The 70,149-nt window shown below is 37.2% G+C and overlaps 8 protein-coding genes, 1 long non-coding RNA gene, 2 other non-coding genes and 3 pseudogenes across 15 annotated transcripts in view; 7 read left to right on the top strand and 7 right to left on the bottom strand.

The window, feature by feature from the left end:
* LOC106446265 overlaps positions 1 to 1,421 on the bottom strand; it is a 2,903-nt gene extending 1,482 nt beyond the window's left edge. Inside the window, exon 1 of one of the 2 annotated variants that reach the window (XR_007322787.1) lies at positions 312 to 1,421. Coding sequence is in view for 1 of the 2 variants with exons in the window: in XM_013887964.3 (XP_013743418.2) it covers positions 312 to 1,232 (921 nt within the window). In the remaining variant the exon portion in view is untranslated. The remainder of the gene's footprint in view (positions 1 to 311) is intronic. The other variant, XM_013887964.3, reaches the window with a different exon arrangement.
* A 10,208-nt stretch (positions 1,422 to 11,629) lies between these two features.
* Positions 11,630 to 13,972, top strand: LOC106378076 (annotated as a pseudogene).
* Positions 13,973 to 19,169: 5,197 nt separating this feature from the next.
* Positions 19,170 to 24,212, top strand: LOC106446267 (disease resistance protein RML1A-like). Its single transcript, XM_013887965.3, has 4 exons — positions 19,170 to 19,843; positions 19,925 to 21,026; positions 21,106 to 21,387; positions 21,470 to 24,212. Exons 1-4 carry the CDS (start codon positions 19,371 to 19,373, stop codon positions 23,090 to 23,092), a joined length of 3,480 nt encoding a protein of 1,159 aa, XP_013743419.1. The 5' UTR covers positions 19,170 to 19,370; the 3' UTR covers positions 23,093 to 24,212.
* On the top strand, positions 24,103 to 24,210 carry LOC125586762. Its single transcript, XR_007323296.1, has one exon. It is a non-coding gene; the product is annotated as a small nucleolar RNA Z279/snoR105/snoR108 (small nucleolar RNA).
* Positions 24,213 to 24,999: 787 nt separating the features above from the next.
* Positions 25,000 to 26,653, bottom strand: LOC106446308 (40S ribosomal protein S10-2-like). The gene is made up of 5 exons (XM_022718092.2): positions 26,483 to 26,653; positions 26,348 to 26,396; positions 25,998 to 26,268; positions 25,684 to 25,813; positions 25,000 to 25,262 (listed from the first exon to the last, which is right to left on the bottom strand). Exons 1-5 carry the CDS (start codon positions 26,483 to 26,485, stop codon positions 25,170 to 25,172), a joined length of 546 nt encoding a protein of 181 aa, XP_022573813.1. The 5' UTR covers positions 26,486 to 26,653; the 3' UTR covers positions 25,000 to 25,169.
* A 1,175-nt stretch (positions 26,654 to 27,828) lies between these two features.
* On the bottom strand, positions 27,829 to 31,572 carry LOC106446269 (annotated as a pseudogene).
* A 79-nt stretch (positions 31,573 to 31,651) lies between these two features.
* LOC125586280 lies at positions 31,652 to 32,582 on the top strand. The gene is made up of 2 exons (XR_007322788.1): positions 31,652 to 31,760; positions 32,171 to 32,582. It is a non-coding gene; the product is annotated as an uncharacterized LOC125586280 (long non-coding RNA).
* LOC106446306 (DET1- and DDB1-associated protein 1) lies at positions 31,778 to 33,606 on the bottom strand. 4 transcript variants are annotated; one of them, XM_022710885.2, is made up of 5 exons: positions 33,425 to 33,606; positions 33,004 to 33,064; positions 32,847 to 32,908; positions 32,621 to 32,750; positions 31,778 to 32,226 (listed from the first exon to the last, which is right to left on the bottom strand). In XM_022710885.2, exons 1-4 carry the CDS (start codon positions 33,506 to 33,508, stop codon positions 32,655 to 32,657), a joined length of 303 nt encoding a protein of 100 aa, XP_022566606.1. In that variant the 5' UTR covers positions 33,509 to 33,606; the 3' UTR covers positions 31,778 to 32,226; positions 32,621 to 32,654. The 4 variants fall into 4 exon arrangements, with proteins under 4 accessions (XP_022566606.1, XP_022566607.1, XP_013743458.1 ...); XM_022710886.2 differs by having other exon boundaries at positions 32,621 to 32,747; positions 33,425 to 33,605; XM_013888004.3 differs by lacking the exon at positions 31,778 to 32,226 and having other exon boundaries at positions 32,446 to 32,750.
* Positions 33,607 to 35,109: 1,503 nt separating this feature from the next.
* Positions 35,110 to 36,890, top strand: LOC106446304 (probable WRKY transcription factor 24). Its single transcript, XM_048756203.1, has 2 exons — positions 35,110 to 35,733; positions 36,613 to 36,890. The coding sequence occupies exons 1-2, from the start codon at positions 35,390 to 35,392 to the stop codon at positions 36,797 to 36,799; spliced, it is 531 nt and encodes a 176-aa protein (XP_048612160.1). The 5' UTR covers positions 35,110 to 35,389; the 3' UTR covers positions 36,800 to 36,890.
* A 192-nt stretch (positions 36,891 to 37,082) lies between these two features.
* LOC106446271 (E4 SUMO-protein ligase PIAL2-like) lies at positions 37,083 to 41,069 on the bottom strand. Its single transcript, XM_013887970.3, has 15 exons — positions 40,786 to 41,069; positions 40,620 to 40,692; positions 40,462 to 40,527; positions 40,245 to 40,310; positions 40,081 to 40,163; positions 39,901 to 39,952; positions 39,738 to 39,809; positions 39,447 to 39,514; positions 39,312 to 39,360; positions 39,044 to 39,230; positions 38,910 to 38,961; positions 38,773 to 38,824; positions 38,550 to 38,666; positions 37,850 to 38,446; positions 37,083 to 37,771 (listed from the first exon to the last, which is right to left on the bottom strand). Exons 1-15 carry the CDS (start codon positions 40,965 to 40,967, stop codon positions 37,316 to 37,318), a joined length of 2,172 nt encoding a protein of 723 aa, XP_013743424.1. The 5' UTR covers positions 40,968 to 41,069; the 3' UTR covers positions 37,083 to 37,315.
* An 11,716-nt stretch (positions 41,070 to 52,785) lies between these two features.
* LOC106449698 (probable receptor-like protein kinase At5g39020) lies at positions 52,786 to 54,705 on the top strand. The gene has a single exon (XM_048756205.1). It carries the CDS (start codon positions 52,804 to 52,806, stop codon positions 53,548 to 53,550), a length of 747 nt encoding a protein of 248 aa, XP_048612162.1. The 5' UTR covers positions 52,786 to 52,803; the 3' UTR covers positions 53,551 to 54,705.
* Positions 54,706 to 56,428: 1,723 nt separating this feature from the next.
* On the bottom strand, positions 56,429 to 58,195 carry LOC106449700 (protein LURP-one-related 17). The gene is made up of 2 exons (XM_013891424.3): positions 57,825 to 58,195; positions 56,429 to 56,917 (listed from the first exon to the last, which is right to left on the bottom strand). The coding sequence occupies exons 1-2, from the start codon at positions 58,107 to 58,109 to the stop codon at positions 56,531 to 56,533; spliced, it is 672 nt and encodes a 223-aa protein (XP_013746878.1). The 5' UTR covers positions 58,110 to 58,195; the 3' UTR covers positions 56,429 to 56,530.
* Positions 58,196 to 69,441: 11,246 nt separating this feature from the next.
* Positions 69,442 to 69,525, top strand: TRNAL-CAA. Its single transcript has one exon. It is a non-coding gene; the product is annotated as a tRNA-Leu (tRNA).
* A 227-nt stretch (positions 69,526 to 69,752) lies between these two features.
* The window catches only part of LOC125575580, a 2,825-nt pseudogene continuing 2,428 nt past the window's right edge, over positions 69,753 to 70,149 (bottom strand).

Here is a 70,149-nt window from a genome sequence, read left to right on the forward strand (position 1 = left end):
TGCTCATTAATCTTCTCTTAATCTTATTACTATTACTATATAGTTTTCTAGTACCTGATAATTATCTAAGAAAAGTTCGGTCTTATATACAGATTTTCTAATTTTAAACGTATACTTCAAGTATTAAATAACTTACGCTTGTTTGTGTAAGTTTATAATTTATGATATAAATTATTTAAAATAATCTTCATAATTTTAACATACTTCGGAGTTAAATAATTAACTGCTGCTTAATTAACAACTTAGCTAGATTCATAACAATCTGTCAAAAATATTTATTACTAAAAGAAATTAAAGAGATGATTACGAACCTGGTGAAAACCGAGTTCTTTAGTGAGTGGAACACCGAGTTCAGCCATGCAAGCTTGCATCCGATCATCTGACCCGTACAACGCCGGATATCTCTTTATGCAACGATCCTGCATTTTGCTCAGCGCCACCGCCAACGGATAACTCACGGCGAATCCTCCACCGCCGTAAGCCATTCCGTAAGAGAAGTAAATGTTCTGAAGATGACTCTCCGATAAACTCCCGATGTAATACATCTGATTGTGATCGTACTTCCTCAGAACTCTGATGAGATTCTCGGCGACGAAGACCGTATCGTCGTCTCCCATCACGAACCACCTCACGTCTTCGAGTCCTAGTTTGAGCGTCTCCGTCACGATCCGCGAGATTCGAATCGCCGATCTGTGCCCCTGTTTGTTCTTATAAGGAAACTTCGAAGTGTCGGCGGAGATTTTAACAGGCGGGAGATTGTTGGTTTCGTTTTCTTGGTCGAGCCTCTTAACCGGTTTCTCTAACCAGACGTAACCACGCATTTGATTTGGTTTGTACCAGAGCTTGATATACTCTTTCCTCTGTTTCCACAGCCTCGCCGACGCGGCGATTCCGAAAACTACGTGACGGAGCTCCGTTTCCGGCGGCGGAGGAGGTGGAGGTGGTGAGGAGTTGTGAGATTTGATCAAGGCTGTTTGATTTGACTGGAGGAGAATGAACGGCTGAGATGAGTTCACAATGTCGTTCAAGCGGCGAACGACGGCGGAGAAAGGCTCCACGTGACAGGCACGTGAGCTGGAGATGAGCTTAAGAGTGTAGACGACGTAAGTTGCTGAGACGAGGAGGAGCAAGACCATGAGTTTGGATCCGGGTCGGGTCGGTGAACCGGAACCGGGTAAAATCCGATCCAACATTAGCCTCTCTGATAAATCTTTCCGGTTATTCGACTTCATCTCAATCAAAATCGTTACTTTGTGAACGGAAATTTGGGAAGATGAATGATCTATTTTTCATTCGAGAGACATTTAGTTTTAATGGGTTTAAGGAGAAAGTGAGCTTGAAGAGAAGAACATGCAGTGGCTCTCTCTCTCTGTTCTGAGCTGGTAAAAGAAAACAAAGTCTTATCTTTAAACAGACGCATTTACTTGGTTTTGATTTTTATATGTTTAAAAATATTTTTACTTACATCGTGAAAAGTATTTTGTTCTGATATCATAAAGGGATAGATAATAATTAGCGGTTAACTCTTACTATTAGATTGCTTCAGCAACTTTCTGTCAAGTAATTAACAAAAAGTTATACGATATTATGATATTTAATTTCGCTATATAAATAACATCGATTTTTTTTATTTTGTAATTTACCGTAACCGACGACATAATTTACACACACGTCATATTAGGGGTATAAAAAATAACATTTTCTGTGTTTTCTTTTTACCTAAATAACATTTTTCTGTGTTATTATGCGATTGTTGTACTTTTGCATCGACACGTGTCTGGACCGTAGTGGAAAAAAATGTGTCGGTAGTAGCAGAACTTGGGATAGGGGTTTGGTATACAAGATAAATAATGGAGGGCATGGTGATATATCGTCGTTGTTGCACTGCTCCCTGACTTCACGAGAGGGTTAGAATTTGTAGCTTTGTTTTGAGGTTTTTTTTTGTAAAATTGACTCAAAACTCAAAGTCAAACCTAAAACTAACACATGTTTTTTTAATTTTTTTTAACTTCATATAATTCACCAAAATGCCATCAATTTTTTTTTTTCCGAAAATGACATTTTTACTCTCACCCTCATCATCTTCAAGTAATTACAAGATTGCTATTATCATCAATACCCCAACCACCATGAACAACCAATTTGAATCTCTTAATGCACCTAAAATCGATTTACACACTCTCTTTCTCACTTGTTATGAACTAAAAACAACATCTCTTTCACTTTGCCTCCATATTCATCCAAAAAACTCAAGCTTTTGATTCAAAATTTTTTATGGTTGATAGAGCCATTCAAGCATACTATTCTTGGTGGGTTACTTTCGTTTGAGATTCTGGGTGGTTGGAGAAGACTCTGTGTGCTAAGGAAGTCATCTCACTAGCTTAAGGTATGAAACTGAAGTTTTTTCCAGATCTGTTCGTGTAGAAGACTTACCCGTAAGTAGTATGGTTGTAGAAGACTTACGGGTAAGTCTTCTGGTCAAACGGAATCTTTGTTTGTTAAAGAAAAATCTAGAGAATACCCTTGACGACTTTGTAAGTCGTCTCTGGGAGAAGGTTCGACACATGCTGATGATGCGTCAGTTACATGCAGTGTATGGAGAATGGTTGTAGATGATGCGTCAGTTACATGCAGTGTATGGAGAATGGTTGTTGAAAGATTGCCGTTGGGATTTTGTGGTTGATAATGTCAAAGGAGCGAGAATCATTTTTTGGGGGAAGGTTCGACACATGCTGAACTTCTTGCAATGGCTCAAGAAGATTATTACCTGGACATGAGCACAGAATCTGTGGAGATAACCTACTCATTACCAGCAGAAATGATGCAGGCTCCAGACACCCTTCCTATTCATGTTACAAGTGATAGACAAGTTCAAAACTTGCTCGAGATAACCAAAACGCATGGAGTACGGTTTTGTGTATCAAGCCGTAGCAAGGTGGAAACGGTTTCAGAGTTCAGGGAAGAAGATGATGAAGCTGATAAAGCTGATGAATGTTTTGAAGATGATGATGATGAATTGGTTGAAGATGAAAATCATGATGGGGAGGAGGATGATGGGGAGGAGGACGATGGGGAGGAGGACGATGGGGAGGAGGATGCTGGTATCTCTATTGTTGCTGAAGCGGACGAGAATGGTGAGGATTACAGTGTTTATGGAAAGGTTGAAGATGATGATATGTGTTTTGAAGATATCAAAAAGATTGAAGGAGGAAGATCGAATGGTAACAGTATCTATGTCAACCAGAGTTTTGTTAATAAGGATGCACTGCTTTCTGAGCTGCGGTTGATAGCAGTGATGTTTAGGTTCTCTTTCAGAATATACAAGTCAACGAAAACTCTCCTTGTGACAACATATCCGGTTAGTGGTTGTCAATGGAAGGTCAGAGCGAGTGTGAAACATAGGACAAACACGTTTTGGGTAACAAAGTATGTGGTGAAACATACATGCTCAGTGGGAGACCGACTCGCTCAGCGGAGGCACTGTACTTCGAAGTATGTTGGTAGGCTTTTCATTGATCGTGTTGGAATCATTGATGGGTTGAATCTGCAGCATATCATTGATGCAATGAAGAACATGTTTGGCATGACGCTTGATTACACTACTTCATACATAGCACTTTTATATGCACAAACATTGGTGAGAGGATCAGCAGAAGATGGGTATTCGCGTCTGCCATCATATCTCGAGCAAATCTCCTTAGCAAATCTCAATTCTATCAATAGATTTAAGTATCTATTTCTCTCTTTTGGAGCTTCTATCAAAGGTTTTACTTATCAGAGAAGGGTCACTGTGGTGGATGAGACTCACCTAAGTGGGAAGTATGGAGGTGTTATGTTAGTTGCAGCCGCACAAGATGAGAATTTTCAGATATTTCCATTGGCTTTTGGGATCGTAGATGCTGAAGATGAACCTTCTTGTGAATGGTTTTTCACAAAATTGGCTAGTTCTGTATCTGATCAGCAGCCTCTGGTGATAGTCTCCAACCGGCACGCGGCCATTAAAAGTGCGTGTGATAAGGTATTTCCTTAGGCAACCCGAGGAATATGTTATTATCACCTTCAAGATAGTGTTGTCAAAAAGTATAAAGGGAAACATCTATTGTACTTGGTGAAAGGTGCTGTTTATGCTCATACGGTTTCAGATTTTGACCGGTACATGGCTGAGATACGGAGTGCAAACCCGGACCTTGCAACGTATTTGGAGAATGCCGATGTCAGCCTATGGTCAAGGGTTTATTGTCAGGGGGACATGTACAACATAAAGACAAGTAACATCGCTGAATCTATTAATTCCGCTCTGAAGCGAGCTAAAGGATTTTTGGTTCAATTCCTGTTGGAGTTTATAAGGGAGAAGCTAGGAAAGTGGTTTTGAAAAATGAGAGAAGATGCTTTGAGTCTCCCAACTCGACATAGTCGAGGTGTTGAATACTTGCTTGTTGTTCGATCGGAGATAGTGAATACGATGACGGTACAACCAATTGATGGATGACGATTCTTTGTGAAAGGTGGCAAAATGGACAGTGTGGTTGATTTGGAACATGAAAAGTGTGATTGTTGTGTCTATGCAGTGGAGAAAATACCTTGCTCTCATGCTATAGCTGCTGAAACATCTGATGGTTTGCATATCTCCACACTTGTATGACTAGTGTACTCAAAGGATTTTCTGTTTGCAGGATACTCAGAGAATAGATATCCTTGTGTTGGACAACAAGTTGAGGAACGCACATGCTTTCCTCCAGATGTAAAGCGTGGTCCGAGAAGATAGAAGAAATCAAGATGGCAATCTTGGTTGGAGCTATCCAGGATGAGAGGACGCAAACCCCGGAAGCAACACATGGTTTATAGATGCTCAAAATGCAAGGAAACTGGCCAAACGAAACCATAATGTAAGAAATGACATGGACGACCTTCAAGTAAGTCGTCCAGGATTTTTTCTTCCAGAAAACCTTCAAGTTAGTCGTCCTGTGTTTAGTCTTCCAGAAGACCTTCAAATAAGTCGTCCAGAAGACCTTAAAGTTAGTCGCCCAGGGTTTTTTCTTTCAGAAGACCTTCAAGTTAGTCGTCCAGTGTTTAGTCTTCCAAAAGACCTTCAATTAAGTCGTCCAGAAAGTCGTCCAGTTAGTCGTCCAGGGTTTTTTCTTCCAGAAGACCTTCAAGTTAGTGGTCCAGTGTTTAGTTTTCCAGAAGACCTTCAATTAAGTAGTCCAGAAGGTCGTCCAGTTAGTCGTTCAGGGTTTTTTCTTCCAGAAGACCTTCAAGTTAGTCGTCCAGTGTTTAGTCTTCCAGAAGACCTTCAATTAAGTCGTCCAGAAGGTCGTCCAGTAGGTCGTCCAGTTAGTTGTTTATGTATTAAAAATTTGTGTTATGAACTTATCTGTGTCAACTTATTTGTCAAATTGCACTACCAAAGAAATTTGAGATGGTCTTGCCCTTTATGTTATCTGAAATATAGTTACAAAAGGTCACTGCTCAGAAGACTTTTCAGACTACTTATAGTTAAGTCGTCCAACATTCCAGACGACTTAACTGTAAGTCTTCTGCGCAGAATATAGTTACAAAATAGGGATCAAGTTCAAATACAAAATACGGATAAAGTTCAAATACACACATCAGCCTAATCCATCATACAAAATAATCTAACGTAGCCTATTTATCACCCCTCATATGCACCCAGGTTGGCATCATTGTCTTTGTTTTCGAACTCATGCGCGTCAGGTAGCTCTTGAAATATATCCACCGCCATCTTATCCCTCATAGTCTTCCCGTTGGCCTTAGCAAATTCTTTTTTACTAAACTCTATCCCAAGAACATGACATTCAATGTACTTTAGAGTGTACACGACACAATCACCAGCTCGGGCCGGAGGTATATTGGTCGGTCTCTCATATGTGAATGGCTCCAGGCTGTATTGGGCACGTTGTTCGTCTGAGGAAGCGCACTCAACAAGCAGATAAGGGACCATGTAGAGAAAAGGCTCCATTACCACATCAAGTTCTTCTAGGGAGATACTGGAACAAATGCTGTCCCAGACGACTATGTGCCTCTTAGGGATCGATATCCACATAGCAATCCAATGAGTGTCATTGTAGTTCACTGGCACATAGACATCATCAATATCAGTCCCGCAAACCTTGTTTGATTGGCAAAATGATGGTGTAGTGCCTGTATAATAATTCCACGCCCCACCAGGGAGTCTTCTTCCTAAACTGTTCTGATCGGGCTCCGAGTCCTTAAAATCGTTGTAGTTGAATCTCCATTGCTGAGCAAAGAGATGATCAGAGAATCACATTCTCTCGCTCCTGAAATGTTGTGGGTTAGCGTCGTACCTCTTCCTCAGCAAATTAATCCAAGCATCAATATGCTGCATATAAAATATAATAGAAGTTAGAAGATATCAGACGACTTATTGGTAAGTCGTCTACAAAGAAGACTTATCAGTACGTCATCTAAGTCATAGCAGAAGACTTACACAGTCCTCCAGCCACTCTAAGGAGGTCCAGAGGATTTGATACCACCAAGTTCTACTTGTACGTGGTTTTTTATCGAGAGGTGTTTTATAATGACTGCAAACACAAAATGTTGAAAAGCAATCAGTTTTTGTAGACTAAAGCAAGCTATTATAGGAAAAGCAAATACTTACGGACAAGTTTTCAACCAATCAGCGAGCTCCTTCAAATTCTTCTTGTCAATTGGTGCAAAAGGATTATAGCCTGGATAAAGCTTTTTGTTTGGAATGATCACTTTGGCCGTGCTGTTTGCCGTATAAAGAGATTGTTGTGAGGCAGCAAGTTTCCTTGTTCAATCACTCTTTGCACGGCAAAGTGCCAAAGCAGCATCCCTCTTTTCCAGATATCTAGCATCCTCCTTCTGTAAATCCAAAACAGTGGATTGATTTTTGTCCAATAGAACAAGGCTCGGTTCTGGAGCTTTATCTTTCGAGGAACTAGCATCTGCGGGCACATCTGGACCTTTATTCTCCGGCAAGCTCTTCCTTCCCGCGTTCGTCCCATTAACACTTTCACTCTGCAATATACAAGATGGGTTTATACAATAATAACCAAAGATCCATTTCAAATAATAATAACCAATGACTTTGTCCAAAGATCCATTTCTTACACTATAAACAAAGCACACATGTTCTAACATACAAGAAACAAAGCAAATGCAACTTTTCAGCTCTTATTCTTAAGACTTTGTCTAGTCAATCTCTTGTTGGGAGATGATTCGTTACTAACCCCGGGTTCGAGCGTCGGTTTAGGTGGAGGGGTAGTGTTTTGAGCTGATGTCCCTTTCCGTTTTGTGGTTATACCAACCTTCTTCTCCACAGCTTCCACCCTTTCCGATAGATACTTGATCTCCTTAAGGCACGTCCCAAACCCTTCCCTCATGGCATCAACTAAGTCCTTGAACATGGTTTTAATATCCTCTTTGGTCAACCCACTAACAGTCGTATGAACCTCTTCACTAGCCTCTGCAGCTGCGTCTTCACTAGCCACTGAAGCTGCCTCTTCACTAGCCTCTTCACTAGCCTCTTTACGAGCTTTCTTCCGAGGTCCTGGACTGTATTCCTTCACTACCTTTTTCTTCGCTGGACTCACAACCGCCGGCTTTGTATTGACCCAAGTACCGGTGACTTCCCAGTAATCCATGGTCCACTTCCACGGTTTCTTCATAAACATGAGTTTAACTGTGTTTTCCGCGGGCGTGTCCTCAACATCAAACTCCCATTTTGGAAACATTTCACCAATGTCCTTCTGAACAAAGTTGATCACCCTAGTCTGCAGTAAATAGAAGATATGAACTTAGATATTTGACGGATTAAGAAAGATAGAAAGAAAAGACTTCGCAGACGACTTATAATTAAGTCGTCTGGAAAGTCTTCCAGCTGGACGACTTAGTAGATGACTTATAATTAAGTCGTCTGGAAAGTCTTCCAGCTGGAAGACTTAGTAGAAGACTTATAATTAAGTAGTCTGGATAGTTTTCCCAGACGACTTAATTATAAGTCTTCTACTAAGTCATCCAGCTGGAAGAATTTCCAGACGACTTAATTATAAGTCTTCTACTAAGTCGTCCAGTTGGAAGACTTATCAGACGACTTAATTATAAGTTTTCTGCGAAGTCGTCCAGATTGAAGTAAATACCTGACTGAGGATAGCCTCTTTAAACTGTCTGTGTCCTTTGCGACCCTTGTAAGCCAGTATCGGTGGAGACGGATTGTTTGGGAGAGGATTACCATAATTAGCACCCAATTCCAGCAGAGTTGTGTACATCCAGACCTGGAGAGCTTGCGCAAACCCATTAATAGTGTAACAACCCGAAATAACTCTGCCCTTCACAGAGTCCATTAGCACCTTAAACGCGACTCTCCCCCATGGATAATTCCCAAACCGTTCTAGCTCCATCACTAGCCTTGCCAGACTAACCCGTGTAGGGGTTGGATACTTTCTCTCTTCAATATATCCAGTGAAGATGGCAAGGTACCCGAGCCGCTTGCGATCATCCCGAGACCACCCTTCGCATCTCTCAAATGCTGCTATTATCTCCTGAGTAGATGGCCCAGCTTCGACATGAACTTCCAACATCTCCTAGAAAGAAGTTAACTCCTTTGTAACAACACAGTGAGGTCTCTCAAGGTCCTCGATGTACTCGCAGTTTAGACCAGTGAGGTTTTCAAACTCTAACAGTGAAAACCTCACAGGTTCTGGACCAACGAGACTCCACAGCTCATACTTCTTCTTTATGTCCAGCTGGAAACCGAGCATGTAGTGAACCGGCCTTGAAGCCCAATCAAATCCCAGCTCTTGGAACTTGATGAAAACTCCCAACTTCGACTCCTTCAGCTCTTCATATTCGTCATCATGAAGAGCTTTCTTTAAAGCAGTATGCAACGTCCAACAAGTATGATACGAAATGCTATGCACTACGAGGGGCTCTTCCCCTAATGTATGTATCCTACGAGGGAGTTCTGGTATATCCATTTTTTTTTTGCCTGCAAAACAATCAAAGACAACCATCTCAAAACAATCAAAGACTTATAATTAAGTCGTCTGGCAAGTTTTCCAGCTGAAAAACTTATAATTAAGTCGTCTGGAAAGTCTTCCAGCTGGAAGACTTTGCAGACGACTTAATTATAAATCTTCCAAGACTTCCAGTAGAACATTTTAAAGCCGACCTGAAAATTCGGAGAAGATATAGTCGCCTTCGACATAGCGGTTATATATCTGCAAAAATAGACGTGAAAAAAAGAACGAGTGTATAAATTGATAGAGACAACGTTTTATGTTCATCTTTTCCTCAATCAATCACTCGACTGTAAGAGATATAACTTACCGGCGGCGGAGTTCAACGAGACGCCTCTGAGAGAATGCACGCTAGGGTTTCCTCTCAGATCTTATATAGAGGAAGCGGCTGTGAGAACGGTGGTGAGAACGACGGTGATAACGGCGGAGAGATAACCAGCGGTGAGAACGATGGATTAGAGAGAATCGACGAAAATCGCCTTCGAAATCGCTTTTGAGAGAAACGGCGTTGGGGTTTTCTGAATTTTGCGAAACAGTGAATAAAAAAAACACCTTATATATGTCCGGTAAATAATCCGGTTAGGTTTAAAAGCACATTGAAAAATTAAAGGTTTGGTCCGGTTTGGACGACTTACTTGTAAGTCGTCTGTTGAATAGTGTACATCAGACGATTTACTAGTAAGTCATCTCAGACCCTAAATTTAACCCCTAAACTAAATTGACTAAATTAACTAACTCACTACGTTATAAAGCCGTAGTTATACTTAAATAGTGTTTACTATACACAGAAATAAACACACATAAGTAAATTTTAAAGTTTTCAAAAAAACATTTATACATTCCAAAATCTAACCCTAAGAACACATACAATACTACAATATATGTTGGTAAAACCTAAACCAAAGAATATTATGACTCACTACTTTCACTCATCTATGTTGAAAACAATTAACTTTTGTTATATCTTAATTTATATCTCTTAAAACATATGTTAATTACATGATTTCAATTTTTCACTTATCAAAATATTTTTTACAAAAAATTTAAATTATTTCTAAGTAGAACTAGTCCAGACGACTTTCCAGTAAGTCGTCAGACGACTTTACGGGGGTTAGAAACGTAAAAATATTTCGGTTTTTTTGTTTGTTCACAAGGGGCTGGTTGTAATTTCAATAGCCTTTTAGGTTACTTTTGCATTTGATTCAAGTTTGGGTTTATTTTTGCATTTGAAATCAAGTTGTGAGTCATATTTGACAATTTTTCCTTGTTTTGGCCTACTTTGATTGAAAGAAAACATAGAGTTTGATGTTAAAGTGTCGTTTTTAGCAATATTGTAAAGCCCTCGGACTAAAGCCAGCTGACCTCATGGGATGAATACGTAAGACCATCATTATCGCCATAACCGTAGTGCACGGTTTCTTAGGCTCAATTTTTTTTTCTTTTGTCTGACTAAAAAAAATTTAAAAAGCGCATCAATTGTTGACCGCCACGTGTCAATGAAGCCCGCGAACAGTGCAAGAAACAGACCAAAGTCTATCCTTATTTCACGACTTCTGGAACCGATTTTAGAGGTTTTTGTGGGGCCCAGACTATAAAGTTTGTTAAGAAACCCACTAATCTTCCGCGATAATCAAACAAGTAATAAAAGGGAAATATGCTCAAAGGATAAGCATGCCACGTCAGATTTAAAAATCATCCAATAAAAATCTTACAAAGTGCCATGTCATATTGATTTCTGTCTGAGAATAAAAATTATTGTTTCATTGGACTTCGTCCTTCTGCGGCCCAGCAACACAGGTAAAGAAGAGAAAATAACTAGGATAACACTGAAAAAGTTTTTGTCACAAATATAGCATTTAAAAATAAAAATGACAAAAATAGCACTTAATGTTTTATCAAAAGAGATAAATATATACTTATATCCCAATGGTAAATTAATTTAGACATTAGGGTTTAGAGTTAAAGGGTGGGGTTTAGGATTTAGGGTTTATGGTTTAGGGTTTAGAGTTAAAGGGTGAGATTTAGGATTTAGGGTTTAGGGTTTAGGATTTAGGGGTGAGGTTTAGGGTTTAGGATTTAGGGTTTAGGGTTTAGAATTTAGGGTTTAGAGTTTAGAGTTTAGGTTTTAGGGTTTAGAGTTGGGGAATGAGATTTTGGGATAAGATTTCAAATTTTGAAAAATAAAAAAAATTTAAATTTTTCAAAAGATAAAATGCTATTTTGGTCATTTTAGTTTTTAAGGGCTATTTTTGTGACATAAACTTAGAAATGTGCTATTTTGGAGATTTGACCAGTAAAGAAACCCTATCGACTCTTTCCTTCGACTTCGTCTTCTTCTTTCCTCTTCGTCCAATCTCCGTTACTGAGCCTCATCTACCATCAATCAATGGTGTTTTTCAGTACCCTCTTAATGAGTTCGTTTCACCTCCCTCTTTATCTCCTTCCATATAAATCACTTTGTCTTAAGTTGCTTCGATTCAATCCTGAAAACCTCCTCTGTTGAAACTATAGCAAAGAAACCAAACGGCAAGTTCACTATGTCCCACTATCTTGCTTTTGTTTGTTATTCAATCAACCAAAATAGTGCCAGTTTCAATTAAACTACCATGTTGATCGTAGAAGCCATTGTTTGCCATTGCTCTTGTGATGGCTTCCACTGATTTTATGCTTCATCAATTCTGATTTTGTTTTCTCTTATTTTTTTCCACACCAGGGGTTGATTTTTGGAGCACTTTTCTTGCAGCCTAGCTTCTTGGTAAGGGTTGAGGTAATGTAAGTCTTTGTTCGGTTTGGTTTAACGATGTGGGGGTGAGGCTCCTATTTTTGTTGCATATCTATTCTCCTCTTAGAACTTATGAGGAATAGTAATTTTTTTTTTGTGAGATTAATTGAGCTTAGAATCATAATTCTATTTTCTCCGGCCGTAATGCTCATTACTTAATGAATGCCTTCATAAGTTATTATAACTTTATGTATTTGTTGTGACTAAACTGGTTGATAAACTTTGGAATTATAGGAAACAGATGGTCTAAAGGATGCATTAGGCAATGAGATAATGAAGCTTAAGGTATTTTCTCTATCCTGATTCTCAAATTGATTTTGGAGGCTGTACCTATATTTTCCTTTGGCTGTGTGTTCGACAGGATCAACTTGGTTCAAGACAGAAGGCTATTTCTTTCTTTGAGCGTGACAATTCAAGCAACTATCTGATACCCGCCTGCATTGAGATACCCACGGATGGAACTGACGAGTGGGAAATTGACGTGAAACAGCTCTAAATTGAAAAGAAAGTGGCATCTTGGTTCATATGGGGATCTGTGAGTTTTATTGTTTTGTAAGATTTGTTTTAAAAAGTGTTTAACTTTTTATCCAGAAGTGACATTAATATGTTTTTGATTCCTATGCAGGCATAGAGGCACTTATTGCAGTCAGGAGGTTGCTATCAAATTTCTCAAACCTGAGCGTGTAAACGCGGAGATGCTTAGAGAATTTTCTCAAGAAGTTTATATTATGAGGTTAATGCAATTAATTTGAATCATGATGTGGAATGCATAGTAGTTTGCGCTGATATTCAAGTTGTAGTCAGTTTTAAGCTCTTATGCCGTAGAAAGTAGCCAACATGCATGCTTTCTTGTTCTCAGTGTCAATTTGTGGCTGATATATATTTATTGTCTTTTAGGAAAATCCGACACAAAAACATTGTTCAGTTTTTGGCTGCATGCACACTATCTCCGACCCTCTGTATTGTGACTGGTACGATATGATCAGTAGATGCGAATTTGAGTAGTAATTCACAAAGACATGTCTCATTTGAGTCTATTATTTTTTGTGACAGAGTTTATGGCACGGGGAGCATTTATAATTTTCTTCACAAGCAGAAATTCGCTTTCAAGATTCAAACATTGCTTAAAGTTGCACTTGATGTTGCAAAAGGAGTGTGCTATCTGCATCAAAACAATATCATCCACAGGGACCTTAAGACTGCAAATCTGCTTATGGATGAATACGGAGTAAGATTTGTTCTCTCTCTGGTTATGCTTCATGTAGAAGCAACAGAGACTCTCTCTCTCTCTCTAGGGTTCTAAAATTTGGGTTTATTTTCTGAGCAGATTGTCAAGGTTGCTGATTTTGGAGTTGCCAGAGTACAAATTGAATCAGGGGTGATGACAGCTGAAACAGGGACATATCGACGGATGGCTCCGGAGGTATGAAGTCCATAACTCTCTGTTTAATCTCTCACTCACTCACTCACTTACTCACTTTGACAATATACTTCTGAGATCCAGGTGATTGAACACAAACCTTACAGTCACAAAGCAGATGTCTTCAGTTATGGGATAGTGATATGGGAACTTTTGACTGGTCATGTAAGAGCTCTGCTTACAATTCTTTCTCCGAATTGTTCTACATGCTAACTAAAGATACTCTGACTAAATTGTAAATGGAAACAGATCCCATATGCTTACTTGACTCCACTACAAGCGGCTGTTGGCGTTGTTCAGAAGGTACTGTATTTATTTTAAGAACGTCGCATTCAAGATTTTTTTGGCTAAATTGAATTCTTCTTTTTTCTACAGGGGCTTTAGACCAAAGATTCCAAAGAAGACACATCCAAAAGTGAAGGGACTTCTACAGAGATGCTGGAACCAAGACCCAAAAGACAGACCAGAGTTTGAGGAAATCATAGAAATGCTTCAACAGATAATGATTGAGGTAAACGTCGAACCGTGATGATGATCCGAGTAAAAAAAAACCCTTTTAGAGGCGAGATCGAGAGCAGGATGTGGTGGTGGTGAAAACAAGCAGGTTGGAGATGAAGACCCTGCAGATAAGGACAAGCACTGTCGGAGATAGTGAAATATATTATTTATATAAATATAATTATATATTTTTATTTACATAATAGTTTGTAAAGAAATATTTAGAAATAATATCATAATTTTATAAAATACTAAAATAAATTAGGTTGGTTTTCAATTTTTACAGATAAAAAATATTATTTGTAAACTTAGAAAAGAATATATTAAGAATATTCTTTTTCAGGAGAGAAAATAGAAAAATACATCGGAGACAAATTCATCTCTATTATGAAATTTCTCTATTTTAGAGAAAAATGTAGAGGAATACATTGGAGATGGTTTAAGGCATGACCGACGTAAATGATCAACGTTGAGATTTCAACTATTCTGATTCTTACTATTCTAATGTTTCAATATAATTTGAATATTCCATTTGTTTTATAATATAATGATTTAAAATTATTTTTTGTTTCACTATATAAATTGTATTTATATTTCAATGTAACTTTATATTTATTGGATATTGTGTGGCCAATTAAATTATGTAAATTACTGTGTTATTGATTAAATTTATATATTAAATGACAGTTTTCTAAAGCAATAACTTTTAAATATTACAGATTTTAATTAAAACTGATTACATTTTGAAACAGATAGAATAATCTATAAACTAACTCTATATAGATATGAAGACAAAATTGTAAAGTGGTTTCACCTTGAATTTCTCTCATTCTGTTCATTCCTAACTGAAATGAGATAATCAACATCTAATATTAGGCTACTCTCAGTATATTAGAGATGGTCGAACCGTAAAGATGTGAGGAAAACATAAAGATGTATTTTCAATTATCATAAATATATAATAAATTTTTACAATAACTTAATTATGTCCAGCGTAGGACAACAGAGAAGAGTTTCCAATACCTTATAAATTTATTTTCAAGTTTATATATATATATATATATATATATATTAGTTTATATAATTAGTATATATTTTTAAGGTTATTTATATATTCTAATATGTAAACATTTTTTTAAAATACAATAATTTTAATTTTTTTGCTGTAAATTAATTATTTTGAATCATCACATATATATATAGATATATATATATTGCTTTTTATTATATATTTTTCATATTGATTTTGTGTTTAATTATAAAACCAAATTTTTTATGCAGAAAAAAAATATATTCAAAATTATTTTGTAATTCATTTATTATAGTCCTGATCCGTAATTCAAAGGAAGCAATTTTTATATGTTTATTTATTTTAGATAATTAATTACTATATATATATATATATTCAATTTTAAGATAAGTTAATTTTTATACATGTATTATATAATTCACTGATATTAAACTGTTCTACCAACATATTATATTTTAGCATAAAATATTTTATATTTATGAAAATAAAATATATTAACTTATCAATTTAAAATAATTTTATCATATTTTTAGTTCAATATAATGGTTTTCTTTTAAAATGGTAGATGTTATTATAAATAGATAAAATAGGACATGATTTTATTTTTTTTCATTTTAGAAAAGATAACAGTATATATATTTATGAAAATATTTATGTAGAATTTTGACAGTTAAGATCTAGTTATAATCTTTTTCAAAAGATTTGTTAGAATTTTTAAATATAGATATTTTTATTTTAATTAAAAAGATATCAAAAGATACTATGATTTAAGTAATTATAAATTTTATATTATATTAGTATTAAGGAAACATATTTAATAAAGTTTTTAAATGATGATCTAAATAAATTATCACACATGAAAAAAGTCATCATTTCTATTTTAATAGATAAGATATATTTTTTTTTATTAGATCACATAAGATACGTATAACGTTGGTATAACTGGTTAACCGGCAATATAGTCACACCAAAACCAAAAGATAAAAGGTAATTTGAATCAAACTTGTGTTCGAGATTTTCATATAAAATGTTTAGACTAAACCGGTGCTATAATTTTATAATAAAATGTTTAGAACAAACCGAAGCTAGAATTTTATAATTTTATAATTTTATAATTTTATAATTTTATAATGTACATTCAATAAGTTGCACGTTATAATTCTATTTATTTGAAGATAATTTATGCTTGTTATCCAAACCAGAATTTTAGGTGTATTGTTGTCATATAGTTTCGATTAGTTAGGCATAATAATGATAAGATTAGAGATTAAATGTGACATGATTTTCTAGGAATAGGTCTATTGGGTATATTTTTTAAAAAATCACACATGAATCAAAGTTGTGACTTCTGTTTTAATATATAAGATATCTCACTATATTAGTGGCTAAATCATTTTTCTCTAGCACAAATACTCACTCTATTCTTGGAGTTTAAGTTTTTCTATCTGATGATATTAGTAGTTTGATCCAAAAAAAGAAACGGTTGAACTGTACATTGTAATTGGAGAAAGAAAACAAACAAAAACCAACCGAAGACTTTTAAGGTATATGAAAAAAAATTGGAAATAGCAATTCTCTGCAATTAAAAAATAAAGCAATAAAATTGTAAAAATACAAAATAAAACAAAAAATATACACAGAAAAAAAGATTTAGTAAAATAAAATCATAATATAATTTCAATAATTGATAGTGCTCAATTACACTAAAAATTCTAAATTTACAACATACACAGTTTTATTTACATCTTTAAACTTATTATCTAATTAAAATGATTTTTAAAAAAGTGACAGCATGAAAAGTTGGAAAATATACGATAAAATATAACACATAACTTTAAAAATACATTATCACTGATCACTAAAAAATCATGTTAGTAGTAATAAAAATGAAATGACAACACATTTATTAAAACCATTGAACGACACGCAACAAAGTGTTATTAAATATACAAACTATAAATTAAATATGCTCAATGCAAACACACACAAAAATGAGACATCATATTTGGGTATATTAAAATAAATAATTTTAAGTATATTATGTTCTTGATAATTTTAAAATTACTTAAAAAGAAACTAAATTATTAAAAAATTAATATACAAATAAAACTAAAGCAATATTTTGTAACGTCAAAATAATAAATGAATAAAAAATATATTATGTTAATAAAATAGGTTTTAGATTTTATAGACTTCTAATTCATATAATATTACAAAATTCAAAATTTGTTTATTACAATTAATATTTTACCATTAGATATATTAAAATAATATTCTAGATCGATATTTAATTGTCAGTTTTCAACTATTACACGTAAAAAAAATATTATTAAGTACATTCTTTTTTAAAAGGGGGTTTTATATTTTAAGTAGGTTATTGGAGTACTTATTCTTTTTGTGAATTTATTCGGGATGAGATTCCGATCTTTAAACTAAAATAATTTATGTTCTATACAAAATTTTTTTTTTTTACATAACTCTAAAATCTCGGACTTGATTCTTCATATTTTATTAGTTAATTGTGTTACATATAATATAAATACTTACATCAAACTAAAAATATATAAAAAAATTAAATTTAAAAATTAGTTATATATAATTTAATATAAAAAATTCACATACAAATAAAAATGATAAATGTAACAAATTTTAATATATTATCCGCGCGTAACGCTGAAAAAGGATCTAGTCATGTTTAACATCTCCACTCCTCTTTAATCGAAATCTGTAAAATAAATAGAAAATAGAGATGGATTTTTTGCTCTAATGTGTTTTTCTATAACAGAAGAAGAATGATATGCTTGCCTCTATTATAAGAGAAACACATTGGAACAAAACCTCTGTCTCTAATTTTTTTTCTATTTTTTCTATTTTTATTATAGAAATGAGTTGAAAATAGTCTAAGGCAAAGAGTTGGGCTAGTAAAATGTGACATAAAAAGAACAAATAGTGCTGTTGTCCAAAAAAAAATAAGAAAAGAGCAAAAAGTGTTTGAAATTACAAAGGAGAAGCTAAAGGAAACATGATTATAAATTCATATTAAACAGAATCTTCATTTTCCCCTTAATACATTTTACAAGTTTGTTTTCTAAGCATTACCAATTTCTCCACCACAAAATTCACAATGTTTTGTATTAAACCAACTAATGGCCTCTAGTGTCAATATTCTACGTCCAATGATTACAAAAAAAAATCTCATTGCCAATTTCGAAAACCTGCGTCTCAAACCCGATTTATCTTCTCTACAACACCCCGGGTTCAATGCAATCAGGAACGGTCCAGTAAAAATGACAAATAAGTATGGCTCAAGGTGAAATATTGTTGTTTCATGTTTAGGTCAACCCCTAATACTATCCCAAATCAGCTCTCGCGATACGACGCAGTTATGAAATTGTATACGTCTATTAACGAGAAGAATCAAGATCGACTGAGTAGTTGCATCTCCAACGGTTTCTTTGTTCTCGTTCTCTAATTCTTTTCGTGGGAAAAAGTTAAAATTATTTTACTAATTCTTTTCTTTCGGAATTGTTCAGTCTTTTCATAGATGGTCCGCAGCAACCAAGTGGACAATTGTTATAGGATAAACTGGTTCTCACTTGGTTTATTTATATTATCTCTGGTTTAGTTTTCCGGTTTAGTTCTGGTTTAGTAAACACTATGTAAGGCCTTCGACTATTTCTAAAATAATCAATAAAACATTAAAACAACTTTCTAAACCCTAAATCTCTGTTCATCATCCACCATTGAATCTCTGTTCTTCGGGCGGATCCTTCTTCCGTCGTGGTCATCCTCTAGACTTTGATTTTTCGGTTCCCGGTAAGCTTCTGGATCGGATCTATCGGTTACACTCATACCTACTATCTCACTGGTATCAGAGCTTTCAAGCTTCGGACCAAAGAAAACAAAATTATGGCGAATCTGTCTGCAGAAACTCTTTGCGAGATGCTCAGTATAATTCGTAAAGCAAGAAACGATATGAAGAAATTGCGTGAATATGATAAGGCCAAAACCAGACCTAAAGAAGATCTATCCATCGAATCCACTAGGCCATTTTGGTTTAATAGACAAAGGCCTAGGTTGCATGGGGTGACAATCTTAATGATTATCCAGAGTAAGCTCACATTGTGTTCATCAAAAAGCAAACCCATGAACAGATGATGTTTTCGTTATTGCAAAGATTGATTATCAATAATCATTATAATGTTAAGTACTAAACCCATGAATTTATGAGCATTGAATTTTGTTTAATAGAGAGTGTTCTAATTACTATCAACAAAACAAGCATAACTGATTGGGTGAGATAATTTAAAGTCAACGTTACTCATGACATCCAGTGACAAGGTCAAAAGAACACTGAACTTGGAACATAATTGAGAAAGAATGCATGAAGCCCTCATTGTCTATTCAATGGTCTCGTACTCTCGTTCTTGACAGTCATAATGAAACCAACGCTAATGGGGTCCTCCACGAAGACTTTTGTGGGAAACATGCATTGTATTTCCATCTAAATTTCTCTGAGATTTCTCATTTAAGTATATAAAGAAGCAACTTGTTTCTTCCTCCATACATATCTCATAGCTACTTATCTTCAACTTCTCATTTACTCTTTTCTCTCTCATGGCTTCTTCTTCTTCTTCTTCGTCTCCAATAAAGAGATACCATGTCTTTCCGAGTTTCCACGGTCCAGATGTTCGTAGAGGATTTCTCAGCCATTTACGCCATCAGTTTGCAAGCAAAGGGATCACGACATTTAAAGATCAGGAGATCGAGAGAGGCCACACGATCGGACCTGAACTGGTACAAGCCATTAGAGAATCCAGAGTCTCAGTCGTTCTGCTCTCCAAGAATTATGCTTCTTCAAGCTGGTGTTTAGATGAACTGGTTGAAATCTTGAACTGCAAAAGAGTTTCAGAGCAGATTGTGATGACCATCTTTTACCAAGTTGATCCGTCCGATGTACGGAAACAGACTGGAGATTTCGGAATAGCCTTCAAGAAAACATGTGAAGGGAAAACTGAGGACGATAAGAAGAAATGGATGGAAGCTTTGGCATGTGTAGCAAACATTGCTGGAGAGCACTCTCTTAACTGGTCTGTTGTTTCTTTATATAGCAGAATTTATATACTTCAATAATAGATTTTATATAAACTTGGAATCTTTTCTTTTGTTAGGACTGATGAAGCGGATATGTTGGAAAAGTTTGCCACTGATGTTTCGAACAAACTGAATATTACACTGTCAAGGGACTTTGACGAGATTGTGGGACTGCAAGCTCACTTGAGAAAACTGATCACTTTGTTATGCTTCGAGTGTGATGAAGCAAAGATGATTGGGATTTGGGGTCCTGCGGGAATCGGTAAGTCCACCATTGCTAGAGCTTTATTCAATCACCTTTCTGTCGATTTTGGACTGAGATGCTTTATGGGGAACCTCAAGGGTAGTTATAAGAGCATAATAGGTGTTGATGATTATGATTCCAAGTTGGGTTTGCAAAGCCAACTTCTGTCTAAGGTTTTGAACCAAAGGGATATGAGGGTACATCATTTAGGTGCTGTAAAAGAATGGCTACAAGATCAAAGAGTGCTTATCATTCTTGATGATGTAGACGATCTAGAGGAACTAGATGTTTTGGTTAGAGAACTTTCTTGGTTTGGTTTAGGAAGTAGGATCATTGTTACAACTGAAGACAAAAAGATTTTGAAAGCACATGGGATACAAGATATCTACCATGTGGGTTTTCCATCTGAGAAAGAAGCTCTTGAGATCTTATGTCTATCTGCTTTCAAACAGAGATATGTACAAGATGATTTTGAAAAGGTTGCATATAGAGTAGCATACCTTTGTGGGTATCTTCCATTAGGCCTTTGTGTTGTGGGTTCATCATTACGTGGGGAGAGCCAGGAAGAGTGGGAGCTTCAGTTATCTAGGATCGAAAATAATCTTGATAGAAAAATCGAAGACGTTTTAAGGGTGGGATATGACAGGTTGTCAAAAAAAGATAAAGCCCTGTTTCTCCACATCGCATGCATCTTCAACTTTGGTAGCGTTGACCATATGACAAGCATGCTCGCCGATTGTAACATGGATGTCAAAAATGGGCTGAAGACCCTAGCCATCAGATCTCTTGTGCAACTTCATATAATGGATTATGAGATGCACTCTTTACTCCAACAGTTGGGTAGACAAGTAGTACATGAACAGTCAGATGAGCCTGGAAAACGCCAGTTTTTAGTGGAGGCTGAAGAGATCCGTCATGTATTAGCAAATGAAACGGTAAGTTCTTTTATATATTATACTCTCTATTGCTTTCATGATAACAATTTCATCAGTCCTCTTCTGGAATGTTTTCTAGGGCACTGGATCGGTCATAGGTATATCATTTGATATGTCCAAGGTGGGTAAATTCTCTATAAGTGGGCGAGCCTTTGTAGGAATGCGTAATCTTAGATTTTTAAAGATGTATAACTCTGGGGGATTGAGGATAACAGGACACATGAAATATCTACCTCAACTAAGGTTACTACATTGGGATTCATACCCCAGAAAACGTCTTCCTCCAACATTTCAGCCCCAATGTCTTGTTGAGCTCTGTATGATATTCAGCAATCTTGAGAAGCTCTGGGGAGGAATCCAGGTTGGTGTATGTTAAATTTTTTTTGAAATATTGAAAAAGCTCCATGTGTGTTTTTCTCATTTGTCGTGTTTAATACATGTAGTCTCTTGCAAATCTCAAGAAGATAGATTTGACCTTCTCCTCTAGGTTGAAAGAAATACCAAATCTTTCAGAGGCTACTAATCTTGAAAGACTATCACTTGGCCATTGCTCAAGTCTGGTGGAGCTTCCCTCGTCTATTAGGAACCTACACAAACTGAAAGTGTTGTGGATGGAAGGCTGCAAAAAGCTACGGGTTATTCCCACCAACATCAATTTAGCATCTCTTGAGAATGTTTGCATGGATGGTTGCTTGCGATTGAGAACGTTTCCAGATATCTCGAGTAACATCAAACATCTTGATATAAGGAACACAAAGATAGAAGATGTTCCTGCATTCGTAGCTGAAAGATGGCTTTGTCTTGACACGTTATATATAGGCAGCAAAAGCGTCTGTCTCTCCTTCTATAAACCAAAATCTGCGTATATTACTCTGGACGACTGCAAGTGTGTTAAATCAGAAAAAGATGCGATAAGAGTAACTTCCCTTTTCTACAACCCAATGATAGGAATCAGGTTGTTCAACTGTTTTTCACTAGATGAAAAAACAAGAAGAGTAATCATTCAACAATGGGATTACAAATTTGTATGTTTACCAGGCAAAGAAATCACTCCAGAGTTCACTCACAGAGCCAAAGGAAACTCCATAACCATCTCTTCAGGGACTTTCTCTGCTTCCTCAAGATTTAAGGCTTGCCTCCTGCTTTCTCCACCAGGAGAGGTCTCGGACCCCCTGAGAATCATTGTTTGTCGTCTAATAAGCAAAGGTGTTGTCATCAATGAACTTAAATGCTATCCGATTAATCCTGCACTTCTATCTGAACACCTGTTAGTCTTTTCTGGGGCCCTGTTTAAAGAGCACATATGTTGTGAACTTGACGCTACTACGAGTGAAATTCGGTTTGAATTCAACTGCGACTATTTTATCGAGTGTGGTGTCCAGATGTTGGCGGAGGAAGGTGAGATAAAACTAGCTTCCTCTTTCCACGATCCTAACAGAGAAGTGAGGTTCCTCAACTGTATGAAACTAGATGAAGAAGCAAGAAGAGCAATCATACAACGATGGGCTTATAAATATGTATGTTTGCCAGGTAAAGAAGTCCCTTCTGAGTTCACTCACAAAGCCAAAGGAAACTCTGTAACCATCTCACAGGGGACTCTATCTGCTTCCACAAGTTTCAGGGCTTGCATCCTGCTTTCACCAACCCTACAACACCCTCTGTGGTTCGGCTATAATATTGATTGTCGTCTAAGAAGCAAAGGTATTCTCATCAACGAACTTGAATGCTATACGGGTTCTCCACTCCTAACAAAACACCTATTAGTATTACGTGGGGCTCTGTTTAAAGAACGCAGATGCGTTGAAGTGGACTCGGATATTCAATTTGAATTCAGCTGCTACGAAAAACACTCTAAGATTATTGAGTGCGGCGTACAGATCATGGCGGAGGAAGGTGAAAGTAGTAGCAGCAGAGAATGGAATAAACAGAGTGATGGAGCCGTTAAGGTCTCTAAAGATGAAAATGTCATCAAAACCAACAACCATACATCTTGGTGGAGTGGGCTTAAAAAGCTTGGTCTGAGAAAGAACAAGAAAAAATCAGACGGGGTGAAACTTTTAGATTAATAAGCTGATATTCATTTTGATCCATGTTGTCTTTGTACTATATTGTGTATCCAGAGACTTGTAATATACATACTTTCTTCTCTAAGCTTATGGATAGTTGCCTACAATCGCATATAGAGTGGATCGTTGCTAAAGCTAGATCCCTTAGTTGATCGAATTTCATCAGTTTCCAAATCATTAGCGATTGTCTCAGTCTTGTCATTACACAAGGGTTCTGTATGAGTAAATCCTCTCAAAATAGACTGTTTAGGTTTAGTATAGACAGAGCCTTGTACTTGGTGAACATCTTTAGGGATGGATTCTATGAGTTCTGGAGTGCTGAGATTCAAGGACCAAGTGATTGCATTAATATGAATTACACGATAGATGCTTTTAGTTAGGAATACAGACTTAGGTCTCCAACTTGTCTTAGTTGCATGCTTCATTCCTTGAATCTTTTTTTGGGAATTGCTGCCAACCTTTTTTTTGTTGGTGCCCGAATCTACGCACACTCGTCCTGGTGAGTCTTACTTACATATTTGCTTGTATGTAAATTTTTCACATAACACTTGCCTTCTTTTTTAAGAGTTTGCTCTCGATCAGAGTTTAGTAACCTTCATTCTATGTTATGGAGGTAGGTGTTATGTGAATACCTTGAATCAATATAATATGAATTTGCATATTCCTTAGAGCAAGTGGCAAGTTTCTTTCTTTTACCACCTCAAACGTTTCCTGATAGATGAATCTATTTCTTAAATTTGGGCTGGACACCGAGATGTTGAGTTCAGCTCTGTGTTCTGAAAACAATTGAATTTGTGTTTGTGGCCTTTGAGGGAAGGTAATTTTGTAAACCTTCAGATCGAGTCAGAGACTTTTCAGCTTATAAACAAAGAGGTAAGCGAGAGAGAATTAAACTAATGTTTCAATGTTTGTCCCACATCGATTGTGTGGGGAGAAGTGTGATAACGAGTGAGCTTATAAAAAGAGAAGAAGGTACGGGACTTTAAAGGTATGATCCTTCAGGTTTAAAGGGGAAGTGATGATTGGGTTTATCTCTCGCATATTTTAATGCGTGAAGAGCGTTCCGCTCAAACCTCTTACGACAATTGGGCGCTCCAATTTTCATTTAATCTGATCCCTCTCTAAGTTATACAGTATTTCTTATAAAACCTTTCTTTAAATTGTGTTATAAAACCTTTTTTAAATCAATATCGAAAAATCATTTTAAAGAAAAATATTTTAACTGGAACTAACAAAAATTGAACTTTAAGTTAGTTACTTTGTGTCGGTAAAAACCTGTTATGTTTGTAACTAGATTTTTGTTTGAAACACAAACAAACTTTCATTCATTACTCTAGCCATTGTTAGGTGAAGCCATAACTACAAGCTCATCGGCCAAGCATTGCTTTGCCATTACATCTGCTTCTTTGTTTTTTCGAGAAATCAATTCCATAGAACTCAGCGAAAGAGTGATCAGAAGCTAACGCACAGTCAGATTCACATTGGAGTCTTGGAAGTCCACGATCCCTACAATTTATAACTAGATATTATTGGTAAATACTCCATAATATGATATATATAGTAATAAAACAAGGAATTTGGAAAAATAATACTGTTTTAATTCTGTGCTTTTTGTCTCGATATAAGAAAATGTGATACGCACCAAATATCCTGCACATCCCGTTCGGTTAAGGCATTTACTGAAAGAAATTTGTAAAACTATCAACATATATAGGAGCAAAAACATATATTCATGGCATTTTTAGTACCATTCAACTTGTTCACGACTACTAGACATAGAATAACGAAAAAAGCATACCACAATTTTAGTATAAATGAGATTTTTCTTTCAAAATATTGCGCCTACATAATTGTGAAGTATCCAAATAAATAACCAAATTATGATTTTAAACCAGCGGAGATTAAAATTGAAAAAGTAGAAGGCAGATAATGGGTGAAATTTTTTGTAAGGATCCACAACATTTTGAGCATCCTTTATAAAATTCTAAGGAAAAAACAATCATGTGGAGTAAAAGACACTGATTCTCAAATCAAAAGTACAATTTAACCAAAAAGAAACAAGGATTACATTTCCCTTTCAAGGAAGATCAGATCCAGCAGCTGGACCAGCACCATACCCACCGGCTCCACGGCCAAACCCAGGCCTAGATCCAGATCCAGCTCCAGGTGCCTGTTAAAACCAAACAAATATTTAGTTACACAGCAACTTAAGAAAAGATGAATGAAGACAATCTTGTATTTTCCATCAAAATATGTCGAATGAATGCAGGCATTTTTTTGCAATCATGAAAACCAAAACGCTACGAGATAAATGAAATGAGTAAAGACGAGGTGACAGAAAATAAATCTATATACTTGGCCAGATAAAAAATTACACAAGGCAATGATGATGAGTAACTTGCCACGAAGTTCACAAAATGAACTTGAGCAAGACTTAGTTGCAGCGTATTTAGGGAACCCAATAACAGTAAAGAGTTGAGAATCAGTGGCTTGGAAAGATACTAAACTAGCAAAAAACTAATGCGTAAGAGAGTTCTCAAAATGAGCCACAGCAAGAAACAAGTAATCAAGAATGAAAATAGAAAAGGTACCCTGAAGGAAGGCTGGTAATCAGCAGGAGCTCCACTCTTATCACCAAACTCTCCACCAGCTCTAGGAGCTCCACGGTATCCATCTCTGTCACCACCAAACCTCCTCTCTCCATCAGAACGAGGTGGGCCACTGTAAAAAAAACAAATCAAATCAAATCAATCACAAAACACTGGACAAGTAACTTCTTCCACTTCATCTAGTTCATCTGTGATTCTACAGGGCTAAAGCAGATTTTTTTTGCATAGCTATATTCCTAATTCCAAGACAATGAAACCAAAGATGAGATTTCGAAAGATTAAAGTGAATTCCATACCGAGGACGGTCACCCATGGGACGACCAAGAGGCTTCTGCTGCTTCTTCAAAGTGGCGGGAACAATCTCTGAAGGGAGATTGAGGTAAGTCCTCAGAAAGTCAATGCCTTCGTTGGTGAGGAACCAGTAGTAGTGCATCCACGCAAATGTCTCGCGGACGTACTCCTTAGACTTGAAGCTCTGCATCAATTTGATGACTTGCAGATTCGGAACTCCTTCGACCAAAGGATGCTGCGCCAAATTGAAATCCTTTTTCGCAAACAAAACTCCCTCTGCACAACGAAATCAATCAATTAATAATGATATTCTTCTTCCAATGCGTTAACTCATTTCACAGAGCAAGAAGCGTACCTTGGAAGAGGTACTTGGAGATTGCGCGGCGGTTCTCCTCTGACATAATCTGAAACAAGTAGGAGTGCAAAATGATCAGCACTCGAAATGAGTTTATTCATCAACGTGAGGGGTGATTGAGAACAGAGATGTTACCATGATTGCGATGAGATTGGTAGAGGAGACGACGGAGAAGGTGTCTGCGTGTTGTGTATGTGACGGCGTTCTCACCTTCTACTCTCGCGCAACCCTAATTTCTTCCATTTTTATAGCACGTGTCTTCTCTAGGGTTTATGCGTCGGATCTACTATTGGGCTTTCTGATTGAGCCGGTGCATTATGGGCTAAAATAACCAAATTGATTTTACATTCAAATTAACAAGCTCTACGCTTACTTACCGTCACCATTAACCATTTCTTAGTTTTTAATTTATTGGATTAATATACCGGTTATTATTGTAAGCCGGTTAGCTAGTTACTATATATAGTTTTCTGATGTTAATTACGTTGGTTAAGATATAATATTAATAAAGTGTAACGAACTTTATCTCTTCTGCCTTAAGTTCAAGCTCAGTTTCTCTGATTCTAATATGGTATTAGAGCTTTTGCTCTTCTCTAACCACCCTTCACTTTGTGGCATAATCTTATGATTATATCCATATTGGTAAAGATCACATTAGTTTAGATAATCGATCGAGGCTGATACACCATTATTGATGTCATCATATAAACGATAAAATGTTTTAAACATCTAACAATTTGTGATCTAGCTTCAGATATGATCCACTCTCTACACTACTAGAGTCAACAATACCCAAGCTTATAAAGACAAAGAGAGCTAATACTACAAGTCTTTAGATACTAAAAATTGTATGAACAAGGCAGCTATATATCGAAATAAACATCAGCATACACTACCAAAAAAAAAAACTTACATACTTCTTTAATAAAACACAGATGAAGCATCTCCTTTCCATAAGATATCAGAATCTGGACACACTAGCAACCTAAAATCTCGGATTAACGACAAAGCCATCTCCTGCAGAAACACATCACATCAACTACCAAGGCCAATAACATACCTTGAAGGAAACTGATACCTAAGCAAATATGAAGTTAAGTGAGGGGAACCGTGTGAAAAAAATCAGGAACAACCTCAACATCAATGTGGCTAGTGTCCAGAATCAATAATGCATCAAGGATTTGCCAAAGAAATGCATAGATACTTTCATATATATATATAACTAGTAAGACAGTAACAGACTAATAATATCTGAGATAAGATTTGATTAACTACAAATAAACACAAGACGCAGGTTTTTTCTTCTTTCTATCCAAGATTAATTTTCCCAAACCAAATCCAACAACTGTTTTCATCTTTTTCAGAGATCTGAGCAGCTTCAATCTCATAATCTCCATCTCCATCTCTTTCTTTATGAACATGGTCATGGAGCTAAAATAAGAGAGTACTTCATACCATAACTGGATCCTAAGACTCTTGTCTCATGAGATTCCTCAAGAAGTCTGCTTTGTCTTATTCATCTTCTTCTTCAGACCAAGCTTCTGAAGCCAACTCCAACGTGTATTTTTACTGGTTTTGATGTTTTCACCTTGAGAGACCATAAAAGCTTCTGCTTCATAGTCTCCATCCACTTCGCAGCTATTACTCCCCAATTCAATGTTGTCTACTCCGCTGCTACTACTCCCTGTTTCAAAGTTGTCAACTTCGCTGTTGCTACTCTCAAATTCAAAATTGTCCATTTCGCGGTTGCTGCTACCCTCAGCTGCCTCCGCCAATACATGTACACCACACTCGATAATCTTTTCATCGTTGTACACGCAGCTGAACTCAAATGTAATTTCGCTCGTAGCCACATCATGGCGCCTATTTCGTCGCTCACAATGAAGTATAAACAGATGTTCTGATAGAGGAGACAGCTCGTAAACCCGTGCTTCACTGAAAAAGCTGTTAATTACGACACCTTCTTTGCTTCTTAGACAGCAACCTATAGTAATAAATCCGCAGTCCTCAATTGGCGAAACCAGAAAGCAAACCTTAAATCTCGAAGAAGCAGAGAAACTCGCCTCAGAGATGGTTATGGAGTTTCCTCTGTGAGTGAATTCTGAAGGGACTTCTTTAGCTGGTAAGCATATGTACTGGTAAACTGGTTGTTGTATGATTCCTCTTCTCGCTTCTTCATCAAGTTTCACACAGTTGTAGAACGTGAGTTCCTTGAGTGGGCTGTGGAAAGAGCAATGTACTGTCTTGAGTGATAGACAATTGTTTGCATTTAGGGACTTGAGCGAAGGGGGAAGAGCCGGAATTGACACGAGATTCGTGCAGTTTTCGACGATGAGATACTCTAGTTGCGGGAGACCTGTGATGCACTCTGGAATCCTCTTTATATCACTGTTGATTAGGTCTAGCTTAGTAACACTTAGCGGGATATTTGTTAATCTCTTAAGGCTTTTGCTGCCTATATCAAGACCCCGACAACGAGACCAACGTCCCACAACTGATGCAGGGACATCTTTTATCTTTGTGTTACTTACATCAAGATACCAGATGTTGCTAGAAAATTCTGGAAATGTTTTCAACTGCTAGCAATAACTCATGTGGACTTCCTCAAGTGATGCTAAGTTGATGTTGGTGGGGATAACCCGCAGCTTTTTGCAGCTCCTCATGATCAACTTTTCCAGTTTGTGTAGGTTTCTAATAGAGGAGGGAAGTTCCACCAAACTTGAGCAAGATGAAAGTGATAGTGTCTCAAGATTGGTAGCATTCGACAGATTTGGGATTTCTTTCAACCTATAGGAGGAGTCCAGAATTAACTTCTTGAGGTTTACAAGGGGCTGCAAGTTAAACACAACAAATGATAAATATACTGTTTCGGTTCCATCATTGTGAATATGTTCTTTAAATATGAAATACCAACCTGGACTCCATCCCAGAGCTTCTCGAGGTTGCTCTGTGGCATACAGAGTTCGACGAGACGCTCCGGCTGAAATGTTGCAGGAAGGCTTTTCCCCGGGTATAAACGCCAATGTAGTAACCTTGGACGAGGTAGATATTCCAAGTCCAAGTCCTCTTGTATGTGTAGGAAGCTATCGTTTCCATCTTCCGTGTCAATTTGTAAGAATTGGAGATTGTGCATTCCTGCAAAGGCTCGCTTACTTATACGGACCTCGCTCATTTCAGTCATATCATATCAAATTTTATACCTATAAGAGATCCAGTACCCTACCAAATAATACAAACGATAAAAACTGCTGAAATTGCTAACACAAAAAGAATACACAGGCAATCTCAAGCGTTGTAAATACTTACTGTTTCATTCGCCAGTACATCATGAATCTCTTGGGCCTCCAGTAAAAATTGACGTTTCCCAGGCTCGTGAGACTGCTCCACAACTATCTGTCTACCCAAATTTTGTAGTAGAGAGTGCATAACTATCTCGCTATAAAAAGATATATTCACCAGAGACTTATCCGTCAAGGTCTTCAACCCATTTCCAACATCCAAGTTACTGTGAGCGAGCATGGTTGTCAGATGATCAACATCTTCATCCAAGCAAAAGAAGCATGCAATGTGGAGAAACAGAGCTTGATCCTTCTTCGACAATTTTTCTATCGAGACCAGTTTCGATCTTAGATAACTGAAGTTCCCATTCGTTCTTGCTCTGCCCACGCAAAGACGAACCCACAACAGCAAGGCCTAATGGAAGATTACTGCAAAACCCTACTACTTTATTTGCAAGCTCTTCAAACCCATCTCGTACAGAGTTTTCAAGAGCTTCTTCCCTCGATGGAAAATCCACATGGTAGATAACATTGGTCCAGTGTGCCTTTAAAATCTGTTTATCTTCTGTGGTAACAATGATCCTACCCCCAGAACCGAACCAAGAGGGTTCTTTAGCCAAAACCTCTAGTTTCTCTAGATAATCTACATCATCAAGAATGATAAGCACTCTTTGATCCCTTAGCCACTCTTTTATAGCCCCTAGATGATGTACCCTCATATCCTTACGGTCCAAAATCCTAGACAGAAATTGGCTTTGCAAACCCAACTTGGAATCATAATCATCAACACCAACTCTGCTCTCATAACCTCCCTTAAGATTCCCCATAAAACACACAAATCTAAAACTGCTAGAGAGTTGATCAAATAAAGCTCGAGCAATGGTAGTCTTACCGATTCCTGCAGGACCCCAGATTCCAATCATTTTCACATCATCACACTCAAGGCATAACAAAGATTTAACTTCTGTCAAGTGAGCTTCAAGTCCAACACATCCCATCAAAATCCCTAGAAGGAGTAGCATTCAGTTTGTCTGAAACATCAGAAGCAATCTTTTGAATTATCTCTGCTTCATTAGCCCTACCAATAGCAAACAGAATCATGTTGGTAACACAAAAAAAAAATTCTTAAAGAAAGATTTTTAAAAAAAAGCAAGAAATGTTAAATACCAATTGGGAGAATGTTCTCCTTCGATGTTTGCGACATCAGTCAAAGCTCTGCTCCACCTCTGCTTCACTTGCTCAGCTTTCCCTTGACAAGTTTTGAAGAAAGCGCTCCCGAAGTCTCCCTTCTGTTTTCGAACACTGGACGGATCAACCTCGTAAAATATGGTCAGGGCCTGGACAAAGCCTGATGAAACATTCGCCTAGGATCCTCAAATTTTTTGAAAAAAATTACATATACATAGGTTCCCAAATTGTTCTAAAGAGGCCACCAAACTTTTTTAAATTTTTTTTTCAATAAAATCTTTACAAAAATGGCCTAAGGCTTCCAAAATCTCAGGGCCCGCTCTGAATATGGTCATCACGATCTGCCCTGAAGTCTCTTTACACTTCAAAATCTCAACCAATTCATCCAAACACCAGCCCGAAGAAGCGTAGTTCTGGGAGAGAGGAACGACGGAGACTCGAGATTCTCGAATTGCTTTAATGAGTTCAGGTCCGATGGAATGGCCTTTGTCGATCTCCTGGTCTTTGAAAGTGGTGATCCCTTTGCTATCAAAGTGATTGTGCAAGTGACTGAGAAATCCTCGACGGACATCTGGGCCGTGGAAGCTCGGGAAGACATGGAATCTCTTTACACTAGAAGAAGAAGCCATGAGAAAAAAAAAGTGAGGTTGAAGAAAGCATCACATTCGTGTTCATATATAGTAAAGTAAATCAAAACGCGTAAAGAGAAGAGATATGTAACTTTAACTACAGAGGAGGAGGACGAAAGTAGAAGGTTGTTTCCCCCCATGAGAAGTGTGTTTCCGCGAAGCCGCCGCCGACGACTCATGAAAAGTGCCTTTTCAGATTTTTTTTTTAAAGCTTACCATCCAACTTTTCGGTGAGGAAGCGCCTGCAATCGGATCAAATCCATTGGAAGATCGGAGACATTTTAGAGGAAGAAGATGCATCAGAGATTCAAAATTCGGGTATCCCAATTGTAAAATTTGGTTTGGAATATATATTAACTTGGTTTGAAAATAAACCGGGTCTAAATTCGATACAACTTGTGGAATATTAAACCAAACCGAGGCTTGTGATTTTTGGTCTTTTACAAGTAAAACATCCAATCTATAAGTACTTGAACCAAAGCTGCAATTAATTACAAGTCTTTGTTAAAATGACAATTGCGAAAGGCTCCTCATCTCTGCTACTTCTCTTTCAATGTGTCTCTTCTTCTTCCTAAACCAATTCCACCAACCTGTATGCTACTACTGCTTTTGGCCATACTTAAAAAATTGCTCGCTCTTTCCATTTGCTGCCACTACTACTATCACTTTCCTCTGCCATGATCTGTACACCACAATTCACTCACCTGGTATCTGTGTTTTTAAAACAGGCTCTTCTAGGCTAAGGGATCTAGCTTAGAAACGATCCACTTCAAGGAAACAGCCCCTGCAGAAACCCCACATCATCAACAAACTAAATCATGGAAACTGGTCTGCACTGTATAACAAGTACTTATACTCGTTACAAGGTGAGGAGAACCATGCGATCAAAACGTCGGGATTTCACCATGGCTAGTGCCACTACTCTCATATTCCTCTTGTCAATCCGTTGGAAGCAAACAAAAGAATTGAGTTTACATTCTAGAGGAGACAAAAGCTAACAATGTGATTTGGACGATATTTTAAAATTAAAGAAAAACATAAATGATGTTATGTACATACAACTGATACAACATTTTCTCTGCAATCACATGATAATGAGCTGCTCGTATCTTTTCTCTCTACATCCAAAGCATTCTTTGTCAAAAAACACTGATAAGAAGAGTAGCACAAGTGATGACCAATATAGCCAGGCTTTGGAAGCAGGAGAAGCTTTTATAAACCCTGAGCAGATGATGAGGAAGCACGGAAATGCTTGTTCCCGTGCTCACCCGCCAGATGTTCTGAAGCCGGTCTCTTTGGTCTCATCTGTTTTTTGCAACAAAAGAAAAAAAAAAGAGTTTTAGGATTCTATACCGCACATGTTGCATTTTACAAAAACTCCTTTTGAGATTGAATATTTAGTACCTTATCTTCAGCTCGTTGGTAGAAGCTGCGTATGAGTATGTTCTTTACTTCCGTAGTTATCACTGCCACACACACACACGCGCAAAACGAGAATATAAATCGTAGCAAATGTTATAAACTATGTAAAGTAGTTAGACTTTTGGTCTAGTTAGTATACCTTGATGTGGAGGTGGAAGAGTACGGTTGTGAGTTGGATGATACGTAGTTGGAACCATCCTCTGTAAGTAAGATCATACATACAAAAAGATTGTTAATTTAACTAGAAGGAACGTGCAATCAAAATGAGAATGGAGCATTTTAATGAACAACTGGGAACAGAATGATATGATTCTAAGATCAATCAATCTGGTTAGAAGAAAAAAATTTATTACTTTCTTGATTCCTCTCACAAAGGCCCAATAGAAAAATAGATGAAGATGTAACCAAAACAAGTCCCCAGTAACATTACAATCTCTCATTGAACAAAATATCAATATTTTGAATCAGATTTAGAAAACAAGTCTCAATTCATATTATCCTCAGATCCGATGTTAGCCAAATTCAAAATGATTACAGTTCAAAATCAGGGAAGGACTTACAGAGGGATTAGAAGGGTCGGAGGGACGATGTTGACTGAAATTGTGAGGATCGAAGGACGGTAAATCTCCCAGAATCGACCCCATTTGGAATTGGAGCTCTGCGATCTTCTTCCTTCTCCGAAGGGGAACTAGAGATAATAGAAAGACTTATATGGGCTTCCCGTTGGGCTCACTCTAGAACCGGCCTGAAAAAACATTTTATATGAATATCTTATATACTTATCAGTTATCAATTTGGATTCACCAATCATTTAATAAATTTATATTTTTGGATTTATAGTTTAGATTGTTAAGGTTTTAGTTTATGACTTGTTGTAAACCTTAATTTTCTAAAAGAAATTAAGATTTAAAAAGGTATATATCTATAAATTTTATTGGTAAATATAAATTTTTTATTGTTCGAAAAACTATACTATAACATAAAATTATAACATTTCGGTTTATATATTTATATATATATATATATATTAGTGTATGGAAAAAGCTTAAAAATTATTTTGACACTAAATTACTTATTTTTTGGTTATATATTCATATAAACTTTTAGAGTTGAGTGTTTGAGATGAAAAATATTTCAGGATTAAGTGTTTGAGACAAAATAGTTTTAAAATTAATGATGTATCAGAAAGTGATAATGTGATAGTAAGAATACAACACAGAAAAATAATAATGAATCGGTAAGCAAATCATTCAAACCACCGAAAAATAACATATCATTTGTTGCATGAGAAGGTATCCACGTACCAAAAGAACATGTGTGGGAGTTCATTAACCGTGGATGGTATGTTTGCCTATCTATAAACAATAACGTCAAAAGTGCTAACGCAAAAACGTATATAATTTAAATAAAATCTAAAATATTATCATAAAATAATTTTATTGAAATGGTAAACGCGTATAAAAAAACTAATTAGCTAACACGTACTCTTTAGATGTTCCATATAATCAAATGGGGCTAATTAGTTTATGAGTCAAATAAGATTCTTACCCACTACAACGATAATTATATGATTTAAGTTGAATTAGTCGTTTGTCCGTAGAGCCACGCCGCTTCATTTCCATGAATAATGTAAGTAATTTAATAGAGGCTATAGTTTATATAGGTCACTCTGATAATATTTCGTATTTATCACCACTAGTAAAATGTGTTTATTCATCATCCCTCACTTAATTCTGAGATAAACTTCGTCATAAAATATTGACATAACAGAGTCAGTTCTGATATAAACCCGAATAAAGGTAGTTTGTTCCAAATGAATAAACCTAAAACATGTAACTAGTATTTTTAGAAATCCTTTTTTCAAAAAAAAAAAAACTAGTATTTTTCATTTTTTTGGCTTGGACATAGACCACTCTACTGACCAATTGATTTGGAGTTGAAGCTCTTCACATTGTGTCAATGAGATTTTGCTTTGGGTACTTGGGGGTAAATGTAGGTTTGGTCAGTATCAAAAAACCAATAAGAAAATCGTATTTTCTACTATATTTTATCGCACGTAAGAATTATATTTTTTTTTTGTTTTACCGTAATGTTTGTAACTCTAAAATCTAAATTATATTGTTCCAAAAAAAAACTCTAAATGTTCCTTCCTAAACATCTAGATCCTTGACCAAAAGTTTTATTTGACTGAATGGTTTACTAATGAGGTACGTTGATGGGGTAATATTCTCAACAGAAATTTAAAGATGACGACATCTGTGATTATATACAATCTCTCAAGTGTTCCAAAAAAAAACAACTCTCACATCTAAAAGAGAGAAAAGGAAAGAGATAGGAAAAGAGGAAGATAATAGTATAAAGTTTATTAACACATGCAAGGAACTAAATGGAAGTAAAAGGCAGTTGAACAAAAAATTAGGTGAACTTAGTTGGCCCCAATTCCCCTTTTACTCTTACTTCTTCTTTAGAATCGAACCTTACGCATCTATACATATAGTGAGGAAGAAAAATACATAGAGCACAAGATGGAAAGACAAGACATAATTCCTCCTACGTTAAGCCTAGACGTCGAAAACAACGACAAGACCTTCTCTTCTTTTGTTGATGAAACCCTAATGATGATGCCTTCGTTAGCACTTCCTGGAGAAGTAGAGCCTTCTTCATCTTCTTGGTGTCCAACGAGTTTTCATATGCCTACGCAGCCCCCTGAGAATGATCAAATCGGGGATCAAGGGAAGAAGAAAGATAAGAGATCGAGGAAAGTTCCAAGGATTGAGTTTCATACGAGGAGTGATGATGATGTTCTTGATGATGGTTATCGTTGGAGAAAGTATGGCCAGAAATCTGTCAAGAACAATGGCCATCCAAGGTGCGTACTAACACATTCATATCCTTGAATTTGTATATGTTCATGCATCATATATAAACACATGCATGTATATATGTGAATCGATAACGTTATTAAAGTATATATCCAACACATGGAATGCTTGACCAAAAAATCTTCATGGCCTGAAAACATTATAGCTAAACAACCGGCAGGATTTAGTTTTGTCTTAACACTAAACGATACCTATAGACAAAACCGTTTAGTTTTGTTTATTTTTTTCTATAAGATAGTGGTTTTCATATACACTATATGAAGATACATCTTTTCGACTTGTATGGTCATACAAAGATAGAGTAATTTTTAATAAATTAATAATGGTAGAAATATACTATTTTATTGTTGTAATGTAAAGTTATTAATTAAAGAAATATTTTTAGCTTTTATTTTTAAAATATTTTATATTTAAGTAAAGAAACATTTGATTTTTAAAATTAAATTATTTTATATTTTATGTATATTGATTTCTAGAACACAAATACGTTTTTGATTGACATATAATTCATTTTATTGAAAAAACAAACAATAAAATATTCTATGTATCCTTATAAAAAAAATTTATATATATTTACTAATTAATTATGTTTTTAATGATCATATATTTACTATTATTTTATCCAATTGTATATACTAGTCTAAATCGTAAACGGTTTTTTTTATTAATTTATCAAATATTAATTTACAGAATTTATACTGTACTATCATAACTCTTATCTAAAGTGGAGAGTCTTATTATAATATATTGGTTGATATACGGATGTATGGAAATTATGAGCACAACAAATGATTCATTTATCATATGAAATATAATCTAAACAGTAGATCAAACCACAAAAATTAATTATTTGTCACAAAATGCAGGAGCTATTACAGATGTACGTACCACACATGCAACGTGAAGAAACAAGTGCAAAGATTAGCAAAAGATCCAAAAATCATCGTAACAACTTATGAAGGCATTCATAACCATCCTTGTGAGAAACTCATGGAGACTCTTAATCCTCTCCTCAGACAGCTCCAGTTCCTCTCCAGTTTTTCTAATCTTTGAGTAATTATGTCAATTTAATACTTCTGTTGTAATTAATGTAAAGCTGATTATGGTTCTAATCACACCCGCTACCCAACATCTCCCAGAGAGAAAAGTATATAGAACAAAACAAAAATGTAACAGTTATGATTGTTTTGTTCAGATCTATTGATTTATTTGTCTGCGCTTGGTAAGATTTGTTGATTTTAACTAGCTTCAATTTGGCATGTACCTTCAAATCTAAGTCTTACATAATTAAATATAGATTTCATACATTGATCCACCTCAACTAATTAGGAAGCTATTTGAAAAATAAAGACTGCTCCTAAGATTCGCCATTTGTGGGATCGTTGTGTGGAATACAACAGTACTGCCAACATTTATTTGTTCTTCATCATAACAAGTTAGCATAAAACTAAATACCCCCAACTAAAGACCAAGTCCATGAAATGCGCATAGTGATGATAAGTCACAAAAGCTCATTCTGATAGAGTTGTCTGTCCTAATTAAGCATTAACTTTCCCTTGTTCTAGCCTCTCAAGATCTCCATGGTGCTGTCGGTCCAGAAGGCCTCGTGAAGGCCGGAGGGGCGGTTGAAAAAGGCGGCTGAGTCTGAGATGTATGAACAGGTGGTGTCTGCGCCGGTTGTGAACCGTGAAGCCTAGTCTGAGACTGTTGGGTAGGTCGGATGATCATGTGGTCAAGAGCAGGGGAATATGAACCGGGCGTAATACTGCCTCGCATCCTTGGACGCCAGTTGGTTGAATCAGGAGTAACCGAGTCCACATCCATTAGGTCACTGATTCGGGAAACTAATTGAACAGGGGGACTGCTCGGGCGCTGCGTCTGAGTGGTTACATGGCCACTGTTTAGACTTCTCACAAAATAACTGTTAGGCTGGCCAGAGAGTACTCTAGGGATACGCGGAGGCTGAGCCAAAGATGAAACATTCCCAGGAGACTGGCTCGTAACTTGAACTGGTTGCCTCCGGCTCTGCAAGAAAGACATATCATCAACATATGAATACTCACTTGAGAGGAGAAAGTAGAATCCTCAAACGGATACACTAACCTGTGATGAACTTGTCATTAAAGGTCTCTGACTAGAGATTCCATTAAGATATGTTCCGGCGGGAGTAACAGGCGAAGCATGAACCTGGGAGAGTTGAGGAGATGGAAAGACGGTGGAAGTAGTAGCTGGTGTCTCTCCTGGAGATGGTACCTGTGAGAATGACGCAGGTACAGGTGTTGGATCTTGAGGCATTGGTATTTGAGAGTATTCTTGACCAGTTCCAGTACTCAACTGATCTAGCATCACCTGGTCAAGTGATATCACATCAGAGAAATTAAACACAGCGCAGTAATCTTCGGCTGCAGGATCTTTGCTTCCGTTGTTGTTATTAGATTGACCCTGAGCATCTGCAAGGTGGGGCTTCTGGTCCACAACCTTGTTGGTGTTACCAAATAGTTCAATATCAGCATCATTCTCATCATCCCCAGTAAGATCTAAGACAACTGGACCGGCATTGAACAAGCTATTTGGGTCTTCAAGATCATGGATTACATCACGAACAGGTTCCTCGTTCCCATTATTTTCCCTTCCAACCTTCCATGTGCCACCAGCATGGATGATTACATCAGCAGCCTTATGCCCCGCTTCTTTTAATATCTGAGAGCATATGATATGGGACGAGTTATATCTATATTAAGATGCAAATACAAAAATGCAGCTAGCAAGCAGTAAGCAAATCACAGCACAGAGAGATACTTGCCTTGACCATGTTTTGATCTAAACGGATCTCTGGGTAGGAAACAGGTTGATTGCAATGAGGGCAGCGCCAGGATGGTTTTCTCATGTTTATGTAGACATAATTCGAGAAATCAAAACACTGCAGCAGAACAAAAATAGCTATATTACTAACAAAGATTGAGAGAATCACACAGTGTCTTCAGAAAGAGTCTTTCAACTCTGTAGTTATCAAAATCCTAGATCACCTGAAGATGTTTACAGAACTGGCCCTTGACTGGAAGCTTTATTCGGCTGTGACTGTTTTAATATAAGACTAAAATTAACGACCAAAGACAATCATAACACAACAAAGTAGTAAATAAAAAAAAGGCAAAAGTAGTACCTGATAGGACATCTGAGAGATACTCGTGATGGCCCCTCAATGATGTCAGAATCTATATACAAACCAAAAAAAATCATTAAGGATTTGCAGTGCATAAAAAAAATCATTACTCTCATCTTATGATCTTGAATTACCTGGAGTTGACTCTACAGCTCCGGACTGAATGTACTCTTTAAGAACTGGTTTTTCAGGTGGCAGTGCTGTTCCCGTAAAAGCGATTACAATGATGTAATGGCCCTTGGAATCTCCCATAACTTGTAAGAGGTTTGTTCCATATTTGAGGATGGCAGTAACATTTGTTGGGAGTTGAGGCCCCGAATCCTGAATAGAAATAAACATTGACAATATATATATATAACTAGTTCAGATAACAAAATTCCATTAAGAACTAATTGCACACACCATTGAGATGTTAACTCTCTTGTCCACCACCTTTCCATTTAACATGAAGCTGCAATTGTGGTACAAAGGCCATAGAAGTTAAATAGAATCATATTTGGTGTCACTGACGAAAAATAGCAAAGTCTTTTGTCTTACCTGACTTCCTGAGGATTTATAAGACAGGCAGACGTGTCTATGTTGTCTGTCTGGACGACAAATAGCCGCTGAAGAGCAAACAATAATGTGGAGTAAGTGAAACCATATGCTAACCAAAACGCACAGAGAAAATGAAATATAGATTCAAAATTTATATTAAAGAAAGGACTGATGGATAAAATGCAAGCTAACAGTCAGTAAGTAAAATACATGAACATAACAACCTAATTGCACAGATATGAATAAAACTCAATATGAAATGATATCATGACTACAGACAAGCATACATACAATTCTCTCTTTAGGAGAATGCGGCATATTCTTGGAGATATGAAAATCATGTGCAAGTATTGTATAGCCAGCCTGCCATGTAAGGAAAACAACAACGAAAAGGAGCACAGTTAGAGGATAACATATCCGAAGTAGAAGTTGAAAACAGAAGATAAAGCATCACCTTCACTTGAAGAGAAACAAGAACATGGCCAAGCTTCACAAATGGATAGAACCTGGCATCCATCAGAAAGAAACGCTAAGTAAGTTTCGAGTAACTAGTCAAATTAGTTTACTGCATCGCTTAGCTTGCTGGATAGTAAAGAGCCACGTTGTTATAAGGAGGGTGAAAGCAAAACCTAACCTCTCCATGATCTGCGATAATGTACCACCAGGACTTTGAATAGCAAGGCTCGTGTTTTCAGGAGTCCCAAACCCATTCTTCATCTGAATAAGAAGGAAAGCATTATCACCCACACATAATCTGCTATTAGATTAAAACGAGGATTAGGAAGAAGAAAGACAGACCTGATCAGCAAGAGCGATGAGTTCTTGACCCTCGCTGTCCGGAAACCACCCCAGTTTACAAGCATGCTGTTCATAGAAGATGACAAAGTCTAAAACTTAAGCGTGAGACCAAGTGAAATAAAAGCAAAAGTGGCATCCTTTCATTATTCAGACAAGAGAAGCACATTTTGCAGATTACAAATCCAAAACTACAAAAGTGGCGTTTCTCTGATGTTACCTTGACGGAGATCATGAGCACCATAACCGCAGTCTTAGTGTACACATCGTTTATATACATGCACACCTACACACACCAAGGCACTATCAGTACAACAACAATGGCCTCAAAGTCCCAATATTTATCACAGCAGAATCAGCTAAGAAGAGAAAAGTCACCTGTTTAAGCAAGGAGGGAAGATTTTCAACCTCTTTCGGGATTTCGTTATTCGCTATCGCAAAATCAATTCCTCTGTGCACCCCCAATATCCAACCGATTACAAAACCAAAATAAAAAACAGACTGAAACTGAAAATGAAAATGAAAATGCAATAGAAGTTGTTACTTGGCGAGAGAGATGCAGCAGATTTGGAACTCTTTAACGTCGCTCTTGCTTCCTGCTTGAATGTGGAAAGCTAGCCGTTGCGTCACCGAGGCCAAACGGAAGGAGTTAACCAGAGCTGCTGCCGCCTTCTCCGGTAACCCTGTTCCATCCACCGGACGTACCGTCTTAGACGTAGACGACATAGTGCGCTTTTGAAAGAATGAATATCAAAAGCTTCCTCTTTTGCTATCGATTGAGCCGGTGAATTACAGTTACGTCTGTCTGTTCGTTCAGTCGAGAGAGAATCCCAATCGAAAACCTTTTATAAATCGAGGATCTACCTATTGGGCTTTTATTGGGCCTTTGAAAATTTAAGCCCAAATTGATAGACGTTATTTACGACTGACTTTTCGTTTGTGAGCATTTGTGTTTGTTTCTTGGTCAGTCAACTCATGAAAGTCACTCGTAACAAATATGGCTTGAAATTATTGGCTCATCTCTCATCTTCTTCTTCTTCTTATTCTTACTAGATTTTTGGTTTGTATTTGTAAATTATGCAATTGTTAAAAATAATCTTTTGTCTCAAATTTTAGAGAAAAAGACAAAAATAGCACTAAATCAAGTTTTTGTTCCCAAACTAGCACTCAAGTTCAAAAATTACAAAAATAGCACTTAATGTTTTATCAAAAGTCACAAACTTAGGGTTTAGAGTTAAAGGGTGGGGTTTAGGATTTAGGGTTTAGGGTTTAGGGTTTAGGGTTTAGGGTTTAGGGTTTAGGGTTTAGGGTTTAGGGTTTAGAGTTTAGGGTTTAGGGTTTAGAGTTGAGAAATGAGGTTTTGGGGATAAGATTTCAAATTTTGAAAAATAAAAAAATTAAAATTTTCAAAGGATAAACTTAGAAAGGTGTTATTTTGGTCATTTTAGTTTTTGAGTGCTATTTTTGTGATATAAACTTAGAAATGTGCTATTTTGGAGATTTGCCCCAAATTTTATATTTAAATTAATTACTATTTCAAAGTTTTAATAGATGCTCGGATAATTCGATTAGTAAATAATATTTTGATTATATTTGGTCATTTATAAAGATCGGTTGACAATTTGATTCGGCTCAATTTTAGATAATTTTAAAATTCTCGGATAATTTAAAAAAATATGATTAAAGTATTTGGGTAATTCAGTTACAGAACAATAGTTTTAACATATGGTTATTTATGAATTAAATATATTTAACATTTGTTAAGTTCCAAAAAAAAATTAATGTTTGTAGGCATATAAATATTTGTTTCGTATTTTGGTTTTGGTTCAGTTTATTTTTTTTATTCTAAAAATACATAATTAAAAAAAATACAATGATAAAGTTGTTTAGAAATGTAAATAAAGCTAGGTATCAAGAATGAGTAAGAGAATAGTAGATGCTGAAACTGTAAATGTTATACATTGCCAAATGTAAATAAAATAATAAAGACACAATTGAGATACAAATATTATGGCAATATTATCAATATCAACTTAATTGGTCCTACAACATATACAATATCCAATATGTAGCATAAGCAAAGAATCATTAGAAACTAACTCATACGACACTAACTGATCTGATCAAAAAAAAAAGACATAATACTAACTAACTAACTAACTACGGGATCTCACTCAAATAGCCAAACTTCATCACCACTCCAAATAACTAACAGAAATTTTTAAGAGCCAAATAACAAAGATAAAAAGATAGATAGTTCAAAAACTGAAATTGTAAAAACAAAGTCCGAAAGTGAAATGAAACAAAGCATAGTTTTTATGTAAACCACCCCCAAACACTTATAACAACATATCAGCCACATTTGGCATGCTTAACCTCACCAGACTCAACCCCATCAGAACTCCTTTTCACTGACTCATCTGCAACTTCCTTCCTCTCATCGGCAGATTCATCATCCACGTTTTCTTCTACATTGTCTTCAAGTACTGGAGCATCAGGAGTAAGTACTTTTGTGACAGTCAAAGCTTGTGTCTTGCCTTCCAAATTGTGCTTTGAAACCTTGATAACGAACTTGTGCGTTTGACCAATCGTACCAATCAGATCTTGGGGCACTGGGATTACATGATCCTCATCTACGTCCACATTGGTCTAACACAATTTAAAACAAATATCAAAAGACGGTTCAATACTTGTAGGTTGGACGGGGTTGTAAATACCTCAAAGTAGTTTGCAACCAACTCAGCGGCTGTCTTGCCAGTTAACTCACGCCCAACATCACCGAGAAGCACAAAATGTGCTTGGTCATTATTGTCATAAACAGAGAGCTTCGTGAGGTACCTGTGAGGAAAGCACATTAGTAACTCATGCTGAATGTGTGAGTATAACAAAATAAAACTCTTACTCTGCAACACCGGTAACTTCAGCTTTCCCACATTTCTTACACATAAGAGTGGTAGGCCCTTTGGTGGCTTTAGTTTTGCACCCACCACAAGAGATATAATACCATGCAGAACCATGGACGACATCATCAATGGTGGCGGTGCATTCAAACCAAGCAACCTGCGTATTTGTAATTGTAAAATTACATACATAACTAAGGCTAAAGCAATGAATATGTGAAACGTTGAGTGGCTGTAGCTTTGCTCCTTCTTGCTTCATGCAGGAGAAGATGTCTCATATAGTAGATGTCTCAGCTTTGGTGAAAATCTCAGGATTAACCCTGTTAGCAACTTCCGAGTTCGAGTTTAACCTGAAAAAGTTACCAAAACTATGTAACTCAAAGTTTTAATTCCATATCAGACAAAGAAATAATTACCAAGTCAGATAATCTCTGGTTGGCTGAACATCCATGTCAAAAAACACACGGGAAGATGACAGAGAGGATAGGTTTAGAGCGCCTGTAACACAAACAATTTATCATACCAAGAAAAAATAAATTAGTATAACACAAAAGCTAAACTAAATATTTCCCAACAACTATGGAGACTAAACTATATGTCTCAAGCATCATATTAACATTTATAAACCGTAAGAAAAGTCGTATAATACCCAAAAAAAAAAGTTTAGTACACGCAAAGGGCACAACAAATCTTTTTTTCAACAACTACTGTGACTAGCATATGTTCCTCAAGCATCCTATCAACATATCTAAACCGTAAGCATTATATTGGTATTACTAACCTCCAAATCGTTTCGGGTTGACAGTGGTCACCAGAATTACACTCGGAGTGTTTCCATGCGCCTTGAACTTCTCATAGAAATCAGTGGCAGCCTTGTCCCATAGATTAAGCTTCATCACAGGACCACTGCAACAAACAGAAAGACATGAGTTAAATGAAAGCAAACTTTTGGTAGATACAATGCTTACGGTTTAGAGAAAAACTAAAAAATTGAAAACAACTTACTCATGCGTTTGGACATGAACCAAAACACGCCGAGTAGAAGCTTTATCACCTTCATCAAGCACAATACCGTCATTCAGAACTTGCTCATTCACCAATTTAATGTGACCAACAAAATCTGCAAGAAGAAAATTAAAACTTAATACTCGGTATACAAAACAAACGTGAACCATGAACTATGAACCAAACCAAAACAATTAAGTTTGAAAAATAACATGATACAAACCTAAATCAGTATCAAACACAAAATCAAGTGAGAACTCACCATAAACAGCCCCCCTGAGGTCACATGCCGCTTCAAACTCTTCATGCCCATAGAAGCGGAACCGATCTTCAGGAAACTGAACCGGACTGTTCTCTAGAGGAGAAAGAACAGAATTCCATGTGAAAGATATGGTCACATCTGGATCAGCAACACGGAACACATTCTTGCTTTTAGATCCATAAAATCTATTAAGCCTGTAGATGGAACCAGCAATCATATGTGGCAAATAGGTGTCAATCCTTCTCGGTGGGATGAATCCTTGGATCACAGTACCCTGTTGATTAAAAAAAAATGAATGTTAATTACCTCATCGACCAAACAAAACCGATAAAGACAAATCAAGTATGTAGGAATATACGTGTTCGTCAATTAGAAGCATCTCCAGACCAATAAGTGTCTTCGAGAATGCGTTCCGAGCCTCCCAGTAATGGATCAGACAAAACCTTAGCTCGCCTTCTTGTGGTCCGAGCTTGACACCTTTGAAGAACAGCACGTCATCAACTTTGCCGGAGGAGACACCAGATCCGCCGTGATGTTTGGTCGTCTCAGCGGAGGAGTCAACGGCCTTGTCGTTTGCTTTCTTCAGCATAAGATCGTCGGAGTCAGCGTTGACGCAAAAGAAACCGGTATGGTCGGTACGTCTGATCGGCGCGGCGGAAGAGACGACGGCCTTGCCGTTTGGTTTCTTCGTCTTGAGATCACCGGAGAGGGCGGATGAGAGAGAGACACTGATTTGGACGGCTTGTTTGACAGGCTCGCCGGAGGAGACAACATCTTTTCCGTTTGCTTTCTTAGCGGTAAAATCGCCGGAAACAGGAGATTTGCTGTTGGAATTCATGGCTTAAGAGAGTTTTATGTGTAAGAAATCTAAGGAAAAAACAAATCTTATAAAGAAACTCAGAGGGAGAAAGACGAAGGGACCCCATTAATGAAATCTCCAGAGGATTCATTGCAGACTCATGAAGACGGTGTCGATTGATCGATCGATCCGTTGAAGAAGATGAAAGGGCGAAGAATTGTGATACGGCGATGAGATGAGAGGATACGACGAAGAGCTAGGGTTATGTGTGTATCTAATAACTGGGCTTCTCCCACATTCCACGGATCATAAAAAAATTAAAGCCCAAGTCCAGCCCGCATTCAATCGACGTGGAGTAAAGAAGCACCCCCATTGGCTGATTTTTATTACCGACGTGGACATCCTCTCCATTGCTAGTATTCTGCTTTTAGTATATGTTTGATTCTTCTTCTTCTTCTTCTTCTTCTTGTTCTTCTTTTCTTCCAATTCCTCTTTAACCTTTTTTTATCAAAAGATCCTATGATCTTTAACGTTTTGTTCGGTTTATCTATACTCATTTCGGCCACCCTCCGAGGATAAGGAGCAACGGCGGCGTATGATCCCACCGATGTCTTTCTCATCAATTGTGGTGCTACCTCCGATACCAACGACACCAGCGGCCGAACTTGGACGACAGAGTACGAGAAGCTTGTGCCGTGGAACTTAGACAACCTGTCGTTTGCTGCAAATGCTTCATACCAAGACGTTGCGGTTTCTCAGGTTCCTTTCATGGAAGCTCGGATCTTCCGATCTGAGTTCACTTACAAATTCCAAGTCTCTACTGGCTGGAAATTCCTCCGGTTATACTTCTATCCGACCCGTTACGGATCCGACTTCAGTTCCAACAGTTATTTCTTCTCTGTCTCCGTCGACGGTTTAACTCTCTTGAAGAACTTTAACGCCGATTTAATGGTAAGTGTAACGGCCCGGTTCCTGGCCCTAAAATTTTCATAAAAGAATGAGCTTCTCTACGACCCATTTGACAAAAACCTAGGGTTCCCTTCACCCTTTCCTATAAAACGAGTTGCAGCCTCTTCTTTTGTCTCATTCAGAAACTGAAGCGAAGCTCTGCAGAGAATTCCCGGAGACCGAAAATCCTAGCCGTCGAGCTCTCTCTCTCCCCTGAGCCGTCTCTCTCTTCTCTCTCCTCTCTCCCTCCTCCTCGCAGGTGCCGGGTGGTGGTGGTGGTGGTTGTTGCAGCCGATTGGTGGTGGTGGTCAGATCTCGCAGCTCTCTTGTTTCCTTGTTCCAGATCTGTTCCGATCTCCTCTCCCTTGTCTCTTGTTTCCAGATCCGGATCCAGATCTAGGCTAAGGTGGAGTGTCTTGAACCCAATCTTCTCCCATGATCATGTATACTCCTTTATGTTGGAGTTAGGATTGAGTAGTCCATGTTTGAGAGCTAGGTTGATAGAACATGTTATTGTTAGGATGATAGATGAATGGATCATGATGCATAAGAACACCCATACTGATAAATGGGACTTAATGAACTGGTTTATGTTGTTGTGATGATGATTGGATGATGAATGATGCTTGTATGATTGGATGTGTAGTCCCATGGGTTGATTGTGAATAAAGCTAGGATGCTAGAAGAAACGAATGCTAAGATGATTGATGAGTATTGATTGTTAATGTTATTGTAAGTAGAACTTGAGTGCGATGTGTATTGTGTGAGACACCAATAACGGGTGGCGTCTAGTGAACGTGTATGAGTAAGAGTCTAAGTGAATGTGAAAGTGGAAGAGAATGAGAATGAGAAGGTGAATGAGAAGGTGAACGTGTCAATGAACCTGTTTGAAGTCCTGTTTGGACCACCGAGAACGGGTGGGCGTCTAGAGTCTAGGTTATATAAGCTGTGGGGTAATAACTCTACGCTAGGCACTTATAGGAACTGTGGGGTAGTGTCCCGTTGGGGCACCCACATGAAATATGGGGTAGTGGTCTAGCGAGAGCTACCTACGGGGCATGAAAGAAGAGCCAGCCGCGAGAGGCGGGATATAAAAAAGTGTGCCAACCGCGAGAGGCGGAATACAAAAACGTTTGGGTGTTAAAGGTGTCATAAGGTGGAGTCAGTCTTGTATGTCGAGTCAGTTAAGTCTATGGTTTGATGTGTGGGGCAATGAGTGAGATCATTGCACTGGTTGATCGTTAGGTTGCTAGAAATGTAGGGAATTGTGAATGATTGGTAATGATGATGGTATGAAATGTCAAGTTGCATTAACTGATTGTAGTGGCTAGTCAGTCCTAATTCTCGCATAGAGTAGTATAGAGTGTCATGTGGGCAGGCTGGTCTAGAGTCACTTAACTGAGTAACATGTTGCTCATCCCTCCCTTCCATTTCTCTGTGCGCAGGACTGTAAGTAGAAGTATATGGGTGTGGGTGTGATGGTATTTCAAAGAAGGTTCTGCGTCCGTCGACTCTTGAGACCAGTAACGGGACACGTAGGGTTGTCTAAATGAGTAGACACGTGTCCATAACGCCCTTTCGATAACCCCGGTCGGGCGCCGGGGGATCGGGCCGTTACAATTGGTATCAGAGCGGAGGTTAAGATCCCTTAGTGTTGTCCTAAGGGATCGGCATTTCCGACGTTTTCAAAAAAAAAAAAAACTTGTTTTAATTAAAAGAAATTCTTCTAAAAGTTGTGAAACGCTAACGATTTCAAAACCACCCACTATATCTATACTTCTATTATGGTTCTTATCGAATCCTTACCTGTAGGATGACTTCGCCAGCCAGTGATGATCATGGAGCCGGTCGTGAGTACCAGGTACCATCGTGGTTGGACCCAATCCACACGCAGACCCAACGTACCATAATGGGAAGGGTGAGACCTCGTCGGGGACACCCATTTCTGAAGTTCCATCCCCAGACAAAGGAGTTTGAATTGTTGGGAGATCAGACACGTAAGATCTTTCCGTGCCGAGCTGCGTCGACCAAGTATGAACCGGAAGTGACGTCGGTTAAGCAAAGACGGGGTCGTCCAAGGAAGGAAGCGCCGGCGCCTAGCACGGAGGGGACCCCTGTGTCGTCCGTCGAGGAGCCACCAAGGAAGAAACGGGGACATCTGCAAAAATCCTCGACCCCGAAGGAATCTACTGCCGAAGAAAGTTTGGAACCTTGTGGGTGTGATGTTTTAGTTCAGATGGTCCAGAAACCTCGCACGGTGAAGGATTACTTAGAGGAGTTCATGGACACAGCCAAGACGTGCAAAACGAAGCCTGCATCTAGTGGTGCCGACGCGGTTGGTTCTGGATCCAAGACCGACCGTGTCTCTCCACATTACTGTGGCTAGTTGAGGCTTCATGACCATTTCATAGGAGTAGGGCACATGCTTTTCTATTGAATTTATTTTATTTATTGATTGTTGGATTTGGTGTTTCTTTCTCATTTCTTCAGGCACTCTGAGATTGTACAGATGTCTTGAGCTTCTTAAACTATTGTGGTCCTACTCCTTTTCATTTATGAAATTCTTTCATTGGTTTTCAAAGATCCCAAGCAAAGTCGTTCTCGCCTTGTGTGTCTCCCTTGTTTGTTATGTGATGGTGTGAGTATATTTCGGTATCGAGTGTTTAGTTCAAAATTTTAGAGCCTTGGAATTCAGGGACGAATTCCGGTTAACGTGGGGAGAATTGTAACGGCCCGGTTCCTGGCCCTAAAATTTTCATAAAAGAATGGGCTTCTCTACGGCTCATTTGACAAAAAACCTAGGGTTCCCTTCACCATTTCCTATAGAAAGAGTTGCAGCCCCTTCTTTTGTCTCATTGAGAAACTGAAGCGAAGCTCTGCAGAGAATTCCCGGAGACCGAAAACCCTAGCCGTCGAGCTCTCTCTCCCATGCGCCGTCTCTCTCTTCTCTCTCCTCTCTCCCTCCTCTTCGTCGGTGCCGTGTGGTGGTGGTGGTGGTTGTTGCAGCCGATTGGTGGTGGTGGTCAGATCTCGCAGCTCTCTTGTTTCCTTGTTCCAGATCTGTTCAGATCTCCTCTCCCTTGTCTCTTGTTTCCAGATCCGGATCCAGATCTAGGCTAAGGTGGAGTGTCTTGAACCCAATCTTCTCCCATGATCCTGTATACTCCTTTATGTTGGAGTTAGGATTGAGTAGTCCATGTTTGAGAGCTAGGTTGATAGAACATGTTATTGTTAGGATGATAGATGAATGGATCATGATGCATAAGAACACCCATACTGATAAATGGGACTTAATGAACTGGTTTATGTTGTTGTGATGATGATTGGATGATGAATGATGCTTGTATGATTGGATGTGTAGTCCCATGGGTTGATTGTGAATAAAGCTAGGATGCTAGAAGAAGTGAATGCTAAGATGATTGATGGGTATTGATTGTTAATGTTATTGTAAGTAGAACTTGAGTGCGATGTGTATTGTGTGAGACACCGATAACGGGTGGCGTCTAGTGAACGTGTATGAGTAAGAGTATAAGTGAAAGAGAATGAGAATGAGAAGGTGAATGTGTCAATGAACCTGTTTGGACCACCGAGAATGGGTGGGCGTCTAGAGTCTAGGTTATATAAGCCGCGGGGTAATAACTCTACGCTAGGCACCTATAGGAACTGTGGGGTAGTGTCCCGTTGGGGCACCCACAGGAAATATGGGGTAGTGGTCTAGCGAGAGCTACCTACGGGGCAAGAAAGAAGAGCCAGCCGCGAGAGGCGGGATATAAAAAAGTGTGCCAACCGCGAGAGGCGGAATATAAAAATGTTTGGGTGTTAAAGGTGTCATAAGGTGGAGTCAGTCTTGTATGTCGAGTCGGTTAAGTCTATGGCTTGATGTGTGGGGAAATGAGTGAGATCATTGATGTTAGGAGTTTTCAAGGCTCCTAAGACAAATGATGTAGTATAAAAGATTGTCGAACCAATTTTAAGGGATTTCAAAGCACCGAGAATGCAAGTACGTACTTAATCTAAGTGCAACCGATAATTTGGATGGTTTTAAACTATTACTAATAATAGAATGCAAGAACAGAACAATAAAACAATAAAAGAAGTGATTTTCTTTGGTTATGATAAAAGAGAACTCATGGGTATAGGAATTAGACCTTGGGTGATCAAGTTTGGAACTAAGGATGGCAAATGATCAATCAAACTATCAACCTTAAGCTTAGACACAATCTTAAACAAACTCTATGTCTAGATGAATGTTCATTTGATAACATATTTCAAACATCAAATGTCTTTGGTTGAATAATATGAAAGCAATCATTACTAACAAGTCTATTGGCTATCTTAACACCTTTAACAACAACTGTCTTTGGTAAAGTATGTTAAAAGCTTAGGAGAGTTGTCTCAGGCATTTCATCAAACACCTCGTGGGTGGGAAATGCCTAAAGATCAACTTTTGAGAGGCCAACTCAGAAGATGCATTATGAATACTCTACTAGCAAGGAATAAGAAGGATCTACACTATAACATCCTAGATCTAGCCTAATCACCCTTAATCTCCCTAACTCATGAATTCAAGAATGGATTACTCACTACTCTTCATGATTCCTCTTAAACTCATATTGGATTTCAGATTAATCATGTTGAGAGATACAGATAATAGATATAAAAACAACAGAATTGCAATAACAAAATGATCAATTGATTCAAATAGATGAACTTTCCAAGAGGTTTTGGTGGTTTTCTTTTGATAAAAGATAATCTGTCTCTCATGGCTTACAAAAAATACTTAAACTTAGGTTTAGAAAGTAAAAAAATTGCATAATGAAATGACCAAAAGGCCCTTGAGTAAACATGAAGTCGAGCAAACAAAAGGCGCGCAGCGACCTCCAGTAGTCGCTCCGAGAGGTCGCTCCAGGCTTCGGGAGCGACCTGGAGGGGTCGCTGCGAGACGTCGCTCCGGGTCGCTCTTCGCGAGCTACCTGGCTGTGTCGCTCCGGTCACGTCGCTCCCAGCTGGAGTGACCTTATGGTGTCGCTGCGGAACGTCGCTGTAAGGTCGCTCTCGTGCATCCGAGCGATGAAAACGCGAGCGACATCGGGGTGTCGCTCTGGCCAAGTCACTCTGGCCAAGTCGCTCTGAAGGGGTGTCACAGCGACTTCACGGTGTCGCTCCGGTGAGGTCACTCCCATGCACTGCTCGTCCAATGATCACCTTTATCACCTCTTTTGAGCTCCAAATGCACTCAGATGTCTCCAAGAACTCCATGTGGTACTCCAATACCTGATAAAGACTCATGTATGCAAAATGCAACCTAAACATGGCTAAATCCTAGTCTATATGATCAAAATGCACATGGGTGAATGGATAAAACAATCGAAATATGCAAGATATCAATCATTGCACTGGTTGATCGTTAGGTTGCTAGAAATGTAGAGAATTGTGAATGATTGGTAATGATGATGGTATGAAATGTTAAGTTGCATTAACTGATTATAATGGCAGTCAGTCCTAATTTCCGCATAGAATAGTATAGAGTGTCATGCGGACATGCTGGTCTAGAGTCACTTCACTGAGTAACTTGTTGCTCATCCCTCCCTTCCATTTCCCTGTGCGCAGGACTGTAAGTAGAAGGATATGGGTGTGAGTGTGACGGTATTTCAAAGAAGGTTATGCGTCTGTCGACTCTTGGGACCAGTAACGGGACACGTAGGGTTGTCTAAATGAGTAGACACGTGTTCATAACGTCCTTTCGATAACCCCAGTCGGGCGCCGGGGGATCGGGCCGTTACAGTAAGGACTCTCAAACCGGAATCAAAATATTTTGTCAAAGAGTTTATCGTTACGACTTTCAAAACTCTCAGGCTCACGTTCACGCCCTCTCCGGATTCGTTAGCTTTCATTAACGGCGTGGATATTGTCTCCATTCCTGATGGTTTTTACACAAAGGGTGGGTTTGATGACAAAATAACAAACGTGGGTTCCAGCATTGACTTCGAGTTAGATGGCGAGATAACATTGGAGACCGTTTACCGCTTGAACATCGGAGGGGATATGGTTTCTGTAGTCAACGACACAGGAATGTTCAAACAATGGTTTTCGGATGATGATTTTCTTCTCCGTGAGAATTCAAGAATCATACCAGTGATAGCGAGTGTAAAGCTGAACTACACAGAGAAGACTCTCGCTTACGTTGCCCCGGATGATGTGTACAAGATGTCTCGAACGATGGGGAACGTCAACAACCCTAGACTTAACCAGAATTTCAACTTGACGTGGCACTTTCCAGTTGAAGCCGGGTTTAACTACCTCGTGAGGCTTCATTTTTGTGAGACCCTAGCCGAAGTGAACGGATCTGGCCAACGTGTCTTTACCATCTTCATCAGGAATCAGATTGGAAAGCTTGAAATGGATGTGATTGGCATGAGCGGTGATTCTCGAATTCCGATGTATCTAGATTTCAGTGTATATGTGAGTTCTGAAAGTGGTCTTAGACCTGATCTACGACTTGACTTGCATCCTTCGACGGAAATTGCCCCAAAGTATTATAATGCTGTTCTGAATGGTGTAGAGATTCTGAAGCTGATCAATGATGACGGTATTGCTTGACCAAATCCAAAGCTCGTAATGTCCGGGGGCGAGTAACATGTTGTAAAAATGACTAGACAGAAACGGGTCGTTACAATAACACTCATAGTTGTCGGTTCTGCGACTGGACTGGTGTCTATCATTGTTTTACTCATCTTGTTGGTGCGACGTCAGATAAAGAGGAAGAAAAATAGGCAGAACAATAGTGTCACTATGTTCAAGGTACTACTTAAACACTACACTTATGCAGAAGTGAAGAAAATTACAAAATCATTTTCACATACGATTGGAAAAGGAGGATTTGGAACTGTTTATGGTGGAAACCTTTGTAATGGTCGTAAGGTTGCAGTTAAGGTATTAAAGGATTCAACGGGAAATGGAGAAGATTTCATCAACGAAGTTGCAAGCATGAGCCAAACATCTCACATAAACATTGTTTCTCTGCTTGGTTTTTGCTATGAAGGGTCCAAAAGGGCGATTGTATATGAGTTTCTCGAGAATGGGTCTCTGGAACAGTTTATCTCTAGAAAGAAGCCTTTGACTCTGGATGTGACAACTCTATATGGAATCGCGCTAGGCATTGCTCGGGGATTGGAGTACCTGCACTATGGCTGCAAATCAAGAATTGTCCATTTCGACATTAAACCTCAAAATATTCTGTTAGATGGTAATCTTTGTCCTAAAGTCTCAGACTTTGGCCTTGCTAAACTATGTGAAAAAAGAGAAAGCATTGTGTCATTGATAGACACAAGAGGCACTATAGGTTACATTGCACCTGAGGTGTTCTCAAAGAATGTACGGCGGAATCTCCTATAAGTCTGATGTGTATAGCTATGGAATGCCGGTGATCAAGATGTTGGGGGCAAGAAGCAAAGAAATAGTTGAAACCATGGCTTCCAACGCTACTTCAGCATACTTTCCTGATTAGATCTATAACGATCTTGAAAATGGACAACAAACGTGGATACTCGGAGATGAAGTAACTATGGAGGAAAACGAGATTGCAAAGAAGATGATATTGGTGAGCCTCTGGTGTATTCAACCATGCCCAATGGATCATCCACCCATGAACATAGTTGTTGAGATGTTAGAAGAAAGTTTGGATTCTCTTGAAATTCCCCCTAAACCTTCTATGCATATTTCCAGAGGGTTTGTTACTGATCAATCTTCTTGTCTTCCTTTATTTTCTCATGGCGAGGAGGAAGCTGGAGGAAATACTGAAACCTTTGATTCTATAAATATTTAGCGCAAAATATGTGTTTGATGATTCTATAGAAAGAAGTCCAAATAACAAAGATAGATTGTAAGAAAAACTTTAATATTATTTATTAAAAGAATGTTCAAAAACTACAATTGCCTTTATGTTTCTCCTTGTGTGAAATACATGACCCATAGCGTCTATTGCAGCCCAAACTAAAGCCCAAGTTTATGATCCATTAGAGGGTTTTGTAATCCATGTAACTAAGGTTTCTAGATTCATATATATGTTGTTATGTGCTTTGATGAATGTAACATTGGCTGCCATTGTAGCAGCCTCTCCTTCACTTAATGAAATATCTTTTTTTTTTTTTTTTTTTTTTGAAACACACTTAATGAAATATCTATTTAACTTCTTGTGTTCTTGGTGACAAAACTAAAGCTTTTCCCTTTCTCTATTTCACAATAAAGCTCAATGAGCTATTTTTCATTTCAATAAAGTTAGAATCTATCTTAGTTTAGAAATGTTATCATGGTATCAGAGCAAAAAATCCCCCTCGACGACTTTGAACTCACCGCAACCACTGTCCTCTTCTTCTGATGCTTGAAAACATTCACAGGGTTCTTCACTACAGCTTGAAGAGAGAGATGGCATATGTGTCGATAGAGTCTTTTATCTGTGGTTTGTTTGTCTGAAGCGTGAAGAAATGAGAGAGCTGAAGCTGAACGTGTTTGATGCTTTAATAGAAGTTATAACACCAAGAACTACTCCCTGGTGCTCTGATACCATGATAACATTTCTAAACTAAGAAAGATTCTAACTTTATTGAAATGAAAGATAGTTCATTGAGCTTTATTGTGAAATAGAGAAGGGGAAAAGCTTTAGTTTTGTCACCAAGAACACAAGAAGTTAAATAGATATTTCATTAAGTGAAGGAGAAGCTGCTACAATGGCAGCCAAGGTTACATTCATCAAATCACATAACAACATATATATATGAATCTAGAAACCCTAGTTACATGAGTTACAAAAACCTCTAATGGATCATAAACTTGGGCTTTAGTTTGGGCTTCAATAGCGTCCACATTGCATTTGCTGTTACTTTTGGGTAAAGTTGGCACGACCGACTCATGTGCTATTTTAGTTTTCATCATCAAAACTCAAAAGTAATATGTATTCCTAAATCGTGGAGGACAAGAAACAACAACACCGATTGGAATTGGGGAAATTGGGAATGTGTGTTATATAGAGAATAGATCGCATAGATAACCAGCTCTGAATCTCTGATATCAAATGAAAAACCTATAACGTTGATATATAGTACGAAAGATCAAAGAGAGGAGATTTTTCTTCAACGAGTACCTTTATTAGAAATCATCTGAACAAACTTTATTGTCTTATTCAATTAAATTTATGTGACACCACACAACTTGTGTATAAAAATGACCAATTCTTAACCATCCAAGTAATTTCTAGCAATAACAGTTGTTTCTCTCATAAGAAACCTCACTCACCAAAAACCCTAAATTTGTGTTCTTTTGATCGTGCTCTGTAACCTCTTCCAACGGCAAACTCCATTAGGTGTGCTTCAATATATACTATAATATTTCCATTTTTTTGAATATATGTTTTTTTATTCGGTGTCACATCACCACTCCAAAATCGCAATCTTCTTTGTTTACTTGCACCGCAAGCTAGATTCACTGTGAGCCTTGATCTTCTTGAGCTTACACTTTTGTAGTTGCTGGCTTCTTTTGTTGCATTTTGATACGGTTTATGTATCGGAACTGGTAACACAAGAAAATACTGATAATATTGATAATAAAAAGTGTTTACAAACTTGAGAGACTATTAATAGAGCTCCCTCTAACCCCCCATGACATGTACTGATCAAATCTCTTGATAAAAGATCTTTCTAACCCACTCTCAAGCTTATATACTAAAGACTATCTAGGGTTAAAAGACACTTAACCTAGCCCATGTTATTCTGGTTCGCTGGCCCATTTTCGAAACGGAAACTATTGTTATTTCTCAAAAGATATTCTCATTTTGTATTTTCATATAAGCCACCTGAACAAAGACAAATATAACAATGTTATTTGGAATATTTTAATTAATTTTTTTTGGGGGTAAAACTAATTAAAGTTCATTCAATATAACTATCTCTTGTATGGCATCTCTATCTCCACTCCATATTTTACTCCAAAATAGAGTGTGAAACGGAGTAATGAATAAAAAGATAAAAGATTACTTCATTTATATACTAATGCTTTTATTTTTTTATTCATTCCTTAATTTTTCATTCTATTTTGTAGTAAAATATGAAATGCTTTTATTTTTTTATTCATTCCTTAATTTTCCATTCTATTTTGTAGTAAAATATGAAATGGAGATGGAAATGGTCTAATTACGTAACTATATTTGAGTAATTTTTTTTTCAAACAACTATATTTGAGTAATATTGTAATAAAATGGTTTTTAATGTTAAAAGTTAAATAAGCCTTGTAGTTAATTTTTATTATATATGTATTTTTGTAAACATGTTTATTTGAAATAGTACTGATGTACAAATGAGAAGGAAAAAAATTAAAGAGACTTTTATTTAGAGAACATTTGGTCTAATAACAAAACCAAAGCCATCGCTAAACCGGTGTCAAAATCTGGACTAACAACCAGATCAAAAACATCTGAACCAAACCGGACTCCTTTAGTTCTGGCCTCTTTTCTTTTGATCTCCACCACTGTCCGGTTTGATGGGACGTGCATTATCTTACACGATTTACATCTGTACGATCCTTTGATGACGTAAGAGTTCTTCTTATCGAACGGCGCTGAATATACGTACGCCAAAATGTTGGAATTGGTGCTCAAAATATTCATCTTCAAGTTCTTCCTCATGTACCAGATTGGGCTCTTTGGTACTTTTGCTTCGCCATTAGTATCCTTTGCTTCATAGATTCCCCAACTACCTGCTAGCGTAATTTTCTAACCAGTACAAAGAAAAACACATTTTAGTATATGCATGCACATGACCGTAACATTTTAACATTTAGACCCAAAAAAAAAACATGACCGTAACATTGATATCAGAAATCCAAATTAATAGATGTTTATTTTCGTGAATGGTTGTCTAAATGGCCGGTTTGTTATATGTAAAATTATTGTTATGTAAATTTATGATAATATGAAATAGACTAATAGTCAAAACTTTTGTGCTGGATGGAATATGTAGAGACTAGAGATATATTCTCAATGAATATGGCGGGTTATTTGAAATTCATGCCAATACAATTGTCCACATGCAGAATACTTGTGTATTTTTGACGTGACCGATTCTGGACGGTGATGAGTTGGTCCCACTCAGTCTTAATTTATACTATACGTATATAATATCTTCTTTTTATATATATAATATCTTCTTTCATACTGTACAACTCTGGTTATATTTCTTATCTTCCATTATCTTTTTTAGTTATGTTAGCATACCTGACATTATTTCCGAAGCTGTAACCGACTTAGCTCATCGGATATTTAATTTTAATATAAGTATTTAGTGTTAAAAAAAAAAAAATCTTACAAAGATATCTTTAATCGGCTAAAACCAATCTGTCATTTACTCTAAAATTGTCATTTACGAAAGGAAATACTCAGATTCATTGACATGAAGATTTCCTACGCAATCTAATCTGAATATCTGATAATAGCTCGAGTTATGTACTTATCAAACAAAAAAAAGGCTCTGTATGTATCGTTGTGAGCAAGGTACTAGGTGTAATTGTTAACAATCTAATGGTTTGATGTTAGAATCTTGAAGGAGGATATTGTATACTACAATGAATTAAACTATCAGACATATGTACGTACGAGTACTTATTCTAATTAATGTATTTACCTTGGTACGGTGCATGAGGAGGACGGAGTTACCATCTTTGTCCATGAGGATGAGTTGTTCGGGTCGGGTTCGGGCATAGTTATCAACCCGGTAGATCAAATCTCCATTAGAGTCTATCACCGTGAAACCTTCACAACTAACCAGGAGCGATTTTCTCCATACTGTGAGTGTCGTACACGCGCCTCCGGTCTCTACGATGGAGGTGACGGCCACTATTGGTTGCGTGGAGGACAACACATCATCGCCGTGGACCGACCTTGACCGATGCTTCGAGAAAGGGAACATGTTCAGTTTTTTGGTGTTCTTGGTTTACTATTTTGGGAGTGATTAGATCTAGTAAGTTCTCAACACAAATATGGTAAGGTTAGGTGTATATATAGAGAGGATATATGTAGATAAATGTGTGTGTGGACGCAGAAATATTATATTATTGTATTTATTCCATAATATAATATTGTCTTATTTATATTTTTTTCATAATATTGCAACTCCAAGGGTTGGTTTCTTTACAATAAAAAAAGAGTTGTGCAATATGAAAATACATATACGTGCAACAATATTAATACATATACGTGCAACAATATTATTTTCCAAATGTTATAGTTTAGATTTAATATATGTCACATTTATAGCGTTACTTTAAATATGGTTGAAAGCGTTAATAATGCTGAGTGTAATTTTCTTTCACAGTGTTCATGATTTTTTTTTATAAACAAAGGGTCTAAATAGTGACCAATGGAATGAATAGGAAAAATCAATTTTTTTACATTCTCTAAATTTGATACCATTTATAAAGAATATTGTTTCAATATTTCTTTTCATTCCTTTTAACTTAAAAAATTATAAAGTAAAACTATTCTTTATCAAATTCAGGAACAATAAGGAACAAAAATTTCTATTATTTTGTTCCTCTCGCTTCTTTCGTTTTTATTTCTATTATTTTTTTGGTGGTCACTAAATCTAAAGTGTTCATGAATTAGTATGGTAACATGTGAAAGCTGCAATAAGATGGAGACTATACTGCATAGTATTAGTATCTTCCGTATCATTGGGCACCAAAAGCTGAAAGGCATACACATCTGGAGTTCACATATATATCTGTCTTCAAGCCATACAAAAGAAGTTAATCACACAAATTAGGGTTGTCAGTTGTCCGGCCGTATCGTATATCGGGACGAGAAATAATGGATAATATTTGAAATTTAAGACCGAGTTATTTGATATTCTCATAAATAATGTTTTTATCCCATTATTTTTTCTCTAAATATTGTAGACATCGACAATGTTAAGAGTGTTGTAGAAATTAAAGTCAAAAGGACATGGCGATATCCACAAAAATTTCTTTGACCGTTTTTCATGATAAATCAACACTCCACCACCAACAACTATATGTAGATTGTAGTATTTCACACTTGTTTGGAAAGGTACTCGAAAATCTGCACAAACAAATATGGTAGAAATAGTAATTCATGTATATCACAGAACTAACGATTTAGAATAGCCATCATTTAAAAAAAAAACGGTCATTTGTAGGACCAGAGAAGCTTCCAACCTAAAATCAATTAGTGATAAGTGCAGTGGATTATCTAATCTTATATATTATTAAAAATTTCTTCCAACTACCGATGTGGGACACTTTGTGTCTAATACATCTTCTCGAGATGATGACTCTTAAGCGTCAATCTCGGAATGCTCGGGCAAGGATCGATGGGCCAACTTGTGATAAGTGGATCGGGTTGGACTGTGTGGATAGGGCTCTGATATTATGTCAATCTAAAAACCAATTGATGATAAGTGAAGTGGCTCATCTATCTTATATATTACTATAGATTTCTTTCAACTACCGATGTGAAACACTTTGTGTCTAATAAACATATGGAGATTAATTCATCCAAATGGAAAACTTAACATGAAAGGGGGTAGAAATCTCCAAAAGTCATACTTACAGTCTTGCAGAGTAATTAACGTCAAGGATTCGAAGGTTCAGATATAGTATCTCATCCGTTTTTGAAAGATCAATTTTTAGAATATTTACGCATATTAAAAGTACAATGAATGTTACTGTTAAAATTTAATGATTTAATTATCATTTTTATAACAATCTACGAATAATTATTTAATCAAATTTAAATATTTTCAAATAATATCTGTAAAATTTAAAAATTATTAATATTAATTATAAAAATATCTTATAAATCTAAAAAAAATTATCTTTGTAAAACAAAAAAAAAACATCTTAAAAATCTATTTTCGGGGAACTAAAGGGAGTATCGTGTAATTAAGAACATCAATTTTTTTATGCATTTAACGTTTGAAACTTTTTGATCCACACTACAAGAAAACAGGGGGATTCTGATGGCCGAAATCGTCGGAAATTCGTCGGAATCGGTCTATTCCGACGAATTTCCGACGAACCCGTCCGTCGGTATCTTTTCGTCGGAAAAAAAAAATCGTCGGAATTTCGTCAGAAATTCCGACGACTTTCTGACGAATACCGAGAAACGTTATTCTGACGAACTTCCGACGATATTACGATGCGGCTACACGAGACCGGAGTTCATCGGAAAACTACAATTCCGACGAACGTGGTTCCTCGGTTTATTCCGACGAACTTTGGGCGTCGGAATTTACCGACGGACATCGGTCGTCGGTATATTCCGACGGAAATGAGTTTGTCGGTAAATTCCGACGGATATATGTCCGTCGGTATATTCCGACGACCGTTGTCCGTCGGTATATACCCTTTTTTTTTACAAATTAATTTTGCATTTTTATATATTTTTTGATATTAATAAATTTAAAAAATTGGAAATTTAAAACTAATAATATTATAAAATTTAAATTCATAAAAACCGAAATAAGAAAAAAAAATTCATAAAGTTTAAAATTCATACAAACCGAAATAGAAAAAAAAAACATTCCGAAAGTTTTATAAAGCCGAAATAAACTAAGATGAACTCGAAGACATCAAACGATCTAGCTTCTGCATAATCTCGGTGTTGAACTTCTTCTGGGATGCCAACTCAGCAAGGATAGTGGCATTCTCCGAACGGATAGTGGCATTCTCCGAAAGGATAGTGGTGTTCTGCTCCTCCAATGCCCCAATCCGTTCATCTTTGTCATGTAGCTCCTCGAGAATCATGGGATCGGCATACGGAGCTTGCGAAGAAGATGCCGGATACGAAGAAGCACGACGGGCCAACCCAACTAAACGGCCTCCTTTCCTTTTAGGAACCGCCTACAAAAATATTTAAAGTAAGTAAATATGGACAAGTAAGTAATCGACATTATAAAAAAAATATATTAATAAAAAAAATTACCTTTTCAACCATCTCATTTATTTGCAATAGAGACAGGTTGGTTGAAGCTCCCGTGGAGTCGCCGTCATCAGAGAGAGGCTGAGATTGAGAAACTATCTCAGCTTCCACCAAATCAACTACACCTCTGATCACGGGGTCCTGAATTTGACCCGTCGTCTTGTTAGTGTGAGCCACCTTAATGAGTTGGAGACGATCAACGGGATTACCGTCATTTGCTTCGATCTAAAAAAACCGCCATTATTAGCCAAAAAATATATAAAATATTTATTTAAAAAATATAAAGATAAATAATAATAAAAAACTTACAAGTTCATCCTCCTTAGTAGACATGGAGCAAGCGCCGAGGTTGTGCACATACATACCTTTCCCGCCACGATCGCTCTTCCGGTTCCTGGAGTTCCTAGAAGACGTCTCTGCAGTGTCTTCCCTCTCCCAATGAGCTATCAACTGCTCCCACACCCCCCCGTTGATGAACCGTGGCTTCTTGTTCTTCTGCCAAACTGTCTTCCACGCGTTTATCTGCTTTGTGTAAGAGTCCATGGCCTTTTCGTTGAATTTCTTACGGACTGTTTCCGTAAGATCGGAGTGCCAGTTGAACTCTTGCTACAAAACAAACACAATTTAATAAGTAAATATATGTAAAAAAATGTAAAAACTTAAAAAAAATGAAGGGTTACTATACCGCAAACTGACGAAACCACAACTCTCGTTCGTCGGAAGGGATCACACTCCACTTTGGATATCCAAAACGGAGCATGGAGTACATCATCTGGTTGATGCTCCGGCTAATGCCATTTTTCGACTTGGTGAACCTTTAAAAAAAATACAAGTTAGCAAGTTAATTAAAGCAAAAAATATAACGGTACAAATAAAAAAAAATACTAACCAAGTGCTATGGCCTCGTCGTGGGTTGAGTTGGAGAAACGGGAGATGCTCTCGACCTGGTTGTTGAACCAATAGATGAACCGGCATGACCCCCGGATCCTGTTGAGCAGCAGCGTGAGGGGCAGAGGGAGCTGGAGCGGGAATATATGCGGGAACCGAGTCATGAGACGATACCGATGCACGGGAACCGCTCACCGAACTACGTCGAAGACGGGCTGCGGGGCGGGCTTCATCCTCGGCCCTAAAAAAAAAAATTAACCCATCAAACATATTTTCATTTATATATTTACAAAAGGTTTTATAAACGTTTTAAAAAAACTATTAAACTTTTATATATATATATATATATATATATATATATATGTATAAAAAATTATAAAAATTTATAAATATAGAAAAATGTTGTTAAAATTTATAAATGAAGAAAAATGGTGTTAAATATTTTATTTTTTTCAAAAAAAACGTTTTTAAAAATCAAAAAACGTTTTTAAAAATCAAAAAACGTTTTTAAAAATCAAAAAACGTTTTTAAAAATCAAAAAACGTTTTTAAAAAAAAAAAAAAAACGTTTTAAAAAATCAAAAAACGTTTTTAAAAATCAAAAAATGTTCCAAAAAAAACTAAAACAACAATCCTAACTTATATATCCTAAACTATCCATTCAATCCTAAAATGTTCAATCAAACAACCTAAAATCCGAGATCAACTTCCAAAACCCTAAACAATTGAAAAAAAAAAGGTTTGGGATGATTCTTACATGATTTGGGGTTTGGGGAAGAGATAGGAGGGTGAGGAGAGGATTCGCCGGTGAAGAGAAGCCGGAATCGCCGGAGAGTCGCCGAAATCGCCGGAGAGTTTTGAGAGAGAGAGAGGCCGCGGAGATAACGAAGAAGAAAGGAGAAGGGTTTTTATTTCCGTGGATTCCGACGGACACGGGTTCGTCGGTATTCCGTCGGTATATTTAAAATATACCAAATGCCGATTCGCGAAAATTTTCAAGCGGTTTGGTTCTCCCGGGCTAATTGAAATTCCGACGGAACGTGTCCGTCAGTATTTTCCGACGGACACATTCCGTCGGTATATTCCGACGGAATTCCGACGACTTAGTGTTTAGGGTGTTCTTTTCAAGTTTCTAAATGCAAAATCCAAACCTTTGATAATATATATAGTATTTGCATAAAGATTTAACAATAAAAATGTTTTATAACACGATTTTACACAACAATATTTTTTGTAGTGTAAGCTTATATAAATATGATTGTATAAGTACATAATGTTAAGATGAGATGTTATGAAAACAATGATATGCATACATAAATATTTTAATGAGTTGTTATATTTGAACGGTTGCGATCTAATACTATACTAAACACTTATTATGTGTTATTTTCATAGTTTTGGCATCTAAATTTATAGATTTTTATGATTGAAACTTTATAGAAAAACATGTCGTCGGTATTTCGTCGGAAAATACCGACGATATTCCGACGAACTCGACAAGTTCGTCGGAATGTCGTCGGTATTTTCCGACGAAATACCGACGACCTTTCCAATTTTCAATGAAACCCGTTGTCGTCGCTATGTCGTCGGTATATTGCGAGGGATTTCCGACGGACCATTAAAAAAAAAAAAAAAAAAAAAACTAATCAGAATCTTCTGAATCTTCATCAAACTCCCCAACCTCGGCTTCCGGCTCTGAATGTACGACAGCATCATGTCCAAACACAGTCAAATTCTCAACGAGTTGAACATTTTCCAAATCTTCAACTGCCTGGGCGTTGCTGGTAGACTCTGGTTGCAATGGTTCATCATCATCAGAAGTTCCATCCACTCGTCCTCTTGGGTTGATTTGCGTTACAGTAACCCATGGATCGTCTCTGTACGTCACCCGAGGGTAACTGATGTAGCACACCTATACATATCAATTATACAAAGTATTAGTTCAATATATAACATTAATTAATTATATTGGTAAAAAATTATGAATATATTGACATACCTGATCAGCTTGCGAACCAAGAATGAAGGGATCATAATATTGAAGTTTCCGCCGCGAATGAACTGATGTAACACCAAACGCATCAATCTTCACTCCTCTATCTGGGGTGGTGTCATACCAATCACAATAGAATACTACACAACGCAATCCAACCATTCCAGGAAATTGGATTTCCAATATTTCTTTTATGTTGCCGTAGTAGACATCGTCACCAGAAGAAGATGAAACACCAGCATCATATGTTGTCTTAGAATGACCTTTCCTTGTGAATGCATATCCTCGCGTACAAAATTTAGGATATGATTTGACCACATAGTTTGGTCCCTGCACAAATTCGCGTATCCAATCATCGAACACAAGACCTCTGGCCAAACCATCATTCACCTATAAAAAAAAACATATATGATTGCAAAATTAATTAGTTTATATATATTAAATTTAAACTAATCATTTGCATAGGGTAATAGGATATATGACTCACATAACTACGAAGCCACGCAGCAAATCCGTTATCTCTAAGTTGTCGAAGCTCATCTTCTGTTGCATGCCTGTGAGTCATACGCAACTCCGCCATATATACACTATATACAAAAATATTATCAATATGAAATAAATTTATTGAATATTAATCTAACAATAAATGAATAAATATTTTTACCTCTCATATTGTAGAACATCTTCACAGTTGGTGAGCAAATATGTTTGCAAATGAGCGTTCTCAGTGTCCGTAAGTCTCCGCTTCGTGAATTTTCCACTAAGTCGTCCTATTTCCTTGAACATGCTTGGGACAGTAACATGATATGTTGCTCTCTCCCCTCTATCATCATGCCGAGCAGGTCTTCGGTGTTTTGTTTGCACTTCTGGTGGAAAATAATTTTCAGCAAAGATTGCAGTTTCTTCATTGATCACCTGTGCCACTATAGATCCTTCCACCCTGCTTTGATTTTTGACCATCTTCTTCAGATGATGCATATAACGCTCAAAAATATACATCCATCTGTACTGCACAGGACCACCAAGTTCCAATTCTCTTGCGAGATGAATAGCAAGATGTTCCATTACATCAAAGAATGATGGAGGAAATATCTTCTCAAGGTTGCACATGCTGACTGGTGCGTTTGTCTTCAAATTATTAATACCCTCTTCAGTCAATACTCTGCTGCATAAGTCACGGAAAAAAACACTAATCCCTGCAATTGCTTCATGAACATTACGTGGCAATAATGCTGAAAAGGCAAACGGAAGGAGGCGCTGCATAATTACATGACAATCATGACTCTTCAAGCCAGTAAACTTTCCTTCGCTTCTATCAACGCAGTTCCCCAAATTTGATGCATATCCGTCAGGAAATTTCACTTTCTCTGTAATCCAATCAAAGAACTCTTCTTTTCTAGCACCATCTAGCCGATAAATGGGAAAGGGGCCGTACCGTTCTCATCAACGTGAAGTTCAGAACGATCACAAATATCGACTAAATCCAACCTTGACTTCAAATTATCCTTCGTTTTACCTTGGATGTTAAGGACTGTGTTCATCAGATTATCGAAGAAGTTCTTCTCAATATGCATGACATCTAAATTATGCCGCAATAGATGACTCTCCCAATATGGTAGATCCCAGAAAATACTCTTTTTGTGCCAGTTATGTAGCTCTCCAACCGCATTGACTCGAATGTTTTCATGTCCACCTACATCTGGTGTCCTTTCTGCATCAAAATACCTAAACTGCTTCAACAAATCTTTCCCACTAACTTCCTCAGGTGGACCATCAAACACCTGCTTGTTCTTCGTAAACGAAGTCTTACTCCTGCGGTATGGATGATCAGGTGGTAGAAATCGTCTGTGACAGTCAAACCAACACGTTTTCCTTCCGTTCTTTAGTTGGAAAGCATCTGTGTCATCTTGACAATATGGACATGATAGCTTCCCATGTGTTGTCCATCCAGATAACATACCATATGCTGGAAAGTCACTTATTGTCCACATAAGTACTGCCCGCATCTGAAAGTTTTCTTTGCGCGAAACATCGTATGTCTCAAAACCATGCGCCCATAGTTGTTGCAACTCATATATTAGTGGTTGAAGAAACACATCTAGTGATCTTTTAGGATGATCTGGCCCGGGGACTAGAATTGAGAGAAACAAAAACTCTCGTCGCATGCACAAGCTCGGCCGTAAGTTGTACGGTGTCACAATAACTGGCCATAGAGAATACTGCCTTCCATGCTTTCCAAATGGGCTGAAACCATCAGTAGATAATCCAAGATAAACATTTCTTCTCTCTTCCGCAAATTCTGGATATGTTGACTGGAAATGTTTCCAAGCCTTTGCATCTGAAGGATGTCTAATCTCACCATTTGTGGAATGCTCTGCATGCCATCTCATTGCTTTTGCTGTGCGCTCACACTGATACAACCTCTTCAATCTTTCCGTCAAAGGCAAATACCACATTCTTTTGAATGGGATCGGAACTCTTCCCCTCGTCTCCTGATAACGAGGTTTCCCACAAAATTTGCATACATTCCGTGTCTCATCCGCTCTCCAGTAGATCATGCAGTTGTCAATACATACATCTATCACTTCATACGGTAGTTGAAGACCTGCAACAAGTTTCTGAACCTCGTAGTATGAACCCGGTGCAAGGTTATCCTCAGGTAGAATACCTTTGACAAAATCAGTAATCGCATCCATACATTCTTCAGCCAAATTATAGTCTGTCTTAATACCCATTAATCTAGTTGCAGATGATAAGACTGAATGACCATCTCTACAATTTTGATACAAAGGTTGTTTTCCTGCATCCAACATGTCAAAAAATCTCCTAGACTCGGGGTTTGGTTCTTCCCCTCTATAATGATCATGTACCATCTGCTCAGTACCTACACCATAATCTATATCCGTTCTAGATTCTTCTAACCTAATATCAGGCTGAGGTTCACTAACAGGCTGAGGTTCGCTAGTACTACCATATTCATAACCAGTTTCCCCATGAAGGTACCAAACTTTATAATTACGTGAAAACCCTTTCATATACAAATGAGTCCAAACATCAAATTCTTTTATAACCTTATTATTATTGCAAGAAGAGCAGGGACATCTTAACATACCACTTTTTGCATCCGGTTGCTGTTGAACAAGCCTCATGAATTCTCCAATCCCTTGAACGTATTCTTCCGTAAGCAAATTGGTGTTCGGATCCAAATGAGGTTTATCCATCCACGAACGATAATAAACTTCTGAAGACATGATTTTCACGGAATTGTTATGACTAAAGAGAATGAAGAGAGAATGAAGTGTGAATGAGTTGAATGAGGAGGGGTTGTATTTATAGGAAATTGCTTACGGACCTCCGACGACTTTCCGACGAAATTCCGACGGATATAAAGAAGTCCGTCGGAATTCCGTCGGAATTGTCCAATCCCAAACGGCTATACAACGGTCATATGTATTTGTCGGCAACGGTCACATGGTTCGTCGGAATTCCGTCGGAAAATACCGATGGAATTCCGACGACTTTGCTGTTAATCGGAATGTCGTCGGAATTCCGTCGGAATATACCGACGAACTTCCGACGACTACAACGGTTACATTTTTTATCGGAATGTCGTCGAAAAGTCGTCGGAAAATTCCGACGAACCGTATGTCGTCGGAATTCCGTCGGAAATGGCCGACGGAATTCCGACGACTTCATTTTTTTGGATTTGGTCGGAAATTTGTCAGTATTCCGTCGCAAATGTCCGACGACCTTGGTGTCCGTCGGAACCTCCGTCGGAATTCGGTGTGTTTTCTTGTAGTGCCAGTACGTTTACATCATGGCTCGTCTCTTGATACATCATGTACTTAAAATTCCTCTTTTACAAATACATATACGATTTGATTGTCCCGGTTATTCTATAACGATAAAGTCCATCATACTCGTTAAGATCATATCCTAAAAAAAATCAATCTACCAACGATGCATTTGTGATCACCATGTGCATCTGTCACCATAAACATAAACCAAGATTCGACAATCAACAATCTTTTTTAATAAAACGGAATATTACTGCTCCTTGTAGGAGTATATTCCTGATTCAAACTCCATTTGTCGAAGGCATGCGTGGCCGGACCTGATTGGGTAGTAATTGGCAGGTAAGCAGACTTTAGTTCTGGCATGCATGGTTTTCTGAGATTGATTTGGTTTAAACAATTGATATACTACTTTATCTTTTATGCATTATTAAAATCTATTACTGTATTAGGTAAGAACTTTTAGATTAGATCATCATGCAACGGTCCCAAATTAGGCCACGTAATATAGATATGAGGTTCCAAGAATTTCTACTCTCTTTCTTTGTCTACGAATCTTTCTTTTTGAAAGAAAAATTCCTTATCTTCTTATAAAGGCTGGTTAGGTGGTAAATGATTCTCTTAAACACGAAAATATATAGTAATAAGTTGTATAAACAATTAAGACAACTTCAATTATGTAAACTGATACGCTTTCTCAATAACAATATTTTTACTATTAAAATTTAAGCAAAAAAAATTATTTTAACCCAAAAGATGATAATATTAGCGAATAGGAATGGATATTCCTAAAAAAAGGAATGAATATTTTTGGACAAATGAAACAGAAGGAAAAAAAGAAAATTCAAAATGAAAAAATAATAATTTGAATATTCATATTGGAAAAGTAAATAAATAAGTGAGCTATCATTTTCAAACCTGATTTTGTTGATCTTTGGTTTGCCTTTTACTCCAAAAAATCCTTCAAGAGTGATGTAGACACAGTGAAGCACGTGTTGAACACGTGTCGCGGATTAAGCAGTAGAATGGGTTCCACTAAGGAAAGTTAGTTCTCAAGGCCAAGACCAAAACCACGTAGTTATAGTTTAATGAGAACTCAACCCCACGTGCATGAGTCGTGACCAGTTTCTTCTCATCTTTAAATTCAGGACATTTCCAAAAACGCTGCGTGTAGGACTTTTGGGAGATTTTTGGACACATATTCTGGTGGCCCGTTAATAATTCTGGGTTATAAAATTCTAAATTGTAAATACTAGAAGCATTTTGATCGTTATCAACATGTAGATAAATCTTAATATGAAAAATATCTCTACTTTTTTTTGAAAATAAAGTTTAGGAGATAATCTAATGAAACAAGTACCATTTACATGATAATGTTTAAGAAAACATTTTTAAAAATATTTATTTTGCTGAGGTTTGGTAAAAAGTATACATTATTTTGTTCATTATAGTGGTAAGGAGATGATCTAATGGATTAGCTTCACTACTGGAGACAGCATCGAAAGGTTTAGCAATCGTTTAGTTACGTGGAAAAAGGTGCACAAAAGAAAGATAACAAAAGGTTGACATTGTTTCGTCATTTGTTTTATTGGTACATATATCCTACAGACGCAAACAGAAACAGAAGTCAGGATGGCCGAGTGGTCCAAGGCGCCAGACTCAAGTTCTGGTCCTCGAAAGAGGGCGTGGGTTCAAACCCCACTTCTGACATTTACTTTTTTCATTTAATTTTATTTTCATAATAAGTGAACTATGAGGAATAATTTCCAAAAGTTCATGTATTTTATATTTTTACCTTTAACTCTCGTACACTTACATAATTTACTCAGGTAGTCAGGTAACAATTTTAAAACCAACAAATTCCATCACTTATCCCTTCTAGAAAGTAGAGACAAAGGCAAACTAAATCCAATTATCGAAGAAACTGTGATACCATGAAAGTGGGAATGTTTGTGTTATCTATTCATGATTGTTACAGATACATATATAGAGTTGTCTGTTTACAATAGAGAGATATGTTCTTAGATTACAGGAACTGATCAAACAGAATAAGAATATCTTGTGTATATTCTTTCAGTGAGAACAGTTGGTTAACTATTTATTATGATTGAACCATACCCGTTAACCAACATTTCACTACCTCTCGTAAACCAAACCGAAAAGCTAAACAATTTATGTCTAATCAGTGTCTAACTCCGACCCAGCCGACGCCAAATCCGGAGCTGTTCCCGCTCCATTATACTGCTGAATCACCAGAACCGATGCTCTCGTCGGAGACTCCGTCGATATCAACAAACTCCCGACAGGTCCAAGCTCTGCACATTCACTGTTCTC

This window comes from Brassica napus, chromosome C4 (assembly GCF_020379485.1).
Source record: "Brassica napus cultivar Da-Ae chromosome C4, Da-Ae, whole genome shotgun sequence".
NCBI lineage: Eukaryota > Viridiplantae > Streptophyta > Magnoliopsida > Brassicales > Brassicaceae > Brassica > Brassica napus.

Bases quoted from the DNA above. Each gene is read 5' to 3' on its own strand.
- LOC106446267 (XM_013887965.3), top strand. From the start codon at position 19,371: ATGGCTTCTTCTTCTTCTTCTTCGTCTCCAATAAAGAGATACCATGTC. The intron at 21,027-21,105 runs GTAAGTTCTTTT...AATGTTTTCTAG, and splicing joins ATGTATTAGCAAATGAAACG to GGCACTGGATCGGTCATAGG. The intron at 21,388-21,469 runs GTTGGTGTATGT...TAATACATGTAG, and splicing joins AGCTCTGGGGAGGAATCCAG to TCTCTTGCAAATCTCAAGAA.
- LOC106446308 (XM_022718092.2), bottom strand. The intron at 26,269-26,347 runs GTACGCTTCTTG...TTCGTTGTGCAG, and splicing joins CTCCAAGTACCTCTTCCAAG to AGGGAGTTTTGTTTGCGAAA. The intron at 25,263-25,683 runs GTACCTTTTCTA...TGGTTTTAACAG, and splicing joins ATTACCAGCCTTCCTTCAGG to GCACCTGGAGCTGGATCTGG.
- LOC106446306 (XM_022710885.2), bottom strand. From the start codon at position 33,508: ATGGGGTCGATTCTGGGAGATTTACCGTCCTTCGATCCTCACAATTTC. The intron at 33,065-33,424 runs GTAAGTCCTTCC...TCTTACTTACAG, and splicing joins CCGACCCTTCTAATCCCTCT to AGGATGGTTCCAACTACGTA. The intron at 32,909-33,003 runs GTATACTAACTA...TGTGTGTGGCAG, and splicing joins TCTTCCACCTCCACATCAAG to TGATAACTACGGAAGTAAAG.
- LOC106446304 (XM_048756203.1), top strand. From the start codon at position 35,390: ATGGAAAGACAAGACATAATTCCTCCTACGTTAAGCCTAGACGTCGAA. The intron at 35,734-36,612 runs GTGCGTACTAAC...CACAAAATGCAG, and splicing joins AAGAACAATGGCCATCCAAG to GAGCTATTACAGATGTACGT.
- LOC106446271 (XM_013887970.3), bottom strand. From the start codon at position 40,967: ATGTCGTCTACGTCTAAGACGGTACGTCCGGTGGATGGAACAGGGTTA. The intron at 40,528-40,619 runs GTGACTTTTCTC...TGGTGTGTGTAG, and splicing joins TTCCCTCCTTGCTTAAACAG to GTGTGCATGTATATAAACGA. The intron at 40,311-40,461 runs GTAACATCAGAG...TTCTATGAACAG, and splicing joins TGCTCATGATCTCCGTCAAG to CATGCTTGTAAACTGGGGTG.
- LOC106449698 (XM_048756205.1), top strand. From the start codon at position 52,804: ATGACTAGACAGAAACGGGTCGTTACAATAACACTCATAGTTGTCGGT.
- LOC106449700 (XM_013891424.3), bottom strand. From the start codon at position 58,109: ATGTTCCCTTTCTCGAAGCATCGGTCAAGGTCGGTCCACGGCGATGAT. The intron at 56,918-57,824 runs GTAAATACATTA...TGTACTGGTTAG, and splicing joins TCCTCATGCACCGTACCAAG to AAAATTACGCTAGCAGGTAG.